This window comes from Rhinolophus sinicus, linkage group LG03 (genome assembly GCF_036562045.2).
Source record: "Rhinolophus sinicus isolate RSC01 linkage group LG03, ASM3656204v1, whole genome shotgun sequence".
In the NCBI taxonomy this organism is placed as follows: domain Eukaryota; kingdom Metazoa; phylum Chordata; class Mammalia; order Chiroptera; family Rhinolophidae; genus Rhinolophus; species Rhinolophus sinicus.
In genome coordinates this window covers 172565813-172617780 of record NC_133753.1, presented here as the reverse complement: position 1 = coordinate 172617780, position 51968 = coordinate 172565813, and the positions used below count along the sequence as shown (strand labels likewise).

The window sequence follows — 51968 nt, the reverse complement described above, 5'->3', positions numbered from 1 at the left end:
GACCACTCATGAGAGACAGCGTGGGCTAATTGCACATCCTACCAATAATCATCTGCTGGGTCCAGAGATTGTGAACCCATCCAGCCAAAGGAAAACCTTCCATCCCCTCACCCCTCCTTTCTCCTCCTATCTACTCTTTAGCCCCACTATGGAGTGAAACTGCCTGTAACAAGCCCCAGAGAACATACACAGGGAGAAAGCTGAGGTCAGAGGGGTCACACCCCCTGCTCCACTGCTGATTTCTAGCCCAGAGGAGCCTCAAGCTGGAAAATGCGAGTTTGAGTTTTGACTGTTACATAGGAATAGACATTTTATTTATTGAAACAAAACTTTTTACAACTGATGACTGGAGGGCATTTTTTTTATTATAAGTGATCTAAAAATACTTGGGTGAGAACAAATCTTCATCCTGGGCACTGGAGTATATTCTCACCGTATAAAGGACACAAAGTTTTTTTGTTGTTGTTTTTTTTAATCTCAATCCACATACCATGCCTGTTCTTGTACCATGCCATGAACCACTTCCATACATTAGAACCATTTTTTTCATTAGAATTTTCCTTAAAACATCCGTCTACCTTATAAGAAAGCTTTTGCTACAGATTCCATTCTTGGTTCCTGAAGTTATTGATAATCTCTGATCTGTGCTTCTCTTAGATTATGATTCAAACTACCTTTAGTTTTGAGAAGAAACAAAAAAACAATATAATCCCTATGTACTAATGTGAAAGAGAAAACTCCCTGAAACAAGTAAAATAATTTTGTAGTATATTACTTTGACGTTACTTTTCTTACACGAATATACAATACTACAAAGTTCAGCTAATTACAGTCAAGGTTAAATTTTGCAGTCAACCCAGAACTCAAAAAAGGCTGAATACAATCTCTGCCTGAATGGCTGTTCTTATTTTTGCAAGGATGGCTCATCATTTACCTTTCTTAACCAACTTTCTGAAGAAAGTTCCTCCACTCCCCCCATCACTCATTGTATCTGTCTTTTCAGCACTTAATCACTGTCTGAAATTGCTTACTTGTCCACTATCACACTCCCACCCCCGCCATTCGCAACACATACACACAAGCATATGCACACACTGTTGAAATGTCAGAGCAGGGTCCTTGTCCATCTTGTTTTCCACTTGTCTCCTGGACCTAGAACTGCTTCTGGCACACGGAGCTCACTGAACAGATAGTTGGTTCATGAACAGAGGCACTATTATCAGCAACAGAAATGAAAGGGAACCATAGAATACGTAGGTAACCTTCCCAAAGCACCTTTTGTTTTTGAAACTAAACTCTCCATTCCTCATTGCCCCATCTCCCTTGAGTGGCTAGCAAGACGGCTTTTTTTTTAAACTTTCATTTTTTTAAGTGTGTTTTTCCAGGACCCATCAGCTCCAAGTCAAGTAATTGTTTCAATCTAGTTGTGGAGGGCGCAGCTCACAGTGGCCCATGTTGGGTGGGGATCAAAACGGCACCCTTCTTAAGGGCACCACATTCTAACCAACTGAGCTAACCAGCCACTTCCAAGATGGCTTTATTCTTGATACTCTACTGAAATGAAGTTTATGGAAACATTAACCTAAATTTTGCCAAATCCATAAGTCACTTTATTTTTTAGATCTCCCTTCTCTTTGGCCTCAGCTACGTATGACCAAGTGCCCCCTCAAATAATCCAATGACTCAACCCTGTCCTAGCTCCTGGGCTAATTCTACAACCACTGGAGTCGACTGTCAACTTCAACCACGTCTGTGTTTGATCCCACTGTATCTCTAAATTGGCCTGCTACATAGCAGTTACAGCATCACGTTATTATGCTGAACAATGAATGAACCACTCTCTGGTCTCCTACTGTTTCCCCAAAACTAAGACCTCGCTGGACAATCAGCTCTAATGCATCTTTTGGAGCAAAATTAATGTAAGGCCCGGTGTTATAGTAAAATAAGTAAATTAATTTTTGCTCCAAAAGACGCATTAGAGCTGATTGTCCAGTGAGGTCTTATTTTCTGGGAAACACGGTATGAACACCTCTCCAAATCTTTGAGTCTAAACTTTGGGGTCTGTATATTTTCAAATGGTTTCAACCATTACTGAATTAAGGATGGTTACTGAGGTTCACCAGTGAAGAAACGGAATCCTTTTCTCACCATTTCTACCAGGCCTCACCTTCGCCTCATACCAGTATCGATGTTTAAATTGTCTTCACCATCCTAACCCTAAAGTCAATTCCCTTTCACAACTCTGTTCATTACCTCCAAATGTGGATTTCCAGCCGACTTTCCATTTGAACTGCCACCAGGCTTACTCAGACACATCCTTCCGGTATCCCACAGGCATCTCTCGCAACAAAACCCAACTTTATTACCCACACCCCATTGCCTCCATTCTGTATTCCCTCAGTGAAAGCACTACCTCCTTGCACTAGTCAGAAACCTGTTGTCCAAGATTCCCGTCTTCCGGGTATTTTTGAGGACTGCTGCACTGGACACAATGCTGAATTTTTCTGTGATCCCACGTAACGGTCACACAGCCTGTCATACAGAAAGGGGGTTTGGAAGCTATTTCCTTTGATTCAAACTTTACATGTTCTCAGTACAGACCTCCCTGCTAGAGCCAGCCCTTCTGCCACTACCTTAGCCCACATCCTCAGGATTTTCACATGGACTATTTTCAGAACTTGTTGCCTGGTTTTCCAGCTTCAATGTATCCCATCCTCATCACCCTCGACATCAACCTTGCTAACTAATGCCACTGGTGTGCTGGAAATAAATGACTTATTGCTTCAGGCTCAAGTCCAAACTCCTTACTATGGTACTCAAGACTTTCATGATCTGACTACTATTACCCCGCTAGATTCTTCTGCCAACCCCCTTCCAGTTTTCATGACCTGACAAACCACAATATGTGATTAAAAGGCCAACTAAACAAGACACAAGGCTGTGTTCCTGGGTCTCATTTCAGATGCCCACTGGTGACACACATCTGGTCCTGAGTGCCCTCTACCCAAAAAAATTCCTTTGTTGTGCAATAAGGTAACCACGCAGCAGGTCTTGGCCAGGTAGACCGTCAATCTCACTGGAACAAGAGTGACATTGGCTCCAGGCATCTGTCAAATGGGGATCCACTACCCAAACCTCAACTGATCTCAGGACATCCTCAGATGTCAGACAAGACATGCAAACTAAGACTCAAAGACCAACTGAATCCACCTGTTGGCACCTTATTCTGAATGTTAACCTAGCCCCATCTCTTTCCCATTGCTTCCCCCTAGGTATTAAAATTAACTTAAAACTGTAATCAGTGAAGCTTAATTCGGCCTGAGAGCCATCTATGATTTATGGGGATAATTAACATTGCACCAGAGTAATTTTCCACTGAAACCTACTTGGTACTAAGGACCACAGACTGGCAAGAGGTAAGCTCACCTTGTTCTCAATACACACGCCTTTCTTAATGCATCACTGCCCACCTCTCTTTACCCCTTTGTGCCAACTGCTTTTGCTGACCCAGGATTCAGCAATCACAAAAGTCTTCAGGTCAGTGCTCACTTGCCTAAAAGCCCAACATTTATTCCACACTGAGTATATCTATCTTAATGGGCCCCTCCATCACTTAGGAATCAACCATTAGTAACACCGGATTTCAGGAAGATGTTAAGAGCAAGTCAGATTTCAGTTCTCTCAAGCCAAAATATTCATATACTGGCAGGAAGCCCAATGTAGATTTAGACGGCAGGGGCTTATGTATAATTGAATATAAGTTGAGACCTGTGCGACTTCAACTCTTACTATATTCTTTACACCATCTTTCAATGTTATCTGCTTGAAGGAATCCTGGAATTCTGCTTGTTCTCATCCTCTCAAGTATCACAACCCAGTTGAAATGTTAGTGCTCCAAAGCAATCACTTAAGTAAATCTGATACTAAGTTGTCCCATTACCACACCTACAATAATTCATTGATACTATAAGCCTATTAAAATACCTTAGCACACCAGATATATTTTAAAATCAAAACATTTATTGTGCAACTAATCGTTGAAATCCTTAAGAGGAACTGGATGCTGCAACAGCTGCCCTCTTGGGTTTAGGTGTTGTTCCTTCACGGAATCCATGCCTGTACCATGTTAAAAACAACAACCATTACTTTAGTAACAACATATATACATTTTAATTTTTGCTGAAACAGATTTTAATGAGCTTATCTCAGTTAAATGCTGAAATCAGTATTGAATTCATATGTTCAGACATTTATTTTTACAACATCACCGATAAGCTGCAACATTTTATTTCCTTTTGTTTCAAGATATGCATTTTAGGGATACAGTTAACTGAAATTGAAAAAAAAAAACAACTCAATTCATCTGGCTAGTATTTCTCCACTGCCTGAGAGATCCAAGGTATTTGTGAAAACGGGTCCCTATGCTGAGGCAGAAATCCTTACTTTCCTTTAACCAAGGGAAAACAAGGAGCATGTTTAATGGCAGGCATTTTCTAAACTGCTTGACTATGCTTTATACTTTAACTCATTTAACATTCACACCTGCGAGGAAAATATACTATTATCCCCCTTTGAAAGACTTGTGAATTGAGGCACAGAAAGTTTAAAGTCTGGCTTCAGTTTATGCTCTTTACTCCCACATTAGAGTAGCAGACCACTCACTACTAAATCTGTACTACTGAACAATATCTTTAAGTACAAATCAGAAAGATCACTGAGCACACACACACAGGTAAGGGTGTTGTTTACAACGCTCCTGCCTTGTCATCTTTTAAAATTAGAAAATCTGGAATTGAGTGTGTAAAGGCCAGGGACTCTGCTAAATATCCTACACTGCATAGGAAAGCCCCCCACAACAAAGAATTAGCTGTTTAACCCTTTAAAAGCTACCACTAAAATGTAGTTTATATGTCCAGGTTGGGGCTGAAATTTCTGCATTTCTAACAAATTCTAAAGCCTCACTAACAAGAACTTACCATTTTTCTTTCTATACAAACACAATAGCAACCATAAGTTTTCTATAGCACACAAAGCAACAAAATTGAAGGCCTGACTCCAGTCCCCAGTCTTGACAAATTTGGTATGAAAGACAGTTGTATTACTAGTAAATAGCATCCCAGTGAGGGAATCTAGCTCAAACCATGCTCTAGACATTTATAATTCATACTATCGTTTACTGAAATAGTAAAATCTAGATTAATGGATCTGAAGGTTATGGTGGCAAAAGAAAATACCCGCCAACACCTCATCCCCACTTATCAGGATAGTACTCTTATTTACACCAGTTAGTTAATGAGATGATTTTTATCAAGCTCACAAAAGCATTATAACCCAAACATGAAAACTGTACCTGAATCTGCGGTATACAATTTTTAGGTGCCTCATTCGACCAGTCCCAGTGGTATTTCGTCTTTTCGCCTTAGCACTCCAGTTGTCTAGAACACAAAATTCAGGTAAGGGTCTAAATGATTTTTCCTAAACACCGTGTCAGCACTGTAAGTGCTTGCCTTGGGTTTTGAATCAGCTTCCTCAGCATACACATGCACAACTTAGTTAGGCACCAAATAATGTCCAAAGCCATGCCCCACGTAGGCACGATGCAAACCAAAGACGATCTTCAACCTAAAAATCCATTCCAACACCTAACAGTGGCCTGGAAAACATTCAACTTACACTTTCTCTTCCGCTTGGCAGGGTAGCCACACTTGCCACAGGTGGACTTCTGAAGGTGGTAGGCCTTAGAGCCACAGCGGCGGCATAACGTGTGCGTCTTATTGCGACGCTTTCCGAACGATGACGTGCCCTTCGTCTGTAAATTAAAGGGATAAACAATCCTGAAATCCAGCAATTAATATACATTTCAAGTATAGAAATTACAGAAAAACATAAGATTTAAAGGCAGTCATAAGAACTGAAACTGTGAGAAGTTTCTAACTTTTCTTAAATGCTAATCAGAAACTACTACAGGAATTTCATGTTTATCTAAAGCTTTCCGCAAGAATCGTTGTTTTGAAAAATCTACATTTAAAAAAAAGAGGCGTACGGGGAAATATGAAAATAATTTGGTTTTCCTATTTATCCTTAATCCAAAAACCTAAAGGCTCCTGCCAGGCACCACCACCACCAACAAATGCCTTTGCTTACACAGAGCCAAACGCTCCAAAATCAAGCTTCTTCCCTTAATTTTCATCCTAGAATAGCGCTGTGTGGGCTCCCCAAGAGTCAGACCGAAGTAAGAGACCTAGAGCGGCTCCAGTTCCACGACTGCAGGCTCGGCACCCCAGGTAGTTAGAGGCCATTCTTCTGGCTTTTGAGGACCACAGCATGCATCTTTCCTGCCCACCCGCTCCCTTTGTTAGGAATCTTGCCGGCAACCCCAAGGATAGCAATCAGCGCAGCGCAGGAGACGAGGATGGAAGCCGATTAGAAGAGCCATTGCAAACAACTCACCATCGCGCTTCTGCCACTGAGACCAAAAAGGCCGGAAGAGAAAACACTTCCGCTATATCGTGCTCAAAAGATTCCGCCCAGGGAAATACTTCCGGCGGGGCGCGGTGCATCATTCTCAAATGTCCGACGCCTCAGTGTGGGTGGTGTCCACAGTAGGATCCGGAGCCAGGCGGGGCCAATACAGGTTTCAGCTCCGGGCAGGCGGGCGGGGCCAGAAATCTGGTGTCTGCGCTGCCTGTGCTGCTGCTTATGCTCCTGCTCCTGCTCCTGCTCCGGGGCCTTAGCGCTTTTTCAGAGCTGTGGCCACGTCGTGGATTCCGACCCCCTAGCTGATGGAGAACCTGGGATGTGAAGCTGACCCTCCCGGAGATACCCGTGCCGACTCAGGGCTTCCGGCGCGTGTGTAGGGGTCGTGGTGGGTGTTGGGATCCTGATCCGGGGAAAACCAGCTTCTCCAGATTTCTCTTCACTCAGGCTGGAAACTTTTGGCGGAGGCTGATTTCCGCTGAGAGCTCTCTAGGAGTCCCAAGGCACAGAACGCTTTTGAGGAGCTAGGCTCAGTCTCAAAGAAAGGCAAATGTGTTTTCTTACTGTAGTAATTTAGAGGCAAATGTTTTGATTCCAAATGCCATCGTGCCAAGAAATCACACGTAGAACTTGTTAAATAGTCACCTGCACCCCAACGTGAGGAAATCTGATTCAGTAGGGCCAGAAAGTCTGTGCTTGAAAAACACTTTCTAAACAGTTTCGAAATTGGTGGTTCCCAAACTTCCTTGATAAACGCTGATCCAGTTGTAACCTCTTACCCAACAAAGCACCCACCCTCACAAGATGATAAACTATCCAAACATTTAAAAATAGTAGGGAAAACAATCCCAAATAACCCTATAATATGCTTTCTAGAGCAAACCTAGAATTCTTTACCTAGTGTATGTGAAATGCCAGCAAAGATAACTGACTAACCGCTAGCAGAACAAGATGAACTCTAGCCATCAGGTTTGATTTTGACATTAAAAATCGATTAGTACCTGATAAGTACTAGACTCTTTTCTGTGGGCTGGGAATAGAAACATTAACAGGACATAGTTCCTATCCTCATGGAAGTGGTAGGTGGCGTGTGGTGGGCGGGCAGCAAGAGGAGAAAAAGAAAACCAACATTTGAGTGCTTGGACCGAATTGCAATTCGGGGGAACTTTCTGGATTAGGAGCTGCATTAGTTTGCTATTGCTATTTCAACAAGTTACCACAAATTTAGTAGCTTAAAACAAATTTAATTAGCCAGTATCAAGTTTCAATTACACAAGAGGAATGAATTCTAAAGGTCTGTACAGTATTGTGCTCATAGTTAACTACTATATTGTAAACTTAAAATCTGTTAAGCTAGATTTCCTGTCAAGTGTTCTTACCACAATTAAAACACACTTTGTTATCTTACGGTTCAGGTCAGAAGTCTGAGATGGGTCTCAATGGGCTAAAATCAAAGTGTGGACAAGGCTGCATTCCTTTCTTGTAGGCTCCAGAAGATAATGTTTTCTTCCCTTTCTCAGCTTCTAGATGCTGCTGGCAATTCTTGGCTTACTGTGTCCTTCCACCTTCAACGCCAGTAATAATCTTTCTCACATAACACTACCCTGACTCTATTCTGCATCCCTCTTCTACTGTTAAGGCCTTATTAAATTAAACAAGGAGGCCCTTAGACTGAAGTGGCTCTAGTGCCAGGAAGGCGTACATAAGATCTAAGCCTGTAAATGCCTCAGGGTTATGAAACCAAAATGCTAAGGACAACCATTCACAAACAGCCAACTAGGCTTTAAGCTTTAGCCAATTAAGCAATTTCCTTTCTTCACCTTGCGCTTTATGTGTCTTTCCCTTGGCTTCTGAAGTCTGAGTGCCTCTACCCACTTCTGTTTTGGTACTGCCCTATTTGAGTTAATGTTTGCTCAAATAAGCTTTTAAATTTCAATATGCCTCAGTTTACCTTTTAACAGCCCCAGTAATTCCATTGGCCCCACCCAGACAATTTCTTCATCACTGGGTCAGCCGATAAGCAACCTTAATTCCATCTGCAACCTTAATTGTGTTTGCCGTGTAACTAACTGGCCGTATTCACAGGTTGTGGTGATTAGGACATAGTTACCCTTGAGATGGTGGGGGAGGTCATTATTCTGCCTAGCATGGGTGTTATGAGAAATTAGATGAGTGTAGAAAGGGTAGAGCAAGTTGCAGCCACTGAGGAGCCAAGCAGTGTTACAGGCACTATGTGAGAGTACTTTTACCCCAGACACTTCCAGAATTGTAGACTTCAGAGAAAGTGACATACTTTTCCCTGTCCCTGATATGAAGTGGTTCTTTCTGGTGTGCTTGATACCACACCATTTCAGTCCTTGGCTCTACAAAGGCTTTAGAAAGCCAGTTTACGACCTTCAGGTTTCTATCCAAATGCCAGGTTTAGGTTGGGAATAGATCAACTTCTGAAACAGATAATCTATGCTATTACCTAGGCGTTTGCCTTATGATGTTTTTTCTTTCGACAGAGAATGATAGGAAGAAACTATATCCTGCATCCATGGTTCTGCTACAATTCAAGTCTCTTGACAACCAGGACTTGGCACTAAACCTGCTTTTTTTCCTACAGTAAATTAAACAAAATTACTGCTGACTTTTCTCTTTTAAAAAAATCACGTAAGTTAAATTTCTTAGCTGCAAACAAAATTTTACTCCTGTGTCACTGGATTGGATTTGAAGGATGTGTTTTTAAATCTGCATCTCCTGGCCACCCTTCCCTCAGCTCACGTCTATTTGCATTCTATGCCTTGGTATACAAATTTCCTATTACCAAAGAACTGAACTTAAACTTCCTTAAATTTAACTTTCACTGCTAAATATCTCATTTCAAATAAACACTTTCCTTCCCATCGCCTTTGAAATCTCCTGGGGCAGGTTATTGTGGGAGGGGAGCATATTTAGGCTGGAGCAGTGGGGAGGTGATGAGACCTAAGCCTGTTACTAGAATGCCTTCCCAACCTAGGTGAATAAAAAAGACTGGCAAACTTAAATGATACCGTTAGTATGTGGTATGCATCTCTTGATACTTTTGACACATGTTAGAACTCTTACCTAAAATTAATTTTTTTGGTTTAAAAATACTTTATTGCTAAAAAAGTGATAATCATTATCTGAGCTTTCAACGAGTCATAATCTTTTTACTGGTGGAAGATCTTGCCTTGATGTTAATGGCTCTAGATTAATTTTTAATGTCATAAGTATTTTTTTTTAAAGATTTTATTGGGGAAGGGGAACACGACTTTATTGGGGAACAGTGTGTACTTCCAGGATTTTTTCCAAGTCAAGATGTCTTTTCAATCATAGTTGTGGAGGGTGCAGCTCAGCTCCAGGTCCAGTTGCTGTTGTTAGTTGCAGGGGGCGCAGCCCACCATCCTTTGCAGGAGTTGAGGAGTTGAACAGGCATCCTTGTGGTTGAGAGCCCACTGGCCCATGTGGGAATCGAACTGGCAGCCTTTGGCATTAGGAGCACGGAGTTCTAACCGCCTGAGCCACCGGGCCAGCCCCAAGGATTTTCTTAAATTTTTTCAATCTCAGAGGCAGCAGAATTGAGTTCATCACTATCCTTGGATCCTAATATATCCTCAGCATTGGTCCATGCGTGGCTTGCTTTTTTTTTTTTTTTTACATATTTAACCATCTTCAATAATATAATAATCACCTATAAACTCATCCCTGAATGATATCCTACGTCTAACTCCATGGTCTCTTTGTCCCCTCATCCCATTCCTCCAACCTCAGTAATCCATCTTTATGAATATCATATTCATCATATCCTGACTTTTTTTGGTATATAATTTTAATGACTCCATGTATATTTCTAAAATATGTGTATGTTGTGTATGTATTTATTTTCAACTTTCAAAAAGGGTATCATGCTTTATTAACCCATGTTACCTCAAAAATTTTTAAAGGGTGTTATGCTATATATAATCTTTTGGAACTTAAAGATTTTCCTTGAAACTTCCTAGAGAATGTTTCAGAAAAAGTTACGTGGAGGAGGTGTTTTGCAGACTCCTGAGCTCCTGGCTAGTATGGGGCAAGGATGTCACAGAATTTACAGCCAGAATCCCCGCTGCCATAGGCTATGAAGTCTTGAGGAAACTGCAAGAGGGGGAAAATGAGACCTTTGGAGAAGGCATGGCTTCCAGATAGTACACACAAGGTGCTAAGAATAAATCACTTGGATGCACTTGAACCAAACAGCCCTGGAGCAGCTAGTTTGATCCCAGTTTACTCAGTGTTTCCATGGATGTAAGCCAGGGCTGTTAGTCAGCCCTCTTTGAACCAGAGGTGAAAGCATTCTTGTGGAGAGTCATCATTTCCTCTAAAAATGCCGCTGTGGGACAGTTTTAAATATTCAGTACAAAAATATATTTCCTTGAACCTGAGATACCAGCCAACAAGTGAAAATCGAAAGCTCTGGTATGCTATATGTACAATTGGTGGGAAGTAGTTAGAAGAAAGATGCTACGATTCATTTCAAAACTATCACTTAGCATCATTCGGAAAAGCCACTGTGAATTTTGTGGTTGGACTTTTGAAATTATGTAGGTTGATTAATTTCTTGATTTTTATTCAAAGGAGCAAGTTTGCAACTTTGACAGAATGTCTCCTAGCATTTGTTCTGTATTTTGCAGGCTCCAAAACCTGCGTGAAGTTGGCTTTCGGTATACGAGTATAAATAGGGAGCTTCTCTGGCATGGTTTTGCTGAGTTTCTCATTTTTCTCTTACCACTCATCAATATCCAAAAGTTCAAAGCCAACTTATTTTCACGGTGTATTCCTCTTACTGGGTGGGGATCCTAATAGTGACAATACATTAGCCACCAGTGGCAGACAGTGTTCTCTGTGTGGAGAGTGGCCCACCATGCCTCACATGATAGGACATGTCTTCTCGTATCTTCTGTTACTACTGGGTTAAGAGTAGTTTCTTATTTGACATGTACTTTACCTGTTGTAAGTGTGGCACAGGGGTACGTAGTGTGAAGCTACTGAAATCAGGAAATGAGGTGTCAGAAGTGAATGCTCTTTAGAGACGCAAATTATTTTCTCTGAGGAAAGCTGTATTACCAGTCTGTTTAAGTCTTTAATATTAGTCATCCTAAGTCTACCATTTAGGTGTCTTTTATGAGGGCATATGCTTCTTAGCCACTGTCTTCTATTCCTTGCCAGGCATGACTGAATTCTATCCACGGGAATTCACATGATGCAAAATATATTTTGTAAATGGTAATGTGTTTTTTTAAATTATTGCATTCAATCTTGAATGTCAAGAAGAATGGACAATTTTGTCAGATGACTCCTAAGAATGCTCCTCCATTTTGCTACTTCCTAGAAAAAGGTTAGACTCTAAAAGTAAAAGATTGCGGAGACTCTGGGATGAATGTGCATTTATTTTCAGAGACGGCGTTACAGTGTCATAGTGTGACAGTCATAAGACCCTGTTGTTTTAAACCTTATGATCTAATGGCCCAGTTGTAATTTTAAGCTTTTCTTTGAAGCCAGTATTTAAGGGGTTCAGTCGGCTCCATTCTCAGGCAGAATGATGGCCATCAGAAGCTGAAGACTTAGGTCCTACCAGCTTTCTGATCCCACTGGAATAAGAGCTTCTTGCCTAATGTTCAGCAAAGTCCAGGAGCTCACTATTGTTGGTCGTCCTGGGGTTATGTGCACATTCCCAAACCAGGGTGGACAAATTCTCCTCCCGATTACTCAGATGTGGGTGCCAGCCCCTCACGTACCATATGAACCTAAGGTAGAAGAGGAGGAATTTCACCACAGGAAACTGATGTACCATTATAAGAATGGTGGGTGGTGGGCAGGTAGAAACCACAGATCCCTCCTAGAGTCAACCTTTACATTCTTTATAACAAAAGTCTATGCGCAATCTTTACTTTTACCCATGATCTAGTTTGATAAGATATTAATAAGTAACTGAACGGTGGTCATAGATTACAGATTTGAAAAGGTTAAATAAAATCAACAGGATTTTGTTACACCAAAAAACAAAAAAGGATTTTCCTTAATATTGTCATTATTTATATTGTTGTGGATCGATGGAGTCATCCTTTTTGAATGGTGTATAATATTACATTAAGTGTGTTGACAAAAGAAACGTCCAAACCTGTAGAGAATTTTTATAGGGGTTTATTTGAGCCAAACTGACGATATTTGCTAGGAAGCAAGATCTCAAATTTTCCAGAGAATAACGGTTTTGCAGCTTGTTTTATGTAACATGAAGGTGGGAGAAAGCAAGGCGGGGACTGGATTGCAGGATAATTAACAAGATTATGTGCCTTCTTGAGTGTGGTTATGGATTATGAGTATTTCAAAAGTGCGTTATATATGTTACATATTTACACAATGCACATATTAATTTTTTAAATAAAAATGAGATCAATAACTTGCTGTTTTCTGTAATAATACATCATAGAAATCACTACTTTCAAATATGTATACATTTACTTTATCCTTTTAAACCACTTTTTGGTGTTTCATTGTTGATGTATCACCATTTATTCCACAAACCCCCAATTTATGGAAATGTCGGTTATTTTCAGCATCTACTATTATAAACAATGTTGTAATGCAGATTCTTGTACATACATTTTTGGTCATTTGCCTGATTATTTCCTTAAGATAATTCCTAGAAGTGAAATGAATGAAGGGTATGAATTTTTACTTTTTTCCTATCAGCATTTTTCAGTTTATTGCTGCAGATTGCCAGATTTCACTCCAAAAAGAGTTAATCAATTCCCGGTCTTCTCACAGATAGAGCTCAGAGCAGGGAAGTTCAATTTGAAGTTCAAGACTTCTCAGAGGAGTTGACCCTGGGGCCATGTCATGATAAGACTGAATTAAGTCCTTAAAAGAGCAGGTAAATAATCTACGGGGAGCCAGGGGCCAGGAGGGCTCAGGGCTGGATTCCCCCACTGCCTTGGTTTGTTTGTATCATCCCTCTCCAACATTAGGCTGCACTGACATTTAATCCTTGCCAAATGGAATTACTTTGCCATTTTTTAAAACTTTTTTTCCTTTCATAATTGAGATTTTATTGGTTGTTCTGAGGATAAGTACACAGACATTTCAATTCATACTAAAAACCTAATTCGTACTAAAAACCTAAAAAGCCATGTAGTTGTGATTCTTTCTCAGACAGTTAATCCAGTGATTTTCCAGCTTAAAATTTGGAGGCAAAATTTCCTTAATAGAATATCAAGTACCAATATCTTCCAATGTTGATACACTGTTACATCAAAGTCACATTAATTCACAATTTAATATTGTATGCACTACATAATCAAACTTTCAATCTTTCACAGCACATTAACAAAGTTACTAAGAAAACTGGATACCACACCTAAGATGTTACTGAGTGCACAAAATTCTGAGCCGAGAGCCAAGATCAAAGAGTGGTTTATTTTCTTTAGGAAACAATTCTACCAAAAACATGGGAATCAGAGTAACTTAAAATGTTCAAGACATGTTAAATGCACGACTGACTCCAAGTTGCCGTTTAGTATACTTTGTATTATAGGATATAAAAACTACCCCCATTACGGAATGTTAACCTGACGCCCAAAACAATCAAAGCCTCCCGTATTCAACATCCTACCATGTTCTGGTTGCACCAAAAAGTAAGCAACCAGCAAATGATTTGATCCCTTAAAAGAAGCATTTACACTTAAAAAACGGGATGAGATGGAATTCCCTCCTTCTTAAAAATGTTTTTAGAGCTATTAAAAAACTTGTATTTACAAAATAGTTTATAAAAGTATTCCTCTGGATTTTACAAGTAGGGAAATGACAACTGATAAGACCGGGCGTATGCTACTAATCAGACTTGGCTTCTTTCTGTCCTGTTTCATTAGATGCTCAACTCCGCGTTTTGAGTTTCTCTTGTTTTCTGCAGGTAAATCTTTAGTTTCTTGGTTAGCCACTTCAGCCTGTTTTCCTTTACTCTCCTGACCCCTTTTGTTTGCAATATTTTGTCTGCAGAATTAGCCTTTCCCGCCGCCTTTTTTGGCTTCGTTTCCACTTTTGCAGGAGCAGGTTTAGCCGACCACTTAGACGATCTCTTGGGCTCCTCCTTCGTCGCCCCTTGGAGGGAGCTGACCTCCCTCTGGGGCTTCGTGGGCCACCCCGCGCCGAGAGCCTTCGCGAAGCTGGGCTGCGGGTCACCGGACCTGCTGGGACCCGCCCGAACTTGTTTTTATTGATTGGAAGGATTTTGTAATCCACTTCCTGGTCCAGGGTAAACGAGAACAATGGCTACCGGGAGGGTTCCCTCAGAGATCATAGAAAGAGAACGAAAAAAGTTACTCGAAATCCTCCAAGAAGATCCTGATTCTATCCTAGATACATTAACCTCTCGGAGGCTGATCTCGGAGGAAGAGTATGAGACTCTGGAGAATATTACAGATCCCCTGAGGAAAATTCGGAAGCTGTTAATTTTAGTGCAGAAAAAGGGAGAGGTGAGCTGTCAGCATTTTCTCAAATGTTTATGTAGTACTTTTCCAGAGTCAGCTACCATTTGGGGCTTAAGGCAAGGTAAGTGGAATTTCTACTCTTTCTGGGGGGTGAGAGGGACGAGGCAGATTTGCTGGGGGAAAAAAAATTATCACCTTTTATTTTCATTTGTCTTTCTCTTAGAGATAATTTTCACTGAAATATGATAAAGGAGAAGTGGCCAGGATTTTACAAGAGGGAAACCTGTATCTTATCGCTTGGGGGTGGGTGGGTGGGATTGATAGTTTTTTGTTTAAACTGTATCCACAACTTGCAGTTGTTTTGGTGCTAGTATAAATTGCTCATTGTTATGACAGTGACACCCGGAAACACTCATAGTTGGAAACAGATTACGGTTAATGATGACACATCAGGGATTTCTTTATCAAGTAAGTGAATATAAACAATTTCAAAACCACAGGCTGCATCTTTTACTTAGTATGGTCATTTTGAAAATACAGGGAAAATAATCCACATACATGGTGGATCAATAACTTCATTATTTTTCCGTGATAGGATTGCCTGCAGATCTCGTTTTCTGAAGCAAATTCAAATGCTAATTCTTCAATGTTCAAAGATAATTAGTCACAGATGAGGGAGCGGTTCTTCCAGAATGGATTGTTTACCAATTTTGTAGATTACACCAGAGGAAAGTGTAACTCCTTTTCTAGGAATCTAAAAAAATATTGAAGATTATATTAAGAGATGTTAGATAGAAGTTCAGATAAAAAGGTTAATGTTAATGGTCCCTAATGTAGGACAAGACCTGTACACTTAGAGAACTAGAACTAGGTCTTATCATTTCTAGGCTTTACTATTCCAAATTAGAGCTATTTGCTTTCTGATTAGAAATTGCTAGGATCACATTTCGTTAGCAATGGCCCTAGGAATTCTGAACTGGTTTTGGGTCGCAGTAAATCCACAAGTAAGCACTGCTCATAAGATTCTAATTTTATTTCACTCATTTAACATATGAGTTTGCTATGAAAGACTCAATATTTTGAGCAAGGCAGGAGCGCGGTCTCATTTTTTTTCCAGTGGGAATAGAAGGTTCTGTCTTATGGCCATTTATGTTGGAGGTAGTAGGTATTCCTGTTCTCCAATGAAACAAAGAAGTGAGAGAACGCTTTGAGGTCTCGGAAACTCAAGTTATTAAAAAATTTATTTTTGTTAATTTGGAAAGCAAAACAAAACTCCCCACAACTTTCTTGTTCTTTTCAGAATTTTTACAACATGAGAACATAGAACCTCCTGAATCTATGGGTGTAAGCAAGAATCCAGAAAGTCTGTTTTTCCCTGGAGAGAAACAGCCTGAGGATTCTGAGATCACAGGGTCCTTCAAAGACACAGAACACTTGGATTTGGGAACCTCTAACACGTTCATGGACGAGAAAACTAGTTACAGGGACACAGCTTGGTCCTCACGGGAAAACGAGAAATATGAATGCAACACATCAAGAGTCATGTCGCCACTTTCGGTTGAGACTATTGACTATGACGTTCCAGAAATTATTGATTATTTACAGGATGGACAGACATATGAGGAGCCAGATAATTCTCTATACTTAGGAGAAGAGGAATATCTAGAATTGGTTGTAGACTCTGAAGATGCAGAAACCACTATGGAAGAAGAGGATTATAATGACCCCGAGCACCTTGTCTATGATGGCGAAGAGGGTTCTGAGTTTGCAGAAACCACAGCGTTTTCTGATGAAGAACCGAGTTATGAGGATTCAGAAACTGGCCTGTCATTGGAGGAGGAGGAGGAGGAGGAGAAAAGTACAGAAGGTATGGGAATGCTTTGTGATCGTTAAACAACAACATGGTTTTAGGCTGCCATGACATAATAGGTAGAGAAAATGAGGAAGGGCACCAGATGTCAGCAGAAAAATACCTTCTCAGAAATTCCTTGTACCTTTCTAACGTGGAATTTCCTCAGAGGCGGGTGTTGAGAGGAAGACCCAGAACCTAAGGAATTCTGGACAGTATAAGCAAAAGTAAATATTGATCGTCAACTTACAGGTTTCTGCAGACACCTCCATCATACAAATAAGAAGTTGCTAGTCACTAATTTTAAGTGTTATTTTCTATTCCTTAGATTAAATCTCTTTACTCATTTTAGTGTCTTTGTGAGCAACTGGTTATGGTGATTCCACAATCGCTATAACTACTGAAGTGAATACAAGAGAAGAGTTTGTGGTGAATGGGTAAAATCCCAAAATACTGTTACTTGGCTCCATCCAGTCCATATATTGCCATCTTGGTAAGGGAAACTATATTAGTATCTTGAATTAGAATATTTCTTAATGAAAATTCAAAATATGAGGAATGTTTTATTTGGAGAGATATTGTCTAGGAAAATAAACATCACCAAGTTCTGAGTAGAAAAGGGGAAGATAACTATCATCTCACATTCAGTCCAAATCCTAAGGATTCATAATCCTGTTCTGGGTTGGGAAAGAGTCATTTTCTCCTCTCACACCTTGTGTTAGTTTGCTAGAGCTGCCCTAAGAAAGTACCACAAACTGGGTAGCTTAAACAATAAATGACAGGAATGTACTGTCTCACAGTCTGGAGTCTAGAAGGCTGATATCAAGGCATCTACAGGCGTGGTTCCTTCTAAAGGCTGTAAAGAAGAACGTGTTCCTAGCTGTGGTGGTTTGCTGGAAATCTTTGGCATCCTTAGGCTTATGGAAGTATCCCCTCAGTCTGCCTTGATCTTCACGTGGTTGCCTCTTGGTGCATGCCTCTATGTCCAGATTTTCCCTTTTCATAAGGGTATCAGTCATATTGGATTGGGGCCCATTCCAATGACTTCATCTTAACTAATAACATCTGCAATGACCCTATTTACAAATAGCATCACATTGTAATTTACTAACTAAGGGTTAGGTTTTGAACATAAGAATTTGGGGAGTATATAATTCAAACCATAACACAATTCTTGCCCCACCCCTATGCCTTCCCAATATCTAGTTGCTTTTAGGCCTCGTTCTTAAATTTATTTATTTATATATTTCAGTTGTTGCAAAAGATTGAATTAATTATTAACTGTATAGTACCATCATTATTCTGCAGAAAGCCCTGTTTGTTTATCTATTCCATTTTTTCCCCATCCTCATTCACTATCCTCCACAGGTAATATTCTAATATTATAATGTGTTTCTTTTTTTAAAAAGTTACTACAGTTTTTATTAGAAGTGTTATCTAATTATTATCTATTCATTATATCCAATTACTATATCTATGTTATTTATATTATACTGTGCTGTACATAATTATTATATCTAATATAATTATTATCTAATTATTAATTACTATCTAAGACATAGTATTTCAGCCTCTGTTTTGCCATCAGGATTAGAATCTTTGTTCTGCAGCTTCCTAGATGTGAACTTGACTGGAAACTGAACATCTCTGAGTCAAAAATTTCTTTTCCTTTGTTTCCAGAAAAACAAGACTAATTTATTTTTTTTAAATACTTTTTTAGAAAAGTGACAGCAGGAGAAAGGAGAGAAAACACTCTCAGTTAATATATGTATAACCTCATATTAATAAGCAAACTGTTACCAGCTGTTGTTTGTTTTATTAGCAGTTAATTAAAAAATTTTTTTCTTTAATTTTTCAGTTACAGTTCACATTCAATATTATATTAATTTCAGGTGTGCAGCATAGTGGTTAGACATTTATATAACTTATGAAGTGATCCCCCCTATAAGTCTAGTATCCACCTGGCACCACACATAGTTTTCACAATATTATTGACTATATTCTCTATGCTGTGCTTTACATCCCCATGACTTTTGTAACTGCCAATTTGTATTTCTTAATCCTTTTACCTTTTTTACCTAGCCCCGTACTGGTAACTATCAGTTTGTTCTCTGTATCTATGAGTCTGTTTCTGTTTTATTGTGCATTTATTTTGTTTTTTAGATTCCACATATAAGTGAAATCATATGGTATTTGTGTTTCTCAGTCTGACTTATTTCACTCAGCATAATACTCGCTAGGTCCATCCATATTGTTGCAGATGGCAAGATTTCATTCTTTTCTATGGCTGAGTAATAATCCATTATGTGTGTGTGTGTGTGTGTGTGTGTGTGTGTGTGTGTGTGTGTATATATATATCACATCTTCTTTCAATGGACACTTAGGTTGCTTCCAAATTGATTGTAAAAATAGCCCCAATTAATGATTTTTTTGGTATCCATATTTTTGCAATATTACACTGGCTTTGTGACTTCCTTTGGCCAACAGCATGTGGCAGAAGTTATAGTTTTATAGGTTGAATTGTCTTCCCCTAAAAATATATGTCAAAGTCCCCAATATCTCAGAATGTTATCTTACTTGTAAATTTATTTACAATTGGCTATTGTAAATAATGCTGCAATGAATATTGAGATGCATATATTTTTTTGAATTAGTGTTTTGGCTTTCTTTGGATAAATACCCAGAATTAGAATTGCTAGGTCCTAAGGTAGTTCTAGTTTTAATTTTTGAGGAACCTCTATAATGTTTTCCATAGTGGCTGCACCAAACAATCCCACCAAAAGTACACATGGGTTCCCTTTTCTCCACATCTTCTCCAACACTTATTTGTTGATTTATTGATGAGAGCCATTCTGACAGGTGTGAGGTGATATCTCATTGTGGTTTTAATTTGCATTTCCCTGATGATTAGTGATGTTGATCATCTTTGCATAGGTCTATTGGCCATCTTTATGTCCTCTGGAGAAATGTCTGTTCAAGTCCTCTGCCCATTTTCAATGGGATTGTTTGTCTTTTTGATGTTAAGGTCTATGAGTTCTTATATATTTTAGATGTGAACCCCCCCTCTTTTTTTTTTAAGATTTTCATTGGGGAAGGGGAACAGGACTTTACTGGGGAACAGTGTGTACTTCCCGGACTTTTTTTCCAAGTCAAGTTGTTGTCCTTTCAATTTTAGTTGTGGAGCGTGCCGTTCAGCTTCAAGTTGTTGTCCTTTCAGTCTTAGTTGTGGAGGACGCAGCTCAGCTCCAGGTCCAGTTACCATTGCTAGTTGCAGGGGGCGCAGCCCACCATCCCTTGTGGGAGTCAAGGAATCGAACTGGCAACCTTGTGGTTGAGAGCCCACACTCCAACCAACTGAGCCATCCGTGAGCTCAGTGGCAGCTCAGCTCAAGGTGCCGTGGCCAATCTTAGTTGCAGGGGGCGGAGCCCACCATCCCTTGCCAAACTCAAGTTGAATCGGCTGTTGAGAGCCCACTGGCCCATGTGGGAATCGAACCGGCAGCCTTCGGAGTTAGGAGCATGGAGCTCCAATCGCCTGAGCCACCGGGCTGGCCCCATATATTAACCCCTTATAATATGCTTCTTTCATGTTATTGTTTTATTTGCATGTTTTTTTCCTGTATAATTTATTTATTGTAACAGTAATGCTGCATAACAAAGCATCTCAAAATTCAGCCATTTAAAACAATAAGAATGTATTGTTGTTCATGTGTCTGTAGTTGGCTGGGCAGTTCTTCTGGTCTTCCTTGGGTTTACTCAGGTATCTGTGGTCAGCTGGCTAAGGGCTCACTTCTCATCTTCTCGTAAGCTAATCTGGGCTTGTTCTCAGACTAGATGGAGCATATTTGTCTGGTGAAGGCAGAGGAGTAAAAGGCAGGGAGAAAGAGAGAGAGAGGGAGGAGGAGGAGGAGGAAGAAGAGGAGAGGAAGGAGTAGAAGGAGGAGGGAGATATATATAGGGAGAAGTGAGGACCTTTTGAGGCTTAGGCTCAGAACTATCATGCCATTTGTATTAGTTTCCTATGGCTGCCACAATAAAGTACTATTAATACAAATGGGTGACTTAAAACAACGGGTAATTTATTGTTTCACAGTTCAGGCCAGAAATCTGAAACCAAGGTGTTAGCAGGGTCATGTTCTCTCAGAGGGCATCAGGAAGGATCTGCTCCCGTCTTCTTTTTTAGCTTCTGGTGACCTTAGGTGTTCTTTGGCTTGTAGATGACTGTCTTCTCTCTGTGTGTCTTCAAATCATTTTCCCTCTGTATATGTCTGTATTTTCAAATTTCCTCTTTTTATAAGGACACTAGTTATAAAACAGAACAGGGCCCACTCTAATGACCTCTTTTTAACTTGACTACTGTAAAGACCTTATTTACAAATAAGACTATATTCCAAGGTACTGGGGACTTCAACATATCTTTTTTTGGGGCAAATTCAACCCATAACACTGTAACTTCTGCCACCTTTTGTTGACCAAAGCAAGTCACAAAGCCAGTGCAGATTCAAGGGCTGGGGAAAAAATAGACTCTACCTCTTGCAAAATAATATTGCAGAAATAATGCATCCAGAAAGGCATTAATTATGGCTATTTTTTTACAATCAATTTAACATCTTTAGCAAACACAGGTCAAGAAAAGTCTCAATAATAATGTAGTTATGACCTATAATGTAATTCTAATGTCTACCAATCCACTCTAGTTGACTGGAGGCTTGTGGCTATCCTTTCTTTTCTCTGTAATATTTGTCTATGCAGCCGGGAACTGAAAAAAAAATCCAAATGCATCTGACTCAAAGGAGAAGGGTCTTCATGCTTTTTGTCATGTTAAATTTCATGACCAAAAACTTGCAATGTCAAATGAAAAGTCTCAGGAAGTCTTAAGGCATTGCTTTGTGTGTTCTGCACTCTGTAAGGTCAACTTGTATATAGACTATGTCAATCAATTTCCTTCCCTTCCAGCTTATAGTTGAGTTCAGCCTATGGTAGGAACCCACAAATTTACCATTTCCTGTGCCCTTTCTTTTTTTCTTGAAGATCCAAGTTTTAATTTGATGTTATTTCCCTTTAGGCTAAAGAATTTTATTTATTATTTATTTTAGTGCAGGTCTGCTGCTGGTAAATTCTCTTAGGTTTTGTTTATTGAAAAATGTCTTTATTTTGCCTTCATTGCAGAGAATATTTTGCTGGGTATAGAATTCTAGATTGGCAATTTTTGCCTTAATCACTATGGATATCATTCCTCTCTCTTTGGCTGCTATTGTTTCTGATGTTAAGTCTTTAGTCATTTTTATCATTGTTCCCTTGTAAGTATTGTGTCATTTTTCTTTCAGTATTTTTTTCTTCAATTTTTTTCAGCAGTTGAGTGATATGTCTAAGTATGATTTCTTTGTTTTTATTCTCTGTAGGGTTTACAGAGTTTTGTGACTCTGTAAAACTTTTTTTCTTAATATATTTGGAAAAATTTCAGTCATTATTTATCCAAATATTTTTCTGTCTCACTTGCTCCCTCCTCTCTCTCTCTGAGACTCCAAGTACATGTATGTTAGAGGTTTGAGATTGTTCTATAGGTTCCTGAGGCTCTATTCATTTTCTTACAATTTTTTTTCTCTCTGTTCTTCAGATTGTATCATTTTATTGCTATATCTTTATACTGACTATCTTCTGTCATTTCCAATCTACTGTTAAGTCCATCTACCAATTTTTAAAAATTCAGATATTGTGGTGTGTGTGTGTGTGTGTGTGTGTGTGTGTGTGTGTGTGTGATCCTTGTATAGGGGCCATGCTAACCTTTTCTGTATTATTTCAATTTTAGTATATGTGCTGCTGAAGTGAGCACCAGATATTGTAATTTTTAGTTATAGAAAGTTCATTTTTTAATACTTTCTTTTTTTCTGAGAATTTCTATTTAATCATTTATTATGGGCTTATTTTATTTTACATTCTTGACAATAGTTAAGATACCTGCTTTAAAATTCTTACATGCTTTAAAATTCTGCTAAATCCAACATCTAGGTCATCCTGGGGTCATTCTCCATTGATTGAGTATTGGTTACATTTTCTGTTTGTTCCTATGTCTATTTATTGTGTCCTAAACATGTATATGATAGGTTATAGAGACTCTGGCTTATTAAATATCTCCAAAGAGCCTTGTTTTTTTCTTTTTTGGAGGGGGGCATTGTTTTAGTTCCCAATTAACCTGACTGGACTCAAATTCAAAATTCAGTCTCTTTTCAGTAGATGGAAACTGAAATCTCTCTCTTATTTTCTTTTTGCTTAGCTGAACTATTTTCATGAATTTTTAAATTACAAAAAATAGTACTGGGTTCTAGAAATTACTGCTTTTATTCAAAAAATCCATCTCTGTGCTTATGAAATATATCATTGTTGCTGTGTATGTATTTAATCTTTTGATTCTGACTGCTTTATAGTAGCCCTGTTAATACCTTCTTAATACTAGACATCTGGCCTGGACTGCCTGGGTACGAATAACTGTGCTGAAGGAGCAGAGGATTGTTGTCCTAACAGAAAATAGGGGATAGTCAAGAGCAGAACTTAAAAGCTTTCCTGCAAACTATCCTCTCACTACGTCCTCTAATTCTTCATGCTAGCCTCAACTCTTCCTTCTCCTTCTTACCCCAACACATATACTAGTTCAAGCAACTTTCAAACTACCCAAGGATTTCTTAGAGTTACTTCTGTTAATTCTTGAAATCCATATTTTTCTCTCACTTTTGTTGTTTCTTCTGATTCACCATAAAAATAGCATTATTTTTATAGGGAATCAAAGAAGCTTATGCTAACTTGCTGTCCATCAGGAAAAAAAAATGCTCTCTGATCTTCTTTCTCTACTAAGCACTATCTCTGTATTCCTAAGAAGTTGCTAGACACTGTATTAGAAAATGCAAGATCAGAAGAAATTAGGTACAACATGTAAATTCTGAGAAAACCTTAATGGAAATAAAATCTTCCATTTCTCCTAACTTTAGTAAGAGATACATTTAAGAAAGAAATCAGTATCAGCCTAGAGAGTTCCTCATACATGTGTATAATGAAGCATTAACAAAGTTTTTCATTGATGCATACAAAGATTAGCCAAAAAATTGGAAAATCTAAACGATCATCAATGGACAATGGTTAAGTAATGGTTCTTCCAAATCATGAAGTGTGATGGATTAGCTGTAGTGAGTTAAGTAGATCTTTATATATACTGACTGAGAAGAATTGGTAAGGAATACCATTAAGTGAAAAGAAATTGAGGGATCATTTGTTTAGTATAATATCATTTACTTAAAAATAAAATAGCATTCATTAAGTCAAACTATATATTTCTATATATGCATGTATACTTATGTACTTGCATAGAAAAGGATGGGAAGCAAGCAAATCATACCATATTGACATGTCTCTTAGAAGAAAAGTAGAATTGGCAGAGTGGTGAAAGGGAACTTTCACTTTATTTGTATTGTTTCATCTTTTTACAATGAGAATGTTGATTAGTTGTTTAGTTTTAGAAGTCACTGAGGGACTTAGAATTTGAAAGTGACATTCACTGATCATCTTCTTTCTTACAGAAAGAAAAAGGGTCTTTAAAGATGTCCTGTCATGTTTGAACATGGATAGGAGCCGAAAGCTTCTGCCAGATTTTGTTAAACAATTCTCCTTAGATCGAGGATGTAAGTGGACACCTGAGACTCCAGGAGACTTAGCCTGGAATTTCCTGATGAAAGTTCAAGCACTGGATGTGACAGCTAGAGATTCAATCCTCAGACACAAGGTACTGTGTGAGGATAGCCAAGGGGAATTGCCAACTGGAGCAGAGAATTTGGAAGTTAGAGACATACAAACCATCAATCCCCTTGATGTCGTTTGTGCCTCTATGCTGTGTTCAGATAGCTCTTTGCAACGCAAAGTCATGTCAAGCATGTATCAATGCAAGTTTGCTCTTCCTCTGCTACTGCCAGATGCAGAGAACAACAAAAGCATTTTAATGTTGGGGGCCATGAAAGACATTGTGAAGAAGCAGTCAGCACAGTCTTCAGGAGCGCCTACAGGGGAGACAGAAAAGTTTCTTACTCTCATGAAGATGCCTCTCATCTCTTTTGTGCGTCTAGGAGACTGTAGCTTCTCCAAGTCCCGAATCCTCAACACACTGCTCAGCCCTGCCCAACTGAAATCACACAAAATATTTCTCCATCAGGATTGGCCTGTTCTGGTGCTTCCCCGGCAAATCTCTGATGGCCTGGTTGAAATAACTTGGTATTTTCCTGATAGCGATGGTCTAACGGAAAACCCTAGTTTCTTCCAAAAGCCTGTTGCTGTGGCCAACCTTCGTGGAGAACTAGAAAGTTTCTGGACAGAGTTTGGTTTCTTGATGGAAGTTTCCTCAGCTGTGTTTTTTTTCACCAACTGCCTAGGTGAGAAGGAATGGGACCTGCTCATGTTTTTAGGAGAAGCTGCCATTGAAAGATGCTACTTTGTCCTCAATCCCCAGGCCAGGGAGAGTGAAGAGGCTCAGATTTTCCAGAGGATCCTGAATTTGAAGCCTTCACAGCTACTATTTTGGGAGGAGGAAGAAGCTGGGGAGAAAGGGAAGAACATGAAGGGTCTCCAAGCTGCCCTGCAAGAAGTGATGTCCTCTTCACTCAGATGTGTGTCCGTGGAAGACATGGCTTCCCTGGCCAGGGAGTTGGGGATCCAGGTAGACCAAGACTTTGAGAATGTTCAAGGAATTCAAGTTTCCTCTAGTGAAAACTTGGTTGGAACAGTTGAAGAGGAGAGACAACAAAGACACACTCAGCCAAAAAGGTCATCTGAATGCCCAGCTGAGATGCCTGTAACAGAGCCTGGAGCTGGATGTGAGGTCAGCCAGATTCTTCAGAATTTCCACCTTACCCCAGTATCTATGCCTCATCTGCAAAACCCCTGTCCTTTACCAGTCAGAATTGGAGGTAACTTAAACCATGGTTCTTTGAAAACCCCTTGGATTATGGGCCCCCACTTTTGGTCAGAGCAGAAGTCTAAGTGGTTCTGTCCTTCACCTTTTCAGAATTCAAGGTTCCATTGTCGAGGTAAAAGATTTGGGATGCAGTACTCCCAACCCCAGAGATTTTATTCAGGTAACAGGTTTATGAAATTTTCAAGACCTCCTCAGGGACGTCACATGAGTGGAACATTTGTGAGACCACCAAGACCCATTCATCAGTATGTACAGGCCTGGCCTCAGAGACCACAGACAATGGGAGCTCGTGAAAGGTCTGCTGCACCGGTCTCCAGGGTAGGTCACCTCCATTCCCGGGGTTCACAACCCGGAGGACCAGTTAGGAAGCCACAGCCTAGGCCAGCCCAACATCCTAGGCCAGCCCATGCCTCGGGAACACAGTCAACTGAGGCAACTGGAAAACATATGAGAACAACACTCCATACTGCGAATCCTCACCCTAAAGCCTTTCAACCAGCAGGACTCAAACAAAACCTCATAAGACCTGCCTGTCAGCAAGGATTAAAGCCAGAGACACAACATGGCCCATCAAATCCAGCTTTCCAAATGGGATCCCATCCCATGTCCAGCAGCAAATTTTTACCCAGCTCTCAGTTCCAAACCAGTCAGCCCAAGCCACCCCAGTCGAAACCCTTCCATCCTATGCCCTCTCAACTCAAACCCACCCAAAAAAAGCCCACTCAGCCCCAGCCCTCTCAAGCGAAATGCTCTCCATCTAAACCCACTCAGCCCAAGCCATGCCAACACCAGTCTTCTCAATCTAAGCCTTCTCGGCCCAGACCTACTCAACCCAAGTCATCTCAAACCGGTCCTTCACAGGCTAAGGCACACAATCCAAGACCAGGGCCCAAGAAGGTAGGGAAGCATTAAAGTGTTTACTCCAGAGACCTATGAAACGTATTCTTTACCCAGGCCATTCCTGTCATATAGTAACCTGAAGGAGAGTGGCAGTGATGATAAGAGACTACTGTCGTTATCATGGCACAGGAAAAAACAGAAAAGATATGCACAGCTTCATTGGTGATCATTAAAATATCTGTAAGAATTGTGTCCCTAACAAAGAGGAAGAATATTAAAAGAATTAAGAATAGAATTAAGCAATAAATAAACTAACTGAATACAGCCTTGAGTACTAGGTAATATATAACCTGAATCCAGGGAATGGGAATTGTGAAACAGCCCCACTTGACAAAAGATGGGGTTAGACTCTCTAGTTCCAAAATGATCATAAAATAGGGCTCAGGTTGCCTCAATGTTGCAAATAAAATTGCCGTAGATGTTGGCTGTTCCAGAAGTGTCTTAGTTGACATTTTTGGTTATGTATCAGCTGCTAAGCAGGTAACCCTGTTTGTTTGAAATGTTTAAATCAATTTGCTTATGATAACAGCCCCAATTTGCTGGATAATAAAACTCTCTTATTTGACCCTTACATGTAGAAACAATGGACTGAAAACCAATGAAATTAATTATTTTGCATTAACTTTAAGACTAATCTGTGTTTGTTTCTATTTAAACTGTTTGTAATAGTTAAGATAATTGACTTACTGTATTCTTTGAGGATCTGATATATTAGCCTCATGATTCTAGCTTAAAATGTATAATTGAGTTTTTAATTTTAGAGTTGTTTTTTTTTTAAGTTGAAAATATTAAGCTCAATTTACAAAGTTTGTTAAAAGCATTGAAATGTTTAGGAGAACTTGCGATTCACAAAATTTACAATTTTAATTTATTAGATTTATTTTTGTCCTAAACATTTTGGCTAAGTTCTGTTAGTTAGAAATATTAAGTGAAAGGAATATATTAAATTTAAAATACTTACATGAAATTTAACTAAGTTTGTAAATGACACAAAATATTAATAAAAGGACACTTTAAAGGTAGATGTTAAAATTCACTGGCTAGAAATAAAATAATAAGATTTGTAAATTGAATTAAGAGCCCTGGTTTTAGATTTGTAACTTTTATAAAATTAATATTAACTTTTTAATTTTTACTTTTATTAGTTTCAGGTGTACAAAACAATGTAATAGTTAGACATTTACACCCCTCACAAAGTGATACCCCCCAATCTACTACCCCTTTGACATCGTATATAGCTGTTACGATACCATACTATAAAATTAATATTAATTTTAAGTACTAAAATAGCTCAAGTTGTGTTTTCTGGGTAAAAAATTGTCTTTAAGGACACACAAAAAAATCATACTGACAAATAGATGAGAAATGATCTTTGAAAAAGAATCTCTGAGAACATTTTCATACTGCAATAGATATCCTTCATTTGTGCATGTTATTAAACAATCAATTTTGAGTAGTTGTTGTTTAATCCTTTACTGTAGGGGTGATGACTATGAATGTGAATTTTTATCTTTGTCTTTTGGCCGTAGAAAAAGCGTAGTAACAGTTTATAACTACAAAATCTTTGGTGTTAAAAGTGGTTTTTCTCTACTGAAGATAGTACTGTTTAAACTTTTGAAATGAGCAATAGTAATGATTTTTTTTTTCAAACCTGTCTCAATCTTGTTCAAGGTTAATTCCTGGAGGATCAAACTTGTTGGGTTATTGTCACCAGTAGATCCTGGATCCTATATACATGGTACATTCAAATTGGATGATTTGAGGAGAGTTTAATAAAGGGACCATTTATAAAGATCTGAGCAAGATGTAAAAACAGCACAAGGAGAGTGTAGTGCCCTGGATCTAGTAAAAGCTAGGCCCCAAGGTCTGAAGGGGGGCGGGGAGTGCTTTCTCCAGTCAGAAGAGCTGTGTGGAAAGGGTCTTGGATCAGGCTGGTTGAGGTGGGCAGCAGGCTGCAGTGACCCACAGGAAAGTATCCCAGGGAATAAATATCCTCTCCTTACCTCTGATCTGCCAGTGCGTCCCCTTGGCCAAATCCAACCAGAAACCAGAGAATAAGGAGCTCATCTAGTTTTGAAAATGCAGAAATAGACAAGAAAGGACGAAAATAATCTAATTTCATAACTCAGAGTAAGTAACATAGTCCTCGGACTCACTAATAATATTTTCACGTCATATATATATATATATATATATATATATATATAATATATATATATATATATTTTTTAATTATATATATATATATATAATTTTTTTTTTTTTTTTTTTTTTTTTAATTTTCAAATCCATACTAGGTAGGGTTGAATGTGGCAAAGTCAAACCCAGTGTTAGGTGTAGGCGGTATAAACAGCATGAAATACTGGTTTTCCAGATGTCTTAAGAAGGTGAATTCAGGACTGTTGTCACACGGCAGCCTAACCATCTGTCCCCTCGTACCTATCCCTAAAGAAAGAAGAGTCTGTAAGACGGATCCTTTCAGGGACTTGTGCTTACACTTCATGTCTCTGTTTGGCCCCCAAAAGATGGTTGGTTAGTCAATGACAGGTAAGATTCCTCACGGGAGGAACAACCCAAGCCAGTCGGAACTGTGTGAGAACAACCAGGAGAACTCACCAGGGGTCGATAGAGGTCGGCACAGCCCCCGTCTAAGGAGAGCTTCTGCCTCTGTGGCTATACTCCTTCCCACAACCTGCTTGGGAAGTGAGTCGATGTAATAACATCAGTTCTCCTTCCATTCTTACCAGTAAGTTTTAGCATAAAGGATTTGTTCCTGGGGAGGCACATATCATAATTATTAAGACATCTTGGAACTTTCTATTTCAGTTGTTTGCAGACGAGGGTGATTGATTTGAATCAGTTTTCTGGTACGATGTATGAGACTCACAGACCATGGAGAAAACAATACTACTTCCTTGTGTGTACATCAATAAAAGCCAGAAGGTGGTCCAATTTGGGGCTCTCAGTCCTTTGAGGCTGGGATACCCTTGGCCCTCTGTTTCATAACTTTCTTGATTTCTGTTTCTTTCTTAACCCTTTGCTGTCCCTCTCGTTCTCTCACTGCTCATGTTGCGCTGGATGTGACACAAGACATAAAATCTAGTATCGGGATGTCATTGTATGATGTACAAATCTAATTGTTTTAAGTCAAACTTGTGAAAATTCAGAACCACTTGTTTACATGTATGTTATTTATTAAACTGAGAGCATTTAATTTGTTACCTGACTTTTTGTGAGCAGACTGAAGAGTCTACCCAATGATTTACCTCTTTCAACATCTGAAAATTCTTAAACACCGTGAATCAATTTATATTTTGTACAAGAAAGCAAATAAAAATTTTAAAAAGCGTGTTCTTTTTTGAGATGCTTGAAAGGAGAGTACTCCAATGTGAAACAAAGCCTGGCCACAGGGATGGAGCTGCCTCATAAATCATATTAGCCTCATAAATCAACGTTTTACCTGCACGCATGGTGACCACCTGCATTTCCTTGTCTTAGAATTTTCATTGTCTTCTTTTGTGGTTAGGCATAGTTCCCTTTCCGATATTTGCTACATAGGATCCATGTAAACAAAGTGTCTGTTGGGAAGGATAAATATGACATCGATTGCTAAGGACTCAAGAATCCTTAATTCAGTTAGTGGGTGGCTTTAAGTGCTAATTGTCTCAGGGAAGTAATTGTTTAGGATAAAGGCTAAGATGCTATAGCAACTAGAAGGCAAAAACAGCAGCTTAAACAATATGGGAGTTTATTTCTCCCTTACGGAATCATTCAGCCTGTCTAGGCAGATAGAGCAGCTCATTTTATTAAGGTTAATCAAGAACTAAGTTCTTTTCACCTTGTTCTTCCATCTCATTGGGTATTGTCCCTTTCTGCATGATTGAAGCCTGTTGCTCTCATTTCCTTGATCCTATTTACAGAAAGGTGAAAAAAAGCCAAAGTCCATAGAAGTCAGCCTGATTTTAAGTTGGAGATGATTTGGAAATGACATGTCTTTCATTCATACCCCATTGGCTCAAACGTGGTCATATGGTCATGTGTAGCTGCAAAGAAGGTTGGGAAATGTAGTCATTAGCTGAGTGGTTATGCATCCCAGAAGAAGGGAAGAGGCAGCAGTTTGCCATAATGTCATAGAATATCAAGAATATCAGAGGACCCAAAGAGGAATATAAAGTCACTACAAGGCAGTCTAAAACAAACCTGAAATGTTCATTCTTACCACCTTAATCAGACTTTTTTTTTGTATTTCTTATAAGAGGTGAATTATTTTAGTGAATGGGAGGGGTGGTAATTGCCTGAATTGAAGAGAAGAGTTTGAATAATGTTGAAATGAAGAAAGGATTTTAGAGTATGTACTCTTAAATAAAATAAGGTTGCTATTTGTGACCTGGGTATTGCCTGCCCTGACTCTCAATTACACTGGAGAGCCATAAAGTTCTCTATTATTCTATAATAGAAATATAAACTAGACTGTTCCCTAATTCAGGGTGTTGACATTCTTCACACCTTTTGGGCAAGTTTCCTTTCATTTTAAAGCAGTGTGGTTATAATTTAAGCATGCATAAAAACCACCCAAGGTGGTGGTAAAATTGCCTATTGTTGGGGTAGATTCTGATTGAGTAGGTCTGAGGTAGGCCTGAGGAGTAGCCACTTAACAGGAACTCCCATTGAAGAAAATCCTGGGGCCACGTTCAGAAAAACCCACATACAGCCTGGCCTGCAAACCTGTTTTCTAGTGTTCAGAGAAAGAAATTTACATCCGGGCCAGAAATCCAGGCTGGGATAATTTCCTTCATTATCATTCTCATTAAACTTCTTATTCATCTCCAGTTGGAAAATTGGGCACTAAAAAGCTGGTGTAATGAGGAGATACTGATGTCAAAACTTTTATCCATTTAAGATTAGGTCTGTTCTGCCTATAGATTTCTGTATTTAATGCTTCTATTTTAGTCTGCAAGTTTTATGCTCGATTATATTTAAAAGATGCCCTTTTATTTTTCAAAATGTCCTTTTTCTTTGCTTCATGGCTAAGACTTGATTTTTTCCTCAAGACTCAATCCTTTCTTCTTGCCCAACGTCATATATTGTAACACCATTTTTTCACGACTGGGAGAATGACTGCCAGGGATTAATGCAGCGTAGTTTTTGGCTTGGGTGCTGATTTGACAGTAGCATGTCTCCAGGTCTCACAGACTAGGTAAATTTCCCTGGGATGGCAGAGGCAGAAAAAAAGGGGAATCGCTCCAGCTACTGGAATGTGCTGTCTTCCCGAAGGGCTCCTGCTCCCATCCTCAGTCCTTGGTAAATCACCTGTATGCCCCAGGGTGAGGGATAAAACCCAAAAAGGGATTTGACTACTGTGTGCCTTGGGGACAGAGTCCCAGAGAGCAGTGTCCAGGCTCTCAGCCTCACATGGATAGGTGCTGGCTCTGTTATTAGATGGCCGTAAGCCACAGTGGCCATCTGCTGTGGCTGTGTGGCCATCAGCTGTTCCTGGTTAACCATTGGCCACTAATATAATTGCCGTGGCTACGCTAGGAAGTTGGTTGGTGGGTTGGTGGGCAGAGAAGCGGATGGCAGATTGCCGTTAGCAAGTGGGGTTGGTTGGTTGGCAGAGAAGTGGACAGCGGATTGCTCATCCTGTGGTTCCTGCTTCCTGTGTCTCCAGCCCAGCCGCCAGTGAGACTATAGTGGTATGACTCCCCTATCTGTGGCTCCATGGGTGTTCCTTTTTGGCCTCACCATATCATGCGTTCTTATGCAGGGAGCAGGACCAGAGACCCTGCATGACAGTGCCTTTAATATCTGTCCCACTTCCCATAATTGGATTGGGTGAAGGGATGAGGTAAGGGAGGAGGAAATACTATTAATACAAAAGTATATCAGTTCATACTTCAACAAATATGCCATCACAACAGTAGCCTGGGTGGTGGGGACAGAGTGATAAGAGCAGCTTGAAGAAGGGCTGCGCGTTTCAGGGACAGGTACACGAGGACCGAATGGAGAAGAAGAGCCAAGAGGGGCGCCTCAGAAGCCCAGGGTGGAGTGTTTCAAGAAGACAACAGATACTGTCTTAGGCACTTAATCGAATTGGGGCCAATTTCATTACTCAAAAGTAGACCTACTTTTGATGGTTTTAAGATAAATGAGATGGAAGTTTCAGAAACTAAGAGACAGATTTGTCAAAAGGATTATTCTGCTGCCTCTTCACTCTGCCCAAACCGTATTTAAAATTATCCAACTATTAACCCACGTAGTTTCGGTCCTGGGCAGCGCTGGGGTGTGTGCTGCTTGGTTCTCCCTTCACCTCCTCCTGGTGAGGAGGGTAGCTGGCTGACAGCCTCCAGCTGTGCTGCCCTGGGGATCCACTGCAGTGTTCCCAAAACCTCACAACTGGGCTGGCTGCCCTCAGGCACTGACTGAGCACGGGTGGTGAGGGCTGAGGGCTGGGAACTAAAGCTGGGCCAGGTCTTTCCACGTGGGGGCCTCCAGCAGCCAGCAGGCATTCTTTGCTCTTTGCTTGCTCTTCGTGGCCTGGCTGAGACTTTCTCTTTGAGCTGCAACTGTCGTCTGAGGCACTTCCTCCCCAGTCCTCCTCCCTTCTTTATTTTCCTTCCCAGGTATCAGATCTATGGCACTGTGAGGCTCTCCACACCCACTCCTGCTCCCTCCTTCCTTTATACTTTCACAGATTTTTCCTGCACTTAAATTCTGTCTTAGCATCTGCTTCCCAGAGGACCTGAACTGGTACAAGTTATTTGTGAAAAATGCTTCTTCTTTTTTCATGTCAGAGCAGCCTTGAACACACCTACTCCCTCCCACCCACTCCTTTTTAGTGAGAAAGTAGACCCAGGGAATTTTGTCTATAACTCTGAGAGTCTACTTCAAAGAGGGAGAAATGCTTTGACTCTTTTTAATTATCTCTTTTAGGATGGACATTAATTTTGGACATGGAGAGACTTTTTTTACAAGTCTTTCCATGCATTGCATATTTCATCGGTTGCCATGTGTCACTGTTCCTTGCTTAATGAGGATACGGAATCATTTACAAGTTATTGTTTTCATTTATAGCCCACAAGAAAGAGGAAAAAAAATCAATAATATGGTGAAAAACAGAGTCCCTAGGAACTCTTATAGCATAAGCCTATTTTGTCAAATATCTCAGGAAAATCAGTAAGATGTGAACATTGTGTGTCTCATTGCACTGTATGGTCTGTTAGTAAACTTTTAGAAGAAAAGGGCACAGAAGCCAGACCGAGGACAGTCAAGGTGTGAATGGGAAGTGAGGAAGTGGACACTTACATTTGATAAAGAAAGTGCTTTCCCCTACAGGGTCAAGAAAGGTTTTTCTTTCTTCTTTCTCCTTCCCCCCACTGTCTTCCCTTTCTTCTTTTCTTTTCTTTCTCCTCATTCTTCTTCTAATTCATCTTCCTAGGTTTTTGTTTGTTTGTTTGTTTTTGTTTTTAATCCAAGGTAACAACATTTGGAAAACAATTCAAACACTGTAAAAATGCGTGGTTTAGAAAGTCCCTCATAATTCTACCCTCTGGATAGCAGGAGTTCTCGACTGGCTGCACATTAGAATCACCTGGGGAGATTTCTAAACATCCTGAGGCCAAGCCCACGGCCTATATTACAGACATCAGGATCTGGGAGCAGCGCCAGATATCAGCATTCCTTAAAGTTCTCCAGGTGATTGCAATGTACTGTCAAGGTGGAGACCCACTCACTGCTCCAGCGCTTGGCTGCTCACTGTGGCCTGTGGACCAGTGGCAGCAGCCGCCTTCAGCAGAATCTCAGCTCTTACTGGTCATAATCTGCACTTTAACAAGATCCTTGATATTTCATATGCACAGTAAAAATTGAGAAGCATTTTTTAATTTCATTTTTTCCAATACAGTTGACAGTCAATATTATTTTATATCAGTTTCAGGTGTACAGCATGGTGGTTAGATATTGACATAATTTACAAAGTGATTTCCCGATAGGTCCCACCTGATACCATACATAGGTATTATAATACAATTGATTATATTCCCTATGTTGTACTTTATATCAATTTTGTAACTACCAATTGTACTTTTTACACCCTTCACCTTTTCACCCAGTCCCCCCCCCATTTGCTAATCATCAGTTTGTTCTCTGTACATATGAGTCTGTTTCTGTTTTGTTTGTTCGTTTATATCATCCTTTAGATTCCACATATAAGAGAAATCCCATGGTGTTTGTCTTTCTCTGTGTTCAGATTGAGTCTGATTTGTTCCAAGATTTGTGCCTGAAAAGCCACAAGCCCAAAGAACACACCAGGTGGTTGAGAGTGAGATGTACGTTTATTGAGACTTACTGACTGGGGAGTCTTCAGTGGTAGCCCCTGGAAGGGTAGTGATCCACACCCAGGTGGAGAAGAAGCAAGGTTATATAGATACAGCAAACAAAGAACATTCCGTGGAAGAAATCATCTGGCAGGCCCAGCAGGCCTGCTCTCATGCACACAGCCTCCCAAGAAGTCAGGACACCCTCACGGCTCACTTATCTGACTGTGGGCCAGGTCCCTACAGTCTGACTTATTTCACTTAGCACAATACCCTTTAGGTCCATTCATGTTGTCGCAAATGGTAAGATTTCATTCTTTTTTATTGCAGAGTAATATTCCATCATACACACGCGCGCGCGTACACACACACACACTGTGTTTCCCCGAAAATAAGACCTAGCCTGACAATCAGCTCTAATGTGTCTTTGGGAGCAAAAATTAACATAAGACCTGGTCTTATTTTACTATAATATAAGACCAGGTCTATAATATAATATAATATAATATAATATAATATAATATAATATAATATAATATAATATAATATAATATAATAATATATAATATAATATAATATAATATAATATAATATAATATAATATAATATAATATATACTAATTTAATACTGGGTCTTATATTAATTTTTGCTCCAAAAGATGCATTAGAGCTGATTGTCCAGCTAGGTCTTATTTTCAGGGAAACACGGTACGTAATATCTTCTTTATACAATTTTCTGTTGATGAGCACCTAGGTTGCCTTCATATCTTAGCTATTTATTGTAAATAATGCTGCAGTGAACATAGGGATGCATATATCTTTTGAATTAACCGTTTTGCATTTCTTGGATAAATTCACAGAAGTGGAATTTTGAGGAACCTCCATACTGTTTTTCTTTTTTTTTTTTCACACTTTAAAAACTTTATTTATATAAAAAACTCATTTGTTTTTAAAAGCATTAACAAGAAAGAAAGAAAAACAGAAAAGGTATGGAGAAGACACGCCCCTGACAAGTGTTCAGTGGAAGGTGCCATTTTTGGTTTTCTGAAATTGAATGTTTAGTGTTTTTATGAACAAAAAAAGAAAAAAAAACAGTTAAGGTCCCCAAAAGCCCATGGCTGTTCTATTACCCACACCCCACCAAGAAAAAGAGCACCAAGAAAAGAGCAGAGGAGAACAAGAGAAACCAAGAGTGGAGCCAGGTCCGGATGGGGGCAGTTTCCCCTGTGCAGTATGTTCTGAGGGTCACAGAGAGGGAAAGGCTCCTTTCTGCCAGAAAAGGAGTGGGAAGAAATGGGAAGGGGGGGAGGGTAACTGAAGGATTTTAATGCATAGGGAAAGGGGCGGTGAGTTGTGCACTTTGCTCCTACCCCATAGCCTCCATATATAAAGGAAGAGGGAGAGAAGAATAAAGATTTCCAGTTTGCACTGAACTGAGCCTTTAGATTAAGAGGAGGAGTAAAAGACAAATAAGGAAGTGGATTAAAAAAAAAAAATAACCAACCAGCACAGCTGCTGATCGCTCTAGCCCAACCAGCTAATATACACTAAACTGAAAGGAGGAGGTATTTGGGGATGGGGTGGGCGGGGGGTGGAAATGATTTCCCTACAACCCCTTCAGAGATGATGGTATATTCTGGGCAACTAAGAAATAAGAGTCATACCATGCACTCCTCCCATCAAGCTCCATACTGTTTTTCATAGTGGCTGCATCAGTTTGCAATCCCACCAAACTGTTGGGTTCCCTTTTCACATCCTCACCAACACTTGTTGCTTGTTGATTTATTGATGATAGCCATTCTGACGGGTGTGAGGTGATATCTCAATTGTGGTTTTAATTTGTGATGATTAGTGATGATGAGCATCTTTTTGCAGGTCTATTGGCCATCTAGATATCTTCTTTGGAGAATGTTACCGTGGACTCAAAGGGTCCAGTTGCCAGCATGCATCCAAGCCAAAAAAAGGACATGAGCAGGAGTTTACAACAAAGAAAGTAAAGATTTATTTAAGGAGTTGGTGCCAAGCCCAGAGACACAGGTGAGCTAGAGCTCTCAAAAAACCAGATCCCTGATGACCTCTAGTAGCTAGGTTATATAAAGAAAAAAATCATCAATCATGGTTACTATGGGAATTAGGGTCATGGGCTCTACTGATTGGTCAGGGCTAAGACAGGAAGCAATTGATCATGGCTTCATGTCCTGGTGTCAGTCATGGCCTTGCTCTGTCTGGTTCCCAGGGGATGCGGTCTGTGGGGCTGTTCTGCTTTCCTGAGTCCAGAGCTGAAACATAACTGAGTTCAAGGTATTATCTTTGTTTGACTAAAAGCTTATTCTAGTTTGAGATTTGGTTATTGCATCTTTGTCATGGTTGATAGGCCTGAAGCTTTATTCTTAAGTGAGTTTGATGCTGACCAGAACCCAATGTCCTAAGGGCTTCATGATTAAAAGAATCAGACAGACAGTGTAAGTACAGGTAGGAGGATCTGGGGAAAGACTGCAAGTCAGTCATAATTCTATCAAACTAAATAAAGCGAGCTTGGTTTAGAGCAGAATGCATGCTAAAGAAATGAAGTTCATGTGTGGTTATAAGAAATGTGTGTTCAGGTCCTCTGCCCATTTTAAAATCAGATTGTTTGTCTTTTTGGTGTTAAGGTGTATGGGTCCCTTATAATTGTGGATATTAACATGTATTTGTATATTTCTAGAAAAAATCACTAAAAGCAATAAGGGAAACTTTTAAAGGTGGAATGAACTCATGCTTGTAGATTGAAAGGAAGAATCTATAAAGGAGAAAGAATAGAAAGTATGAGACAGAATGTCATAATTGTGCTGACGTAAGAATGTCCAAACCTGTAGAGTATTTTTATGAATTTACCTAAACTGAACGAGAATCTTGCTGGGAATCAAGATATCTCAAATGCTCTGGAGAATGATAGTTTTGCAGTTTTTAAAAATACATTTGGAATTAAGGAGGGAATAAGGAAGATTATATGAAGGTAGGAGAAAGCAAGGCAGGAATTGGATTATAGAATAGTTAATGAGATTATGTGCTCTCTTGATGGTGGTTACCCTTCTGATGAGTCTGAAAAAGAGGAATTTCAAAAGTGTGTTAATGTAGATGCAGAAAAACAATGGACAGGGCTGGCTTAAGCCAAAGATGAACCTTTTACTAAAGAAGTTATATGCCTCTATGGAAAGCAGTGTGGAGGTTCCTCAAAAAATTACGAATAGAATTACCATATGACCCAGCAATCCCTCTCCTGGGTAGCTACCAAAAAAATCTGAAAACATTTATCCATAAAGACACATGTGCTCCAATGTTCATTGCAGCTTTATTTGCGGTGGCCAAGACATGGAAACAACCAGAATGTCCTTCGATAGATGAATGGATAAAGAAGTTGTGATATATATACACAATGGAATACTATTTGGTGGTAAGAAAAGATGAAATAGGACCATTTGTGACAACATGGATGGATCTTGAGATTATAATGCTAAGCGAAATAAGTCAGACAGAAAAGGCAGGGAACCATATGATTTCACTGATCTGTGGTGTATAAACTAAACACAACAAAAGAACAAGACAAGCAAATGGGAAACAGAAACTCATAGACACAGACAATAGTTTAGTGGTTACCAGAGGGTAAGGGGGGAGGGGGTTGGTAGATGAGGGTAAAGGGGATCGAATATATGGTGATGGAAGGAGAATTGACTCTGGGTGGTGAACACACAATGTGATTTATAGAGGATGTAATACAATATTGTATACCTGAAATTTATGTAACTTTACTAACAATTGTCACCCCAATAAACTTTAATTAAAAAGAAAAAGTTATATGCTTTGGACTGACCAACCATGACCGGCCCAGTGAGAAATTTATGATCAGATCACCCTGTGAGGTTACTTTTGGTCACTGGACTTGTCAAATTTATTATAGAGGCCCCTTTTTGTCCACAGTTGGTAGGGCAATGTCCCAGAAGAGGTGAGAGGGATAGAATTGACAGCCTGTTGGGAAAATGAACTTTGAAAAGGAGCAGGAGTTTGTCTTCTAACACTGGAAGGAAGAGGGAATGGATGATAGACTTATAAGGTTTAAAGGTGGGGAAACAATTGTCCCCTGATGGCCTTTGTTTTGTGCTTTCCTCAGGGAAGTAGAAGGAGAGTTCATCTGCTAAAAATGAATGGAGCAAAGAGCAAAATAATGGCTACTGAACACTTACTATGTGTGACAACAGGCTTTACATAGAAATGAATACATAATCCTTCCAATAGCCTTATGGCAATTTTGTTCTCATTTCTTCAGTCTCTGAAATCTATCCTGAGGTTCCTTTTCTATTTCTTCACTCCTTTGGTGACATCATTCAGTCCCCTGATTGTAAATATTATCTGTATGAGTCTGACCCCCAAATCTACATTTCTAGTCTTGATCTGTGATGAGAACTCCATCCAACTGTTTACTTGACATTTCCATAATATGCCTGATAGAAACCTCAAACTTATCATGGGCAAAAGAGAACTCTTTCCAAACCTACCCCCATTCTCGACCCTAACCATCATTATAACGCCGAAACCCAGGACGTCTCCTGGCAGTGCTTCTTCCCTCCACCTCTGTCCATCCTAAATCACTCCCTCCCCTATCCCAAATCACCAAGAAGTCTTGTCAGTTTGATCTGCATAGTATTCTGTGTCCACCCACTTCTCTAACATCGTCACTACCACCAGTCCAGTATAAGCCACAACCACCGCCTACGTGGACCGCTGCAATAGTGTTCTAACGGCCCTCTCTGCTTCCACTATTGCCTCCCTGCAACCTGTGTCTGCATTTCAGCCAAGTAAGGTATGTGTGTGTATACATGGCAATTTAAAAACTTACACGCAAATAGAATGGGATAGCAAACCCCCAGTTCCATTAAAGCAACTCCAAAAAGTGTCAATAATTTGTCAGTCTTGTTTTATTTATCTCTCTCCACCTCCACATTTTCCTTTTTAAAAAGTATTTAAAAGCGAATCCAAGATGCCATATAATTTCAACAACAAATATTTCAGTAGAATGATTTTTAGAAGTTTGACCAAAATGCTCATTCCATTCTTAGTGCTCCAGTGTGCCGCACATGTTTATATATTTTTATCTCATTTAGTCTTCACAATGGTTTTGTGGTGTGGACATTGCTAGATGATTTCGCTTACAAGAAAACGTAGGTTTAGAGAGTAAGGGTCTTGCCCAAAGGGCTTAAATTTGAAGTGGGTGTCGCAGAATTCTCTGACTCTTGCACTTTCCACACCATCGCAGCTCCTCTTTCCTGTAAGTGTGAGGTCTCCCCTACTCATTCCTTAGTGCCTAGCATTTCTTTCTTTTTTTTTTTTAATATGCAAGCAGGGTTTATTAGTGATACATTTGCATTTCTTGATCTTGCATTTTCTTAAGAAAAGAGAAAATTAAAACGGGAACAATCCATATATTTTCAGATTTTTCCTACTTAAATTTTTGTCTCTAAAATTTAGGAAAAACTTCATTATACTGCCATCTTCTGGATCTTTCGAATGCTAGCACATCAATGATACAACTATAGATAAAACCAGGTGTCTCCAACTCTTTCTAATCTGGGGCTGACATGTTAAATTTTGTATATTGTAAAGACAATATTCCTGTTTAATGAAATTGAGAGTGAGGAAAGTTAATTGAGTTGTTAAAGATCACACAGCCAGCAAATGGTCAAATCAGGAATTGAGTTCAAATATTCTGAATTCGTATCCAGTGCTCTTTCTACTATACCCAAAAGGACCAAAAGGAAAAAAAAAATGTTGGTGTAATTGCATATATTAGAATGCTTAACAACGTATATGAGGTGCCCATCCCATGGCCTGGCACATTGTAAGTAGTCAAAAAATGTTGGCTATGATTCTTGTTATTATGTTGAGAGGAAATAAGGGTAGGTTTTTTCCAAGTAACACTGACAAGCATCCTTTCCACTTAGCCCTTCCACAGAAAATTCTCAGTTGCTTTATTATGTTTTTACACTAATACGCAACAGAAGCCCCAGAAGGTAGTTTTGTCTGTTATGTTCACTGCTGTATTCCTGACACCTAGATGAGAGCTCTTATTAAGTGCTCAGCAAACATTTGGCAACTAGATTGAGAAACCATGAGATTTTCTTGTTCTTCTTTTCTTTTTGACTGTGATATTGACAGTATTGACCTACTATTGGTCTCCTAGACTGTGTGGTTGGCCTGCTTTAGAGCAGTGCTTGTCAGGTTTTAGTGATTGTGAAACCTTCCGGGATCTTGTTAAACATTTAGATGCCAGAAAAAAGTGAATCCCCAGAAAGACTGATATACACATGTTAAGAGGTTATAAAAATACATAATAAAGCTTTCTGGGGCTAGAACAGTTCCTGCTGCAGGCTTCAGCTGGTCCAAAAATAGCTTTGGTGTGAGGTTTTATTGTGGTTAGGGTGCGAGACTCTGTGGGGACAGAGCCAAGAGTGCAGTTTCCAGGCTCTCGGCCTCATGTGCAAAGGTGCTGGCTCAGGTAGTAAATGGCCATCAGCTGTGATTGGATGGCCATCAGCTGTGACTAGTTGGCCGTCAGCTGTAACCAGTGAGCCATTGGCCACTAATATAACTGCTGTGGCTATGCTAGCAGAAAAATGGGGGCTAGCCAGAAGATGGTGGCTGAGCTAGCAAGAGCGGATTGCAGAGAGGCAGATGCCACCAGCGAGAATATAGTGATATGACTCCCCCATCTATGTCTCGGGGGTGTTCCTTTTTGGCCTCACCATATCCTGCGTTCTTATGTGGGAAGCAGGACCAGAGACCCCACAGGCCGCCCTGCATGACAGACTCAGATAAGGTCTCTGCCATAAAGTTGTACATTCCACTTTTGCTGATACTCCTTTAGCCAGAACTTAGCAAAATGACCTCACCTAACTGCACGGGAGGTTCAGCATCAGAGTTCCATTACTATATCACATGGGAGAATGAACATCAAACACCAAAACCAGTCTCTGATCCAGTTACTAAATAAGCATTAGACACAATAACATCAATTATTTGAAGTCCCCTGTGTATGGTTTACTACTGGTACAATTTTTAGTTCAGTGTTCCAAAGGTAGCTATTTTTGTAACTTATTTATGGGTTTTAATATGTTCCACAGCACACTAGGTGGGCTGGGAAAGTGAAGTTTAATGGAAAAGAACAGGAAACGAACATTTATTTCCAGAAACTAACCAATGTGCCTCCTTTGGAAGAGGCAAGAGAGTTAAGAGGAAAGAGTGCCTTCATTCAGGGCCAACCGTAGGCAAAATGGTAAGAAAGGTAGTTTTCCTTTCCTAACTCATGCTCGCTCTTTCTTTCTTTCTTTCTTTCTTTCTTTCTTTCTTTCTTTCTTTCTTTCTTTCTTTCTTTCTTCCTTCCTTCCTTCCTTCCTTCCTTCCTTCCTTCCTTCCTTCCTTTATATTTTCATTTTTTATTTTATTTATTTATTTTTAATTGGGGACTGTGTTTTTCCATGATATCAAGTCGTTGTTTTCAGTCTAGTTGTGGAGGGCACAGCTCACTGGTCCATGTGGGACTTGAACCGGCGACCTTGGTGTTATGAGCACTGTGCTCAAACCACTGAGCAAACCAGCCGCCCAGCTTTCCCTTTCAATAGGTCTTTTCTAAAGTGTGTTCTGTGTATTTATTGTTTTACAACAGAATGTCCAACATAGAACATAACTGAAAATATTCAGCTATGCCAAACGGTATGTAAGACTTAATACAAAAGGAAACAATTTGTTAAAGTAAATACTTAAACATAATTTGGGGTCTTACAAAACAATATTTCAACTGGATGGTTTCTAAATCTGAGTGGTTGAGCTGCCTCACTTCTGGACCCCAAATAACAGTCATTCTTTCCTCATCCAAACTGAAATAAATAATACCTGAAAGCATCAGGGCCAGGGGTCGGGTGCAATCACAATTGGTTCCTTTTTCTAGAGTTTCCCCTAGCATCCTAGAAATATGACCTGCCTTGCATAAAAAAACACCAGAAATTTCTCAAGAGCCAGTGGTTCACATGGTAAGTATTGTACATGATTCCCATTTCTAGGTAGACTGCATCCAGATGCCTTTCTTCAATGTATCATACAGGACAAGCTCAAGGGCTCCATCCAGCTTCTGATGATGTTGGGTCATGCACTTGGAAAAAGGCTTTTCCGTCTGCAGTTTTGCAAATCTCCTTTCAGCATTTGAAGTTCCCAGTATACACAATGTCAGCTCTTTTGTGTCCACATTGTAGCATCAACCACTGGCTTGTAGTATCAAGGCAGTAGGAAGACAACGTGGCTTTTAAATTCTTCTTACTTGGCAGATTTTCCAACATCAGCTGCCAAATGGATTCTGGAAAGATCTGATGGGTAGATGAAGGAGAGTGAAGCAGCTACAGCTACTCCATGAGAGATCACATTGCCAGCAAAAGCCCTCTGGTATGGTGTGTGCCTACCTATTCTTTCTAAGAACACCTGCTTGTAGTTATCCAGAAAGATAAAGGGAAGGGCTTGAGCAAGGAAATACCTGTTGACACTGCTCTTTGGGAAGACAGGATATACCATCTACTATACCTGTGTACAAGGAGTCAGCAGCAACCTGTTTGCTTGCATGGTGCATCTGCCACAGCAGCTTCACCCGCTTGGTAGGACCACTGCAGTCTTGGAGATGACAGTGATGACGCTGCAGTCAAGAAACCCCTCGTGAAGTAGGAGACCTATTTAGTCATGGCAGCAGACTGGGCTGGAAGGGGAGGTGAGGCCAGGGTGGGAGCTTTGGGAGTGCTGCATTGCTGGCTTGGTCCTGCCACAGACTGAGAAGCTAATAACGTGCTGCGTCATTTCTTTCTTGTATCTTTTCCTTACCCTTCTTGCTTCTTTCTCTCTATATAGTCAGTACTATTCTTGAGTAGGACCTTTCAGTGGCCCAGCTTGGAGGAGGATTGCTTAAAGCAAGGGTGTCCAAACTTTTTTCAACGTTTTTCACCAAGGGCCATATGCAGTAAAATACACAAACAGCCGGGCCACTCACTCGAGGTGAAGTACGTATTGCCTCACTTGGTATATTTAAGTAAACTAAATATATTTTTGGAATTTGCTGCAGGCCAATTAACAATGGATTGCGGCTGCAGTTGGCCCGCGGGCTGTAGTTTTGACACCCCTGGTTTAAAGCAAAGGACAAATTGTTAAAGCTATACTTTCAATCCTTGTAACAGTTAAGTATTTGGGTTAAGGATATGTGAACAATATGTCCTGAATAAGTACATGAAAATTGGCATGGGGAATTTTCTTGGTTGAACGAGAAGTGAAAAATAAGAGAGGGCAGAAGACAGAAGCTGAGCATATGAAAGTCTTTGCACTGCATTAGTGTTGCCAGTAACTCGTGAGAAACGCTGCTTTAATGAATTTGAATCTATCCTAAAAGAATCAGGCTTAATAGAGCCTTTCCTTATGTGAGAGCTCAATTCATCAGTGACATTCTGTCCATATATTTTTTAAAGGCTTCTCTCAGATGGAATATAAAATGCCTTAGCAATTCAATTTTAGTTATAGGCAGCATCATATATTTTATATTCTTGTCAGAGGGATTTTGGGTGACCAGAGGGTCAATTTTATCTTTTATTTTTATTTTTTATAAATTTTATTGGGGAATATTGGGGAACAGTGTATTTCTCCAGGGCCCATCAGCTCCAAGTTGTTGTCCTTCAATCTAGTTGTGGAGGGTGCAGCCCACCATCCCATGTGGAAATTGAGCCGGCTACTCTATTGTTGAGAGCTCGTGCTCTAACCAACTGAGCCATTCGGCTGCCCCTCTGGAAGCTCAGTGGCAGCTCGTTGTCTTTAATCTAGTTGTGGAGGGCGTAGCTCACCAAAACCAGAGAAAGATGTTATCACAAGAAAACTACAGACCAATATCCTTTATTAGTGTAGACACAAAATTTCTCAAAAAAATAGTAGCAAACTGAATCTGGCAACTTGTAAAAAAAGGACTATATACCATGACCAAACAGGGATTTATTCCAGGAATGCAAGGTTGATTCAATATAGTATGAACATCAGCCAATGTAATACACTGTGTTAAAAAATAAAAGGCAAAAAGCACATGGTCATCTCAATAGGTACAGAAAAAGCTTTTCACAAAATCCAACACCTTTTCATGATATAAACACTTGACAAAATAGTACAAGAGAGTTTCCTCATCATGATAAAGAGCATTTATGAAACACCCACAGCTAACATCACACTTAATGGCAAAGGACTTAAAGCTTTCCTCTTAAGATGAAGAACAAGACAAAGATGTCTGCTTGCTTCTTCTCTTGAAGATTTTAGTCAAAGCAATTAGGAAAGGGAAGAGAAAAAAAGAAGTAAGATTACTTCTGTTTGCAGAGGATATGGTGTTACATATAGAAAATTGCAAGGAATCTAAAAAAAAAAAAAAAAAACAGAGCTAACAAAATAGTTCATCAAAGTTATGAGATACAAGATTTAAATACAAAATCAATTGTATTTCTATAAACTAACAATGAACAATTTTAAAGTAAAAAATTTAAAAGTCCATTTACAAGAGCATTAAAAAGAATAAAATATTTAGGAATAAACCTAACCAAGGAGGTTCTAGATCTAGAAACTGAAAACTTCAAAATTTTGATGAAAGAAACTAAAGAAGGCCTAAGTAAATAGAAAGAGATACTGTGTTCATGGATGGAAGGCTTAATATTGTTAAGATGGTACTACTACCCAGTGCAATCTAAAGATTCAATGCAATCCCTATGAAAATATTGGTGGCTTTTGTTGCAGAAATGGGAAAACTGATCATAAAATAATCTTGTAACAAAATAATCTTGAAAAAGAAAAACAAACTTGGAAGACTCCTATTTCCTAATTTCACAACTTACTACAAAGCTACAGTAATCGAAAGAGTCTGGTACTGGCATAAAGATAAACAGATCAATGGAATCAAATTGTAAGTCCAGAAATAAATGCATGCATCTACTGGGGATGCCAAAAAAATGTATATCCATGACTTGTATTCATCTTTTGTTATCAGTATATATTGAGTATTACAATTTTAATTCAGTTTTTTCCTTTCTTAAAATGTGTATACATTTTTTTTTTTTGGCACTCTGTATAGTCAGTAGATTTCCAATAAGGATGCCAAAATCATTCAATGGGTAAATACAAGTCTCTTTAACAAATAGTACTGGGACAACTGGATATTCAAATGCAAAAGAATGAAGTTGGACCCCCCCACCCCTTACCTCACACCATATACAAAATTAATTCAAAATGAAGGAAGACCTAAAAAGAGCTATGAAACCCTTTGAAGAAAACACAGGGCTAAATCTTCATGACCTTGGATTTGGCAGTGGATTCTTAGATATGACACTAAAAACAAGGGAAACCCCTCCCTCCCAATAGATAAATTGAACTTCATCAAAATTAAAAGCTGTTGTCCATGAAAAGACACTATCAGGAAGTGAAAAGACAACCTACAGAATGGGAGAGTATATTTGTAAATTATTTAGCTGATAGGATCTAGTATCTAAAATATATGAAGAACTCTTACAACTCAATAACAAAAAGACAAGAAACTCAACTGAGAAAATGGGTAAAGGACATTTTTTTTCAAAGAAAAAATATAAATGATCAAAAGGCACAGGAAAAGGTCCTCAGTATTGTTAGTTATTAGAGAAATTAAGTTTGATGAATATCAAAGCCACAATGAGATACCATTTTGCACGCTCTCTGATGACTATGATAAAAAGATGGACAGCAAGAAGTGTTGGAGAGGATATGGAGAAATTAGAGCTCTCATACATTGTTTGTGGGCATGTGAAATGGTGCAACTGATTTAGAAAACAATTTGGTAGTTCCTCAAAATGTTAAGTAAAGAATTACCATATGACTCAGTAATTCTGCTCTTAGGTATATTCTCAAAAGAACTAAAGACATAGGTCCACCCAAAAATTTTATATGAATGTTCATAGCAGTATTATTTGTAATAGTAGAAAAGTGAAACAACTCAAGTGTCCATCAGCTGATAAATGGATAACTAAAATGTGGCATATCCACAGAATATTATTCAGCCATAAAAAGGAATGAAGAACTGATGCATGCTACAACACAGATGAAACTTGAAAACATTCGGTTAAGTGAAGAAGTCAGACACAAAAAGTCACATATGATTCCAGTTATAGGAAATGTCCAGAAGGGGCAAATCCATAGAGCCAGAAAGTAGATTAGTGGCTGTCAGGAGCTCAAAGGTTTTAGGCAATGGGGACTCATTGCTAATGGGTACCAGACTGCTTTTGGGAATGATGAAAATATTCTGGAATTAGATGGTGGTGGCAGCTTCATACTCATGTGAATAGTTTTTAAAACACTGAATTATACACTTTAAAAGGGTGAGTATTATGGTGTGTGAATTATATCCCAATAAACATATAGACTTGGCTATACAGTGACAATAGAACAGAATGAAGGGATATATAAATCTGAAGTATATTCTACAGAACTTGTTAACTGTCTGTGTACGGGAGTCAGTGAGAAGAAGAAAACATTCAAGAATGACTCAGAGGTAACTTATCACCTTGTATTCCATTATTTTTTTTATTTATCTGTCCATCTTATTATAATGTATGTTCCTCAACCCACCATGGCTAAAAACAGCAGGAGAGAAAAAGTAAGTGGCAATTTTAGATACACTTCAGATAAAGCATCAGGTATGTCCATTTTCATGGGTCTGTTTTATACAATTCAAGGGTGTTATTCAATTTCCCCTGCGAACAGAGAGGTTACTTCTTGTGTTTGGACAGTTTTGAAGGTCTACTTCCCATTTTGAGGTATCCCCATTTTAGCCTTGATGTGAGAAGCCACTAAAACTAACCTTCATTGAGTCTACATTAAATGTTAAATGTTCTGCAGAATTCTTCCCAACTTTTTCACAATTGAAGTGCCGTTTTTGTTTCACCCTGCATTGGGGCCACTTGTTTTGAATATTTTTTGTCAATAAAAGCATTTATTAACAAAATTGGTTTTACTCTTTGCTTAATCAAAGCTATAATAACACAGCTGTCAACTGAATGTTCTCATTGGTGTGAGCTGTCCCATCACAATCACAGTGCTAGTTGCTATCATTTCAATGTAAAGAAAAGGATCTTCACACTTTGACAAGCCTGTACATTCTCATTTTCAATCATGTAAGTGGAGAGCAGTAAAATAGCTCTAGTCCCCTTGTGACAATCTTCCCAGATCCATAAGAATCTAATGTCTCATAGCAATCTCCCTGGTAATTATTAACCAGGTTCCTTCTGGACTGAGAGTTTGCAAATTGATATTGTTCTGAGGAAGTCTGACACCCAGACTGTGAATAGTTGGAGGAATGTCTTTGGATAAACTGGTTTGCTAAATTTTTTCTTTGGCTCACATCCACTTATGTGTGTGTGTGTGTGTGTGTGTGTGTGTGTGTGTGTGTGTGTATATATATATATATATATATATATATATATATATATATTGTTCATGAGTGTAGAGACCTGTATGAGCTCAAGATGCTGCAGTGTGCATTTTATATATCTCAAATTTCATCAGCCCCATAAAGAAGGTTTCATTATCTTTATTTTAAGTAAGAAAATTGCGGCTTAAAAGAATAAAAAAGCCAGTAAATAGTAAAGCCTGTATTCGAGACAAGGTCTGATGCTCTATTCTGGCAAACCACATTTTCTCCCAAGAAACAGGCCCATACTAATAGAAGCTGAAGGAGGAGGAAAAAGGAAAAAGAGAGTGAAACTAGTCTCTTTATGCGTAAGGGTAACTTGTTACATCATCACGTGTGTTTAAATACGTATGATCAGTGCACTTTACTCTTATGCTCACTATGAAAGGGGATACTTTTGGAAGTATGGTCACATAAAAATCAGGGAACTGTATCAGCAGTGCACTAAAGTGAAGATCTATGAATTACTAGATCTACGTTGTATCCAGACCATCTTTTTGGCCTTTGTGTCCATGAAGTATTTCAGTAAGAATCCTGTTTCTATTATTGCAATGTATATTCTTACAATATATCCCAGTTCCCTCAAACAAATGAACAAATAAGCAATCAAAGGACAGAGAATCTTTAGGATGCTTATTCTATTGCATTCTGAATGATAAAATAATAGCAGCTAACAAAATAAAATTAAATAATTTTAAATTTCATTTTTGAATAGGTAGTGCATTTATTAATGTACAATTAAAATATAAACTAGTATAAGGTAAAAAGTCTTAGTGCTATCTCTTTTTCTATTTATTTTGTTTCCATCTTTTCTCTCAGCCCCTTCTCACATGCATCCCCAGTCAGATAACAATTTGTATTAGTTTCTTCTGTATCCTTCCAGAGTTTCATGTAAATATATATTCATGTAAAATATAAAATATATAAATATGAAATATATATTCACGTAAATGTAAACAAATATGAATATATCCTTATCCTCCTTCCTTTAACTCCAAAGTAACTTACTGTTTTTGTATCTTTCTTTTTTCTCCTTAACAATGCATTTTGTAAATCTTTCCACATCAGTGCATAGAGAACTTCTTCAGTATTATTATAGTTGTATAATCCACTTAATGTGTATACTGTAATTTACTTAACCAATCCATGATTGATGAATATTTGGGTTGTTTCTAATCTTTTGCATAATAGCTTGTGTTTTTTGGACTAAGCTGACTATATTCTAGGCACAGTGCTAACTGCTTTACTTGGATTCATGTAATATAACAACCCTATGAGTTAGATAATATTATTTCCACTTTTTAGATAAGGAAGCAAGAGGATCAAAGTAGCTAAGTAACTTGCCTAAGACTTGAACCCAGACTGCCTGCCTTTAGAACACATTTTTATACTAGTGAAATATAACTTAGTATCCTTTACTGTTTTCAGGAAAATTCCTCCTTTTAAGGAGAAGTTTCTAGTTATGTGTTGGTGACTGTTCATCACTGATTTCCAAGGTTTTTTTCACAAACATTTGAAGAGTTTGTACAGTTCAGGAGTTTACTTCTTTCTACCATCCATTCTTTATTTTTCCTGGCCTATGGAGTATATAATGATTAATCTGATATGAAACTATATCTGTTAGAGAGAGTGTAAGGAAGAAAAGTTTAAAATTAGGGAACAGGTTTTAGATAAGGACATTTTCTGAGAGTGATTTTTATTTTAGGGCTACAATAGGCTGAACTCTTGATCTGAAAAAATCAATTTCTTTGTAGGCACCACAAATTTAAAGTGTAGGTCAAATAAATGACCTTGTCTTTTTTTTTTAATTGAAGTTTATTGGGGTGACAATGGTTAGTAAAGTTACATAGGTTTCAGGTGTACAATTATGTAATACATCATTTATATAACACATTGCGTGTTCACCACCCAGAGTCAGTTCTCCTTCCATTACCATATATTTGATCCCATTTACCCTTATCTTGTCTTTCGATATTCACTCTTTCTCAGTAGGACTTTATCATATGTAATGCAGTTAGAGAACAATGGAAATCTTTGCATTTTGTATCTTCCTTCTCAGAGCTGTTTAACTTAATTGAAATTTAAACCAAATGAAATAATATCTTGAACTTGCAGGCTACTGCCACTTTGTGCATTGCAGACAACTGAAAAACTCAGATGATAGGTAGAAACCCAAACAAATCTCGGCAGCCTCCTAAATTTAGCAAGTGCCTGCCACTATTGAAAACCATATATATATATATATATATATATATATATATATATATATATATATATAGTTATATAGTTATATAGTTATATGGTTATATATAGTTACAAGAAGTGGAGTACAGCATTAGGAATAGAGACAGTGGAAATGCAGTGGCTGTGTGCGATGTCAGAGGGGTAGTAGATGGGGGTGGGGGGTTATCATTGTGTGAGGGATATAAATGATAAATGTCTAACTATTACATTGTTTTGTATACCTGAAACTAATAAAAAAAAGAAAAGAAAGAAAACCATAACGACAGAACATCTTATCACCTACTGATTGTAATTTGATCCTTGCTTTCTGCAGCCTTCAGAACCACTGGGGCAAAGGCTTGTCCAGTGTTGTAAAGAGCAATGACATGTGTCTAAAAGGGAGGTGTGAAGCCCTGTAAATATTTCTTAATTTATTTAAACCTTAAGCGTTCATACCAAGGACTGGATGCCAACAAAGATTACTAATCTAGTAACCTCACTTTAAACTAATGCACAAATTACAGTATTTAAAACAGTGCTACCAGTAGCGATGGCAGAATCTTGTTAGGTGTAATGATAAAACATTTAACAACCATTATTTTGCTGAAAACTTCCTTTGGATAAGGCATTGCCTAATAGTCATTTTTCACTCTCAAACTATTCACACAGTGACACTTTAATGGAAAAAGAGATACCACCTGGAGTATTTATTAGCTTAACAAGCACTTGACTGGGAGCCTAAGAAGATTCAATGTTTCTCACGTCTGCCAAGTGGTTTAACTCCAGAGCCTAATGTTATTCTTTTAATCGAGGGACTGGAGCACGCATGCCACTAGGGGGTGCTGTTGCCTCTTTGCTCCAAACTGGGTTTTTCAATTCTGACCTTATATCAGTCTCGATAGAACAGCAAAAGTGGCTTTATCCTTCCCCAGTGAGTTCGTTCCGCCTATGCCTCCAGAGTCAGAGGAATCTGTTGGAACAACCCAGAACAAAAAGAAACTCATAGACACAGACAATAGTTTAGTGGTTACCAGAGGGTAAGGGGGGGTGGGGGATGATGGTAAGGGGGATCAAATATATGGTGATGGAAGGAGAACTGACTCTGGGTGGTGAACACACAATGGGATTTATAGATGATGTAATACAGAATTGTACACCTGGAATCTATGTAATTTTAATAACAATTGTCAGCCCAATAAATTTAAAACAAACAAACAAACAAAAAAAACACACGAAATGGCTAGTAAATGAAATAGGCTTTTAA

The 51968-nt window shown here is 38.9% G+C and overlaps 2 protein-coding genes, 1 non-coding gene and 3 pseudogenes across 6 annotated transcripts; 2 read left to right on the top strand and 4 right to left on the bottom strand.

The window, feature by feature from the left end:
- Nucleotides 1-4000: 4000 nt before the first annotated feature.
- On the bottom strand, nt 4001-6571 carry RPL37 (ribosomal protein L37). The gene is made up of 4 exons (XM_019737328.2): nt 6451-6571; nt 5674-5809; nt 5351-5435; nt 4001-4116 (listed from the first exon to the last, which is right to left on the bottom strand). Exons 1-4 carry the CDS (start codon nt 6451-6453, stop codon nt 4047-4049), a joined length of 294 nt encoding a protein of 97 aa, XP_019592887.1. The 5' UTR covers nt 6454-6571; the 3' UTR covers nt 4001-4046.
- LOC141570926 (small nucleolar RNA SNORD72) lies at nt 4198-4277 on the bottom strand. Its single transcript, XR_012495368.1, has one exon. It is a non-coding gene; the product is annotated as a small nucleolar RNA SNORD72 (small nucleolar RNA).
- A 91-nt stretch (nt 6572-6662) lies between the features above and the next one.
- On the top strand, nt 6663-28100 carry CARD6 (caspase recruitment domain family member 6). Of its 4 annotated transcripts, XM_074328969.1 has the most exons (5): nt 6663-9132; nt 13288-13393; nt 14563-15066; nt 16246-16812; nt 24363-28100. In XM_074328969.1, exons 3-5 carry the CDS (start codon nt 14784-14786, stop codon nt 26657-26659), a joined length of 3147 nt encoding a protein of 1048 aa, XP_074185070.1. In that variant the 5' UTR covers nt 6663-9132; nt 13288-13393; nt 14563-14783; the 3' UTR covers nt 26660-28100. The 4 variants fall into 4 exon arrangements, with proteins under 4 accessions (XP_074185070.1, XP_074185069.1, XP_019592879.2 ...); XM_074328968.1 differs by having other exon boundaries at nt 13288-15066; XM_074328970.1 differs by lacking the exons at nt 6663-9132; nt 13288-13393 and adding an exon at nt 15342-15413 and having other exon boundaries at nt 14859-14990.
- LOC109450237 (peroxisome biogenesis factor 2) lies at nt 10634-11549 on the top strand (annotated as a pseudogene).
- On the bottom strand, nt 14350-14686 carry LOC141570788 (non-histone chromosomal protein HMG-14 pseudogene; annotated as a pseudogene).
- LOC141570846 (U6 spliceosomal RNA) lies at nt 22544-22627 on the bottom strand (annotated as a pseudogene).
- Nucleotides 28101-51968: the final 23868 nt, after the last annotated feature.

Bases quoted from the DNA above. Each gene is read 5' to 3' on its own strand.
- RPL37 (XM_019737328.2), bottom strand. The intron at 5,436-5,673 runs GTAAGTTGAATG...TTTGTGTTCTAG, and splicing joins TGCCAAGCGGAAGAGAAAGT to ACAACTGGAGTGCTAAGGCG. The intron at 4,117-5,350 runs GTACAGTTTTCA...AACATGGTACAG, and splicing joins ATTGTATACCGCAGATTCAG to GCATGGATTCCGTGAAGGAA.
- CARD6 (XM_074328969.1), top strand. From the start codon at position 14,784: ATGGCTACCGGGAGGGTTCCCTCAGAGATCATAGAAAGAGAACGAAAA. The intron at 15,067-16,245 runs GTAAGTGGAATT...TGTTCTTTTCAG, and splicing joins CATTTGGGGCTTAAGGCAAG to AATTTTTACAACATGAGAAC. The intron at 16,813-24,362 runs GTATGGGAATGC...TCTTTCTTACAG, and splicing joins GGAGGAGAAAAGTACAGAAG to AAAGAAAAAGGGTCTTTAAA.